The sequence below is a fragment of the Triturus cristatus genome, chromosome 7 (genome assembly GCF_964204655.1).
Source record: "Triturus cristatus chromosome 7, aTriCri1.1, whole genome shotgun sequence".
NCBI classification, from domain to species: Eukaryota; Metazoa; Chordata; class Amphibia; order Caudata; family Salamandridae; genus Triturus; species Triturus cristatus.
The window spans coordinates 1,674,776,365-1,674,848,453 of NC_140590.1; positions in this window are offsets into that span (position 1 = coordinate 1,674,776,365).

Sequence of the window (72,089 nt, forward strand, 5' to 3'; positions counted from 1 at the left end):
GATTGCCCACTGCTGAGGGCACTGACTGTTTGGTCGGCCCTATGGGGCCAACCAAACCCGTCATGCACACTCCACCTTTTCTCCATGTAGGCTGCATGCCATGGAGAAGATGGCTTCCTCATAGAAGCCTGCAGGTTGGCGTCCCAACCAATCACAAAGCTGCCATTGCAGCGTTCTGATTGGCTTAGGGGATGGGAGGGAGGCTGCCTGCTTCCTGTTCCAGAGAAGATGACACGGGACCGACAACGCTGAATTGGGCAGGCGAAGGTAAGTTAACTTTTAACTATTTAAAAATGTTATTTTAAATTAAACCTCTCCCGCATGATCCCCTCCCTGCCCGACTTCCGCCCCCACCCATTCGTAATGCGGCCGCGACTGTGCAAGTGATATGCTTGTGTGTGAGGGAAGTTTGCAGTGCAGCTTTCTAAGAAATTACCCTATGTTGACTTGTCATGATGAAAGCTTGCACTGCTGATGTGTATTTCAAACCTGCTATGTGTCTGTAAGTGACATTTTCAATGCTACGCTTCCTATGCTGTAGCTGGACCATGTTGTCAGAAATGCCTGGTTTGCTAATTCCCGCGCTATGCCAGATTTGTTTGTGTTGGAAGCTTGTTCTGTATCTGTAGGGTCTGAGAGATTCTTCTGCCTCTGATATCCCCACTTTATTGCAAGTGGTGCCTGTGCTGCAACTAGTCTATGGCCTTTAACACAAGTTGCCTGGTTTTATGTATGATAATTATCAAGCACAATCAAAACTAAATACGAGGTGTAAGGAATGCCCTTAAAATGGGGCATAACATGCAGAGTTTGGTGCGTATTCCATTGTAAGCTTTCATTACATGAAAAACTCAAACCACACATGCACAAGCAGTGCATTTCTTTACTATACAATAGATATAGCAGAAGCAAATTAAGTTGACGAATCACCCTGAAATGTTCAGGAGAGGACCTGACCAGAGCGCCCCACTAGTTTTGAAAATTTTGCGAAGATTCGTCAACCGGCACCAAAGTTATTGGGAAAAGAATAAACACTTTTTGAATAGAAGCGAGGTCCTAACTATAACTACCTACTGGCGACCTCCAGTAGGTAAATGACGAATTAGGTCATATATATATATATATATATATATATATATATATATATATATATATATATATATATATATATATATATATCATCAAAGTGCAAAATTACGTGCGCTCTCAGGTAAGTAAACGACACATCCAGGTTGTAGTAGTGATCAGGTTTATTCCATAACGCGTTTCGACTGCGTCCGCAGCCTTGCTCACATGGAACCGTGTAATGGAAAAATGGATGCAAATGTATACACATGACACAACTAGGAGGGCAGTGGAGTCAAAATGGGACTGAGAGAAAGAAGGCGTCCGCCATCTTGGAAAGGTCAACAATGGTAAACATAGTGAAAGGCAAATGCAAAGTAAATACACAATGACGTAATGTAAAAACGACCATCAGTACAATTGCACGAAAGAATATACTCCACTCTTACATATGTGATAGGTCAAATGACCGCAAAAAAGTAAATGGCTCGAAAAACAATAATATATCAATTATCGTAGCACTTGTAGGTGACTCACAGTGAAATTAATGTAAAATGAATACCTAGTGGACATTCGAGCATCGTAATACTGCGTCTAACATGAATGGAAACGCTGGGCCAGTGTGGAAGCACTGCAAAGTAATAGACTTCCGCTGCGCATGGAAAGGTGGCTAAGTAGCCCGACCCATGGGGGGGGAGCGCTGGACCTTTTACAAGATATTGCAATAAAGGATGGTGTGGTGAAAGAGTCAGTGATGGCAAAGTTAACAGAGCCGTGGTTGCCGATTGCAGACCAATGTCATGTCAATGCGCGTTGCACGAAGTGCAAAGTAAACCCAAACAAGGTTCATGGGCTGGCGAGTCCATGATCTGACGTACATGCATAGTGCTCATACAGTGCAAGACATCTGGTCTTTCCAATCACGAGGAATACAATAGGCAGAGTGCCACGATAGGAAACAGGTTAGAAAACAAATTGGAAAGACAGTGATGAGCAAGTGCCCTGGGTCAAGATAACCAAAAACCACTTATCCTGTTGCTCTCAAAGCCCTTCTTGGAGTGTCCAGTTGTGAATCAAGTGCCCCAATTCTCTAAGTGAAGGTGAAGACGTGACTCCGAAGAGAAGGTTAGGCACCTGTGTGGTGATTAGGTGCCTTCCTTATCTCCTGCAATAAAACATGAGATAAACATTAGCTGACAAGTAAGAGAAATGTTCAAATTACCAAGACAGAATAAAACAAACAGGAAGGTACATCCTAAAATTTACAAGACATCCTCAGTAACCTGTCTGAATGTAAGAAATTACGACAAACACGACAGAGTACGAGAGACACAGTAACACCGAGATCGAGGGGCCAGAGAGGACGAGCACGAGGAAGAGGCCGAGTAGACGGAGGAACAGACGGCAACGAATCAGACAACAGTGGCAGAAGAGGCAGAGGAAGGGGGCGTATGGGAAGCAACAAGACGCGCTCCAACAGAACATACTGATGGACTACAACATGGTTAACAAAACTATTATTAATCTGTCTAAAAGACATTTAAGTGATGTGGAGAAGTACACTTTATGCTTAGGTTTGTCATTTTGCCCCTCTTCCAGTTTTAACTATGTTGAAACAAGAATTGACCTCTTCAAATATGTCAGAAAGCTCAAGCTTAAGAAGTGGCATATATTACGTCGCCAACAGCCCAGAGTAGCCACTGACATTTACACACAGGAGGAACATGAAGCTAACCTAGAGATAGGGGATCTTAATACTCTTACCACCCTTTTCGAACTCAATAACGACACGAATAGGGACAGTCAGACCACGGAGGCTACAGACATCTTGAATGCCATGGACATCACCCACGACTCAGCCGCCTCTACTGGCTTTAAACCGCCTTCGACTTTTTTACCCACACTACCTCACGACGGCATTGACACATTCCACGACAATGTCACCAAGGCCCTCATTGATCTAAGAAACAAATCACACTTTGGCAACAACTCTAAAAATAATCTGACATTCAATCAGAGACAAATTCTGAAATCATTAGCTGATGACAATGACATAGTCATCCGACCAGCAGACAAAGGTGGCAATGTCGTTATTCTGGATAGAGAACAATACATTGCCGAGGCCCTCAGACAACTAGGGGATACCAACTCCTACATGCAGATCACTAGGGAGGTGTACAATGAAAGTGTCATTCTGATATGGGACAAACTCATCACTTGGAGAGACAAAGGGATCCTTGAGTGGGAAGAGTACTGTTATCTCAAGAGGGATTTTCCCAAGATACCGGTGCTCTACCTTCTACCCAAGGTCCACAAGAGTGCCACATCTCCACCTGGCCGTCCCATAGTGTCCTCTATAGGAAGTGTAGCAGAGCACATATCCAAATATGTGGACCATTTTCTCAGGGAATTTGTCACTAAGCTCCCTAGTTACGTGAGGGATACTAAAGATTTCCTGGGTAAACTAGAAAAGATCAAATGGGAAAGTGACCTACTACTCATCACACTAGACGTACAATCACTGTACACCATAATTGACCATCAACAGGGATTAGAGGCATGCAGGCACTTCCTTAACCAAAGAGAGATCAAATACTTGGAACACAATGACATGATCATTGAAATGACGGAATTCTGCCTCACTAACAACATCTTCATCTTCAACGGTACCATCCACAAACAGCTGATTGGTACCGCGATGGGTTCTTGTCTGGCACCGAGCTTTGCCAATCTCTTCATGGGCCTCTGGGAGGAGGAGATTTTTTCAGAAAAGATTGCCATCAGGAATCTGAGCAAAGTAGCTCTCTGGCTCAGATACATTGACGACCTTTTCATTATATGGAAAGGCAGTCGGACAGAGGCCCTAGATTTCATACAGGAACTCAACTGCAATGACCGTAACATACATCTCACTGGGTGCATTAGCGACAACATGGTCGAATACTTAGATGTGAAGGTAGAGGTAAGATCCAACATACTACATACCTCATTATACCGCAAGAGTACAGCAGGCAACAGTATCCTTCATGCCCTCAGCAGCCACCCGGACACCCTCAAGTGGAGTATCCCCTTTGGTGAACTTCTGAGGGCAAAAAGAAATTGTAGCAGCAGAGAAGCATTCGAGATAGAAAGCAAAGTCATGGTTGAAAGATTTAAACTCCGAGGCTACCCTAATTGGGTCCTCAAGAAAGCGATCTGCAGAGTAGAGTCCGTGGATAGAACAGACACACTCAGAGATAAGACCACAGGAATGGAGGAAACTGGGGATGCAGAAACCAGGGTGATCATGACCTACAATACGGAGTCTGATGGCATCAGACACATTCTGTCAAAAAATTGGAATACACTTAAGAATGACAATAGCATAGGACACACTTTCAAGGACAGACCCAATATCACATACAGGCGAGGTAGAAACCTTAGGGATATACTAGTACACAGTGACATCACTCTGACCCAAGACAGAGGTATCCAGAACCTCAGAGGTTTCTTCCCATGTGGTCACTGCAAGGCTTGTTCGGCCAGTACATCACGCAAAACATACGAACAAGGTCACAATCAGAGAACAATAACCCAGTTCCTCACATGCAGCACCACATTCGTCATATATGTGATAGAATGCCCATGCGGACTGTACTATATAGGCAGCACTACCCTGATGGCCAAGAAAAGGGTACTTGAACACAAGCGGGCCATCACCAATAAAGACCCCAAATACCCGGTGGCGAGACATTTCCAAGAGCGACACTATTCTGACTCCTCACTACTGAAGTATTTTATTTTGGAACAAGTCCGGTTAGATCACAGAGGGGGTAACAGGACACTCAGACTCAGACAGAGAGAGTCTAAATACATTGTAGATCTCCAAACTAAGGCCCCTGGTGGGATGAACCAGGACGAGGAACTGTCAATACATCTGAAAAGAGAGTAATTTCTTACATTCAGACAGGTTACTGAGGATGTCTTGTAAATTTTAGGATGTACCTTCCTGTTTGTTTTATTCTGTCTTGGTAATTTGAACATTTCTCTTACTTGTCAGCTAATGTTTATCTCATGTTTTATTGCAGGAGATAAGGAAGGCACCTAATCACCACACAGGTGCCTAACCTTCTCTTCGGAGTCACGTCTTCACCTTCACTTAGAGAATTGGGGCACTTGATTCACAACTGGACACTCCAAGAAGGGCTTTGAGAGCAACAGGATAAGTGGTTTTTGGTTATCTTGACCCAGGGCACTTGCTCATCACTGTCTTTCCAATTTGTTTTCTAACCTGTTTCATATCGTGGCACTCTGCCTATTGTATTCCTCGTGATTGGAAAGACCAGATGTCTTGCACTGTATGAGCACTATGCATGTACGTCAGATCATGGACTCGCCAGCCCATGAACCTTGTTTGGGTTTACTTTGCACTTCGTGCAACGCGCATTGACATGACATTGGTCTGCAATCGGCAACCACGGCTCTGTTAACTTTGCCATCACTGACTCTTTCACCACACCATCCTTTATTGCAATATCTTGTAAAAGGTCCAGCGCTCCCCCCCCATGGGTCGGGCTACTTAGCCACCTTTCCATGCGCAGCGGAAGTCTATTACTTTGCAGTGCTTCCACACTGGCCCAGCGTTTCCATTCATGTTAGACGCAGTATTACGATGCTCGAATGTCCACTAGGTATTCATTTTACATTAATTTCACTGTGAGTCACCTACAAGTGCTACGATAATTGATATATTATTGTTTTTCGAGCCATTTACTTTTTTGCGGTCATTTGACCTATCACATATGTAAGAGTGGAGTATATTCTTTCGTGCAATTGTACTGATGGTCGTTTTTACATTACGTCATTGTGTATTTACTTTGCATTTGCCTTTCACTATGTTTACCATTGTTGACCTTTCCAAGATGGCGGACGCCTTCTTTCTCTCAGTCCCATTTTGACTCCACTGCCCTCCTAGTTGTGTCATGTGTATACATTTGCATCCATTTTTCCATTACACGGTTCCATGTGAGCAAGGCTGCGGACGCAGTCGAAACGCGTTATGGAATAAACCTGATCACTACTACAACCTGGATGTGTCGTTTACTTACCTGAGAGCGCACGTAATTTTGTACTTTGATGATAGTATTGCCGGTTGCTTCGCCGGCGTGTACGCCACTTTCCAAGGGTGCCAGCTGTCCGGAAGAAGCGTTTGCGGATTTTGGATATATATATATATATATATATATATATATATATATATATATATATATTATCTACTGGAGGTTGCCAGTAGGTAGTTATAGTTAGGACCGAGTTCCCATAGGAAATCTGAAAATTCTATTTTGAATAACTTTGGCGCCGGTTGACGAATCCTCGCAAAATTTTCAAAACTAATGGGGCGCTCCACTCAGCTCCTACCCTGAAAGTCTCGGGGTGATTCGTCAAGCGGGGGATGAGAAAAAAGGGGGGTCCCAAAATGCGTTTTACCATAGGACCTTTAGTCGAAGGTACAGCCCGAACGGCTGAACAGAATTACTTGAAATTTGGCAAAGAGGTAGTCCTCAGGTCAGAGATGTGCCTTTTGCATATATGGTGTATATAACTCACGCGACTGCAATCCACTGCTGATGACGTCACATATTACATCACTCATGACATGGTCAGTGACATCACTGATGACATCACTGATGACATCTCAAATGACGTCACTGATTACATCACTGATGACATCATCCAGTGAATATGTGTCTTTCTGAAAAATAAATATTTTTTATATATGTATATCTAAAGGTTAATGGAAGAATAAATGGGTAAATAAATGTCTAAATGGATGGTTTTTTTGTAAAATTAATTGCATAACTGACTGATTAACAGTATCTTAGTGAATACAGTGATGTAATATGTGACGTCATCAGCAGTGGTCGCGCGAGTTATATTTAGCTGAACTAACTATAACGGGGGAATTTCAATGGTTTATTATGAGTGAAATGTCCAGCTAACTAAAACATGTGTGAAACCTATGGTTTTTTCAGTGAATATATATATATATATATATATATAATATCAGCCATTGCCCGTGCTGGTAAGAGTGGTGGGGCGGATTTTGACAGACGACAACGAGGGAAATTTATATTTAATTATAATTACTTATCGAGCCGCACATCTATATATATATATATATTTATATATATGTTATTTTTTAAAAAGGGATAACGGTATGGGTAGAGGTAAAGGTGAGATAGGGTTTAAGGGGTGGGAAGGGGCAAGGGGAGATAAGGGTGATTTTAGGGTTGAGGGATGTGTAGAAGTAAAGGAGTAATGGTTTCTTAGAGTTCAGTGGTAGATAGGCGTAAAGGTGATTTGGGGATTTAGACTAGTGATTAGAGGTAAAGGGGGAAGGATTTCGTAGGGTTCATAGGTGGTAGAAGTAAAGGGAGGTAAGGGGGTTTTAAGGTTCAGGGTTAGGTTGAGGCAAAGGAAGGTATGAGTGATATCAGGTTTTTTATACATAACTAGAGGTAAAGAGGGTAAGGGTTTCTCAGGGTTCAAAGTAGAGCAGCGGTAAAGTGAGGTGAGTATTTTTTAAGGCATTAGTCCATATACGACAATAATATCATGTGTTCCTCCTTGATCTTTATTTCATATCTTGTATCTCGAGAAGACTTGTTTGCACTTGAAACACACTTCAGTTCTTTGATGACATAACCAACAGCCACAGTTCTTGCCAACACGTGTTTCATCTATAGGATAATACCCAAAGACTTCATCAGGGCCTGGACTGCTTTATTAATAATGGAGATTTGTGGACAGTCTTCCATTAATATTGTAGACAGATCATATTCAAATTCAAAATTCACAGTGAGTGGTGATAATATAATCGTTAGAGGTGGGCGGAATTTGCGTAGTTGCCCAACGCAAATTATCGCGAAATTGCTCTAAATCTCTGCGAGCACGCGGAACTTTCGCGAAGATGCAGAGATTGCTTTTCCCGCCCGTTTGCGATGTGTTTTTGCGTGCTCGTGGGGAAATATATCTCTAACTTTCCCATGCGGTCGCTAATGGGCGCGGCCATCTTGCGCGCTATGCATATTCCTTTTCCTGGTTGAAAGACATGTTCGCGATCGCAAACTCTCGCGGGATAGCGCCACCGGCTATCAACAATCCAACATCTTGTGGCACAGGCGAACCGATAGGAAAACTTGTCGGCGAACGCAGGGATACGGTAAGTCGCAACCGCGCACGCGAGAATGCAATTTTAAAGCGCGAACAAGAAAATACTACTGCTTTCGCAGCGGATCACAGAAGTTTTGACATCTCCGCATTCTCCGTGGAATGCGGAAATGCCAAAACTTCGCAAATTCCGCGAACGGAACGGAAATTTTCACCCAGGCCTAATAATCGTCAATCAGTAGCATGATCCATCCGTAAAACATGTCTATCGTGGTTCATCCGATATTCACGGCGAGTGATGCCGACCAAAATCTTGGTGTGTAGCTACAAAAAGAGGGTATTTAGAGGGTTGCCCCAAAGCAAAGAACAGAGGGGCCTTGGGGCAACCTCCTCACCCCAAAATCAAATATGTGTGTGTTTGTGAATATAAACTTTACTATGTGGGGTAAAAAGCATGCATTATAAAGACTTGCGAGGTATCACAATGTGTTGTAAAGGTCAATGCACTGTGATGCTCACAGGGTAAAGCACTGCTGCTCCCTATGTCATGCCTGCTATGGTTGAGGGAGGCAGGGGCTGCTGCCTGTTATGTGCAAGTTGTATTGATGTGAAAGATGAAAGCGTGTACTGTTGCTGTGCAGCCTATGTATGCTGTCTGAAAAAGACTGCTCGCTGCAGCCTCTGCCACACCTCCTTGTGTAAGATATTCCATGCCTCTGCAAGTGCAGGTGTGGCTCCTCCATGTGGGCAGAGGAGCATCGCTCAACTTCTTTCCCGCAGTTCGAGAAGCAGAAACATAAAATGGTATTGTAAATACCATTTTATGTTTCTACTTCTCGCACTGCGAGAAAGCAGAGGGTTTGGTTGGGGGCGGGCGGGTGGGGGTGTCTGCTCCAGGGCAGGGGAGGAGTGGATTGCCCAAAGCTGAGGGCGCTGACTGTTTGGTCGGCCCTATGGGGCCAACCAAACCAGTCATGCACACTCTGCCTTTTCTCAATGTAGGCTGCATGCCATGGAGAGAATGGCCTCCTCATAGAAGCCTGCAGGTCGGCGACCAACCAATCACAATGCTGCCATTGCATCGTTCTGATTGGCTTAGGGGATGGGAGGGAGGCTGCCTGCTTCCTGTTCCAGAGAAGACGACGCGGGACCGAGGACCCTGAATTGGGCAGGAGAAGGTAAGTTAACTTTTTACATTTTCTTTATTTTTATTTTAAATTAAACCTCCCCGCCTGCCCCCCTCCCTGCCCGACTCCCGCCCCCACCCATGCGTAATGTGACAGCGACTGTGCAAGTGATATGCTTGTGTGTGAGGGAAGTTTACAGTGCAGCTTTCCAAGAAATTACCCTATTTTGGCCTGTCATGGGGAAAGCTTGCACTGCTGATGTGTATTTCAAATCTGCTATGTGTCTGTAAGTGACATTTTCAATGCTACGCTTCCTATGCTGTAGCAGGACCATGTTGTCAGAAATGCCTTGTTTGCTAATTCCCGCGCTATGCCAGATTTGTATGTGTTGGAAGCTTGTTCTGTACCTGTAGTGTCTGAGAGATTCTTCTGCCTCTGACATCCCTCTTTATTGCAAGTGGTGCCTGTGCTGCAACTAGTCTATGGCCTTTATCACGAGTTGCCTGGTTTTATGTTATGATAATTATCAAGCACGATCAAAACTAAATACGAGGTGTAAGGAATGCCCTTAAAATGAGGCATCACATGCAGAGTTTGGTGCGTATTCCATTGTAAGCTTTCATTACATGAAAAACTCAAACCACACATGCACAAGCAGTGCATTTCTTTACTATAGAATAGATATAGCAGAAGCAAATTAAGTTGACGAATCACCCTGAAATTTTCAAGAGAGGACCTGACGGGAGCGCCACACTAGTTTTGAAAATTTTGCGAAGATTCGTCAACCGGCACCAAAGTTATTGGGAAAAGAAAAAACACTTTTTGAATAGAAGCGAGGTCCTAACTATAACTACCTACTGGCGACCTCCAGTAGGTAAATGACGAATGAGGTCATATATATATATATATATATATATATATATATATATATATATTATCTACTGGAGGTCGCCAGTAGGTGGTTATAGTAAGGACCGAGTTCCCATAGGAAATCTGAAAATTCTATTTTGAATAACTTTGGCGCCGGTTGACGAATCCTCGCAAAATTTTCAAAACTAATGGGGCGCTCCGCTCAGCTCCTACCCTGAAAGTCTCGGGGTGATTTGTCAAGCGGGGGCTGAGAAAAAAGGGGGGTCCCAAAATGCGTTTTCCCATAGGACCTTTAGTCGAAGGTACAGCCCGAACGGCTGAACAGAATTACTTGAAATTTGGCAAAGAGGTAGTCCTCAGGTCAGGGATGTGCCTTTTGCATATATGGTGTCAATCTGTTCAGTAGTTCCTGAGAAAGTTACAATTAAAAGTACATAAATATCTTTATGCTTGCACCGTGCGCGCACGTTGCCGTGCGCGAGCGTAATTCTGATTGGTGGTTAGATGTCAGTCAACATTCGAATCAGTCAAAATCAGGAAGTGTCGGACGCCATTTTGTGTGTGTCAGTGAAAAAGAAAGGTGGAGAACGTGAAAAGGGGGCAGGGTAGAGAGTTCCTGACCCCCTAGCCTTTGTCAGGGGGTCCCTGAAGTACCTCGAAGGGTGAAAAAAACATTTTATTTTTTTTCAAAAAATCGCGGGGTGCGCGCACGGTGAAAAACCTTTCAAAAAAACAAAAAAAATTTTTAAACAAGCCATTCCATATTACAGGATACAGTCAATCTATAACTATATACATGGGTAGTTTATTGTAAAATAAATATATAAACAATATAATAATACATACATAAATTAGCATTTAAAAAACCTTACAAATTCACTAAAAAAACCATAGATTTTACACACATTATAGTTAGAAATTAGCATTTAAAAAACCTTGCAAATTCACTTAAAAAACCATAGGTTTCACACACGTTATAGTTAGGAATTAGCATTTAAAAAACCTTGCAAACTCACTGAAAAAAACATAGGTTTCACACATGTTATAGTTAGCTGGACATTTCACTCGTAAAAAACCATTGAAATTCCCCCGTTATAGTTAGTTCAGCTAAATATAACTCGCGCGACCGCAATCCACTGCTGATGATGTCACATATTACATCACTCATGACATGGTCAGTTACATCAGTCATGACATCACTGATGACATCTCAAATGACATCACTGATTACATCACTGATGACATCATCCAGTGAATATGTGTCTTTCTGAAAAATAAATATTTTTTATATATGTATATCTAAAGGTTAATGGAAGAATAAATGGGTAAATAAGTGTCTAAATGGATGGGTTTTTTTTGTAAAATTAATTGTATAACTGACTTATTAACAGTATCTTAGTGAATACAGTGATGTAATATGTGACGTCATCAGCAATCAGCCATTGCCCGTGCTGGTAAGACTGGTGGGGCGGATTTTGACAGACGACAACGAGGGAAATTTATATTTAATTATAATTACTTATCGAGCCGCACATCTATATATATATATATATTTATTTATATATATGTTATTTTTTTAAAAGGGATAACGGTATGGGTAGAGGTAAAGGTGAAATAGGGTTTAAGGGGTGGGAAGGGGCAAGGGGAGATAAGGGTGATTTTAGGGTTGAGGGATGTGTAGAAGTAAAGGAGTAAGGGTTTCTTAGAGTTCAGTGGTAGATAGGCGTAAAGGTGATTTGGGGATTTAGACTAGTGATTAGAGGTAAAGGGGGAAGGATTTCGTAGGGTTCATAGGTGGTAGAAGTAAAGGGAGGTAAGGGGGTTTTAAGGTTCAGGGTTAGGTTGAGGCAAAGGAAGGTATGAGTGATATCAGGTTTTTTATACATAACTAGAGGTAAAGAGGGTAAGGGTTTCTCAGGGTTCAAAGTAGAGCAGCGGTAAAGTGAGGTGAGTATTTTTTAAGGCATTAGTCCATATACGACAATAATATCATGTGTTCCTCCTTGATCTTTATTTCATATCTTGTATCTCGAGAAGACTTGTTTGCACTTGAAACACACTTCAGTTCTTTGATGACACAACCAACAGCCACAGTTCTTGCCAACACGTGTTTCATCTATAGGATAATACCCAAAGACTTCATCAGGGCCTGGACTGCTTTATTAATAAAGGAGATTTGTGGACAGTCTTCCATTAATATTGTAGACAGAGTATATCCAAATTCAAAATTCACAGTGAGTGGTGATAATATAATCGTTAGAGGTGGGCGGAATTTGCGTAGTTGCCCAACGCAAATTATCGTGAAATTGCTCTAAATCTCTGCGAGCACGCGGAACTTTCGCGAAGATGCGGAGATTGCTTTTCCCGCCCGTTTGCGATGTGTTTTTGCGTGCTCGTGGGGAAATATATCTCTAACTTTCCCATGCGGTCGCTAATGGGCGCGGCCATCTTGCGCGCTATGCATATTTCCTTTTCCGGGTTGAAAGACATGTTCGCGATCGCAAACTCTCGCGGGATAGCGCAACCGGCTATCAACAATCCAACATCTTGTGGCACAGGTGAACCAATAGGAAAACCTGTCGGCGAACGCAGGGATACGGTAAGTCGCAACCGCGCACTCGAGAATGCAATTTTAAAGCGCGAACAAGAAAATACTACTGCTTTCGCAGCAGATCACAGAAGTTTTGACATCTCCGCATTCTCCGTGGAATGCGGAAATGCCAAAACTTCGCAACTTCCGTGAGCGGAACGGAAATTTTCACCCAGGCCTAATAATCGTCAATCGGTAGCAAGATCCATCCGTAAAACATGTCTATCGTGGGTCATCCGATATTCACGGCGAGTGATGCCGACCAAAATCTTGGTGTGTAGCTACAAAAAGGGGGGATTTAGAGGGTTGCCCCAAAGCAAAGAACAGAGGGGCCTTGGGGCAACCTCCTCACCCCAAAATCAAATATGTGTGTGTTTGTGAATATAAACTTTACTATGTGGGGTAAAAAGCATGCATTATAAAGACTTGCGAGGTATCACAATGTGTTGTAAAGGTCAATGCGCTGTGATGCTCACAGGGTAAAGCACTGCTGCTGCCTATGTTATGCCTGCTATGGTTGAGGGAGGCTTGGGCTGCTGCCTGTTATGTGCAAGTTGTATTGATGTGAAAGATGAAAGCGTGTACTGTTGCTGTGCAGCCTATGTATGCTGTCTGAAAAAGACTGCTCGCTGCAGCCTCTGCCACACCTCCTTGTGTAAGATATTCCGTGCCTCTGCAAGTGCAGGTGTGGCTCCTCCATGTGGGCAGAGGAGCATCGCTCAACTTCTTTTCCGCAGTTCGAGAAGCAGAAACATAAAATGGTATTGTAAATACCATTTTATGTTTCTACTTCTCGCACTGCGAGAAAGCAGAGGGTTTGGTTGGGGGCGGGCGGGTGGGGGTGTCTGCTCTAGGGCAGGGGAGGAGTGGATTGCACACTGCTGAGGGCGCTGACTGTTTGGTCGGCCCTATGGGGCCAACCAAACCAGTCATGCACACTCTGCCTTTTCTCAATGTAGGCTGCATGCCATGGAGAGAATGGCCTCCTCATAGAAGCCTGCAGGTCGGCGACCAACCAATCACAATGCTGCCATTGCAGCGTTCTGATTGGCTTAGGGGATGGGAGGGAGGCTGCCTGCTTCCTGTTCCAGAGAAGACGACGCGGGACCAAGGACCCTGAATTGGGCAGGAGAAGGTAAGATAACTTTTTACATTTTCTTTATTTTTATTTTAAATTAAACCTCCCCGCCTGACCCCCTCCCTGCCCGACTCCCGCTCCCACCCATGCATAATGTGACAGCGACTGTGCAAGTGATCTGCTTGTGTGTGAGGGAAGTTTACAGTGCAGCTTTCCAAGAAATTACCCTATTTTGGCCTGTCATGGGGAAAGCTTGCACTGCTGATGTGTATTTCAAACCTGCTATGTGTCTGTAAGTGACATTTTCAATGCTACGCTTCCTATGCTGTAGCTGGACCATGTTGTCAGAAATGCCTGGTTTGCTAATTCCCGCGCTATGCCAGATTTGTATGTGTTGGAAGCTTGTTCTGTACCTGTAGTGTCTGAGAGATTCTTCTGCCTCTGACATCCCCACTTTATTGCAAGTGGTGTCTGTGCTGTCTATGGCTTTTATCACCAGTTGCCTGGTTTTATGTTATGATAATTATCCAGCACGATCAAAACTAAATACGAGGTGTAAGGAATGCCCTCAAAATGGGGCATAACATGCAGAGTTTGGTGCGTATTCCATTGTAAGCTTTCATTACATGAAAAACTCATACCACACTTGCACAATCAGTGCATTTCTTTACTATAGAATAGATATAGCAGAAGCAAATTAAGTTTCCATTGCTCACAAAAGAGCGACAGAAGAGGCGCCAGAAATGAAACCTGTCTTATAACAGGGAATACGTACTGCACGGAGAGCAGTGGTGAAGGCTTTGTTCACTCTAGGCCCTCATTGCAAATGGCCTGATAACATCTGATATGTGTGGTAACTCCTGTTACCTCATATATTGGATCTCTGTGCTATGCAGTTTTTATTTCAGACAATATCTACTGGGTAAGATGAAAAAATGCATCCCCTGGTTAAGTTTAAGCAGACCAAACTTTGTCAGCTGCTTACAGGGCATCTTCGTGATACTAAACAGGACCCTGCCATGGATAGAAGCTGAGCGAGACCCTGATTTCAAGCTGACCTTGAAGGTTTCCTCAAGGATCTTGGACATGGTGGCAGATGTCTTTAGGGGTGATCAGGTCCAGAGTGGGTTTCTTAAGTGGGGGCGGGGCCTGCTGGTGACTGACTTTTTTGAAGGCTGCTGGGAAAGCCCTGGAAAGATAATGTGGTGAGTGAATGGTATTAAGATTGCTCATAATAGAGGATATTTACAAAGAAATGGCGCAACGCAGCTCCGCATGCAATTTAGCAGCACCACACTGCGTCATTAAAAAAAACGCAGGGTGCGCCATATTTCCAAGAATATTGCTCACCCCTGTGTTTTCCCGTGTGCTGATGCTAAAAAAAAGCTGCTTGGCTTCAACACAGACACCCTTGCGCCATAGTGTAAGGGTGCCTACATTGCAGGAATGATTCCCTGTAATGCAGGCCAGTCAGTCAATTACTTTTATTCGATTAATAAAAATCAAAAAAAGACATAACAAACAGACAGTCACATAGGATCCAGGACAAATGTTCATCAAATACAGTGATAATTATAAATAACGTTGTCAAGATTAAAATGTTAATATATACATATTTCATAAGTTCGATTAGAAGATTATAAAAAAATAAATATCTAAAAAAATAAAAGTTAACTCCAAAAGGAGAGACCACCAGCCCTTCACACCAAAGCACCCTTTCACCATGGTGTGAGGGTGTCTGTGTAGCAGGGACGTATTATTTACATGCAGGAAGGGACACCTTCCTGCACATAAACAATCTGCCAAGGCAATTTGCTCTTTCTATGTGTGCTGCCGAATGCAAAAATAAGGAAAAATGAAAGTATTCCTCCTCCAATCTAACACCTGCTATTCATTGGCTTTAGTTTTTGGCGCTACCTCAGACTTACATATCCTTGTAAATCTGGGGCAGCGTCAAAAAGCAATTGGTGTTGCGGTGGAACACCCAAAGTAACACCCATTGAACCAATGCACGCCCCTTTCACGCAGATACCATGGTCGACTCGGCCCAGGCAACCTGCTCGACCGGCCGCAGTAGCGGAGGGTGTGCTAGTGAGAAGCATCGTTCACGCTGCACCTCTCCTGCTTTCGTTACAGGGGGCCGATATTGCAGCACTGCTGCACAACTGCCCCCCACCCTTCCGGCCCACCGGGAAACAACCTGGTGACTGCTGTGGCCAGTGCGGCCCTGGCAGATACCTCCGTGAAAGGGGACGATATTTACACAGTGCCGATAAGCCACATAAAGTGACTTACACCGCTTTGTAAATATCAAGCAGGGCATTGGGCACTCGAACATCGGAAAAAGTGACGTTCCAGTAACGCAATGCCCTTGTAAATATGCCCCAGTCTCTCTTCGTTTGCTTATGAAACATACATGACACATTATCCTCCAAGAATGAGATACAATTTCGGAACTAAACCTTGCATACTTTTTAAATGTGTTATATTACTAACCAAGATTTTGTGAACTCTATGTTCACAATGCGGCGCCTTAAAATTTGCAAGATTAATGTTTCCAAATTGAAGGCACAGCACTGTGAAAGCTAACCTTCCAGGAACAAGGGCACGCTTGCACGCACTGTAGCCACCCATCTATACTTGTTCTGCTGTTTTAGGGCTTGAAATTGGACATTAAAGGTCAGGTGAATAAAGAAAATGCTTTGAACATATCAGTGCGTTTGAGAGCTGTCGGGTAGTCCTGTAAGAAGCGTGACCCATATTATTCTGTTATTTCAGCACAATTGCTAGGGTTAATTAGATTTCCGACCCTTGCAATTTTAAGTGTCCCGGATGACTGGCTTCCGGCGGATAATTTTGTGAGAGAGCAGAGGAGCACAAATAGACTGCGAGGAAATAAAATCTTCACATTCAATCTTCCTACCACTGAGAACTTGTCTGAAATTTAATTACAAATCAAAATGTCCACAGGTTCAGATCTGTAATGAAGCACTTTGCAAAACCGAAATGTCAAGTACAGAAAAGAACATTTTGCAAGGAATATTTTTTCTACAGCAAAGATTTGAGTCTTTATTTAAAGAAACTGACAGAGAAGAAAATGGTATGTAATGTGAACAGAGATGTAATTGAGTCAACAAAATCAGATGTACTCAGCGGAGCTCGATTCTTCCAGCGCCTCGCTTTGTGTAAAGCTTCAAAATATTTCCTCCTTGGTCAAATTTAGGAAATTATTCTGATGATCCTCGCTCTGCTACCATGAATGCGCCTTTTATATCTGCTGTGGCTGGTTCGTTTTCTTAGAGCAGAGGATCGAATTTTGATACAGCCACTTCACCAAAATATTAATGCAATAGTCCTATGGGACATTCCGAGCCTAAATTCACATAGATTGTGCTATGAGTAGGTGTGACTTCCCCATGTCATACTCCTAAATTACAGGAGTAAGGGGGCCATTTAATGTTTGGTGGAGCGGCTGGTCATTGGTGGTCCTCCTGACCTGCAGAACTTATGATTGCCCTCTCATATAAAGGTGGAGTAAGCACTGGCTTTACTAGGAGCCTCAGAAGGCTACACCCTTAGAATGCCTTGATGCAGAGATCCACCCAATTCTGCACAACCAAGTCACATAGGCTAGTTGCTCTACCCTTTTAAGGGTGTGGCAACTTTAACTCCATTGTCCTTCTTGGGACTGCAATGCAATTCATGGCATTCTCGGAAATTAAAATGTGAAATTCTCCCAAATGCACAAGGAGAAACCTCCCTTAAGGTCAGAGATATTTTACTTTGCTTTTCAGCAGCCTACAGGGCGGGCCGAAACAAAACATGGCAGACTGCTCAGCATTCATGTGTGAACACAGTTTATCCACCTCACCTGTGGGTGCTCTTTCACCACATAGATCCCTGTCAGGGATGCTGGAATCTTTGAATCTATTGGGTTGTCTTCTTACAAGAGGGCAGAGGATAGGGATTCCACTGACAAGGTAGGCCTGCGGTCTACAACCAACCTCTGAATGAGATTCTGAGTCGCAGCAAAATCTTTGCAAAGTGCGTCCACTCCACAAATGCACCATTTAGACGATTCATTAAAAAGGTCTTAAAAGTGCGGAGCCCAGTTCACAAAAGTTATTTCTCTGAGCAGTCAAATGTTTCGACTGTCTTAGACGTGAATCTCACCTGAATTTCAGGTCTGACTCTCAAAGCATTTTGTGCGAGTAGTTGATTTGAGATAGTATGCATAAAAACATTTGAAACAAAGATAAAAGCAAGTAGAAACATCCACCTCTACATCTATCACTCTTGTGATTTACAGACTATGCCATTGATTCATGCCATGCGCCACTTTATGCAGGTATCATTCAAACAGTGATACCAACATTTCAGATTAATCAGGGTCACCAAGCATTGGAGCCCACACTATGGGCTCAAGTTTCTTCCCAATATTTCATTAAACCATTCCACAGTCCCACACCATCCCACACTCTACCATGTTTCTGAGGGTAAGCTCGGGCCGTTTCGAGTGTACTACATATGTGCATAGTCCCCCTCTATATCACTACTGTGGGGGGTGTAGATCTTCTCCATTCGTGAGCAATGCCATGCTTACCAACCCCAAGGCCTAATCGATTCTGTGTTTTTCCTACATAGTTAAATCCCTTATCATTTTCTACATAGGTAAAGACATTTTCAGGGTGAGGTCAAGGGGTCTGCCCAGTACAGCCCCTAAAGTATCTCAGATATTGCCCCAAAATGTTATGGGGACTCTGCAGCTTCTTGTAGTATGCAGAAGGTCTCCCTCAGCTGCATTACATCTAAGGCAGTTGGGGATGTCACTTCTATTCACTCTCAATAAACAGTATGAAGTCGAGTAAATTAAGTGGAGATATTTGAATAGAGTCATCATCTGGTTGAGATCGCTGCCAGAGGGCCATCAATGCACCGGTCCTTTCTGAATCCTCAAGGGGACCCACATCAGTTTCCCATTTGGTCTTCAGATCAGGGAAGGAGTGTGGTGTATGAATAACTAGTGTTTTGTTGATTTATGGAGGCCTGTCCTTTTGAGGGTAGTTGGGATATAGGTATTTTAGCTTCAAAAGTGTTAAACTGCCCTAGATCTGCAATATTAGGTGTGTAGGGTCTAAAGGCATGACTGAGTTGCAGATAGAATTAAGATTATTAAACCTGAAGTCAGTCTGCAATCCGTCAAAAGAATTCAGGCCACTGGGTCTAGCGACATGGCATAGAGACAAAATCCCCAAAAAGTCCCAGCCTTCAAAGCACTCCAGAGCAGCAATCTAGGGCAATCAAGTGCCACACCAAAGCGGAGTTTCTCCAGTGAGCTTCTCCTCCCATCCCAGTCATGTATGAGATACCCTCCGTATCTCCAACAGATGGGACAACCAGGAGGGTAATTTCTTTACTATATAAGTATTGTGGGGGGAGGTGTCGCCACAGAGCCATCACTTCGATCTATAAGTCGGGTTGTTGATGGCCAGAAGGTTTGATGGTCTATAGTAAGAGGCTATGTCAATCATTGCAATGCCTCCATCATATGTAGATTTACAACATTTGGAATACACCACTCGGTGGGGACCCTGTACCAGATAAATATAATGAATATAGTGGTAAAAGATGCAATAATCGAGTTAGGTATATAGAAGTGGTAATTCTGCACAATATATAGAATCTTGGGTAGGGGATCATTTTTAACAGTGTCACCTTACCTAGTAAGGGCAGGCAAAGTGTAGTTAACTGCTGCATATCTCTTTGAATGGTAGTCATTAGGTGAACAATGTGCATTGCCCTGGCCCTCGACAATGGGTGGGTTACATTCTTCCTCAAATATTGAAAACCAGAGGTAGCGACAGTCAGGGCTACCTAAGCAGCCCATGCTAATGTAGTTTTGGGCCGTCCGATTTGATAGAGCTTCATTTTGCCCCAGCTAACCCTGAGACAAAAATAAACCCCAAAAGTGTCAAGAATCTCCATTATTACCTGGCCAGGCATGTCTGGTTTGCCCACATATAAGATGAGGTCTTCTACGTAAAGGGAAACCTTATCCTCATGGGTCTCTGGGTCCATTTGTAGTATGGCCAGGGGTAAATGTAGCTGGTTGGCCATTGTAATGGCATTGTACCATCTGAGTATATTGTGCTGGATGGATTGGTTCACCATGAACCCACTCTGATCTTTGTGCACTAAGTCAGTAAATCACTGCAATCAGTCTTGTGGCTTGAACTCTTGCTAGTGTTTTGGTTGCACTAAAGATTAAGGAGATCGGCCTAGATGAGGAACAGGCATGAAATGGTTTATCTGGTTTTAATATACTAGTAATGTGCAGAGAGATGACCCACACTCTTAGCCTCTTCAAAGAGGTCTAGAACAGGTCTATAATTTAAAAAACTCCATAGGGAGGCCATTAGGGCTTGGAGATGAAAGCTGGGAAATGGCTTGTGCCACTTCGTTTCATGTGATGGGTTTGTCATGTGTAGTTGTTTGGTCAAGGGTAACTGTGTGCATTGGCATGTAGTTGTACTGGCCATATATTAATGTAGTTGATGGATTTGTTTATAATGTTCCATAATCTTCCCCACTATGATTTCAGTGTTTGTTGGTGCATAACTTTATTGTATGCTGGTGCATGACCCATTTTACTACCCCTCTCTCATTGTTGCTACAATCCAGTCTGTGCGGTTGTCACTATCCTGAGAAATACGCTCCAACCATGCTAACCAGGCTGTGTAACTACCTTAGTATATTATTTCCTCTTCCATCTCAGCATTTGCATAAACTTCGCTTGCTGAACACCCACCTTTAAAGGCTCCTTCCTACTCTCCCCTTCACTCACTTGTTCCTGCTCCTATCCTGGACCCATCGAATGTCATTTTGTTGAATGCCTTGCTAGCCCCCACAGCAAATGGCTCATTTGTAATAAACTACCCCTCCATCTTAACCAAAACTGCTAAGAGAAACCTCAAACATAAAATTATCATCCTTAGGAAAGAAACCCTTTACACCGAGCACCACTTTTGCCACAACAAAGGCATCTTACACAATGACCTCATCTTCTCATTCAAACGGCATGCGAAAGAGGAATGCTCTCTCTTCCTCACTTAACACCACCATAACAAAGAAAATCCTTCATAGCCATAAACTTACTATTGCTCCCTCTTCTCTGTACCACAGCAATGCCACAATTTCCATCTACAACAACAGCACCGTACACATTCAATCTTCAGATCATAACCAGGAACTCTTCAGCAACCTATTCTTCTACCTCAAACACAAACTTGACATGGCCACTCCCCTTCCTATCCTCTCGCCTACCCCCTCTGGCTCCCCCACTTTATATAGCCCCCTTCTCTCCTACTACCTCTACCAGTCCACCATTCCTCCAACTCCCACCCTTCTCTTCAAGTGGTCACCCACTTGTCCCTGGACACCACAGCTGCCCATCATGTCCCCCACTGCTGTCAGCTACAACTCACCCCCACCTACACCTGTCTTACATCACCACTGACAATGCTAACCCCCTTCTACACCAGTCTGACATCACCACTCCAAACTCCCAGAGCGCCGATCGCATCCAAACTCCCATCAAGAGGTTCTACCCGCCCCCACCGCCTTTCACCCAACCACTACCAAGACTCCGATGGTTAACTTCACCAATGCCAGTCCCCCCAATTGCTCAGAGTCTCCCGCACTATAACGCTTCCCCCAACCTGGAACCCCTCAGTAACCTTCCTATGACTTAATGCTTGACACTATAAATTCTGAACTGCATTTGATCATAGCAGACATTCTCAAACTATTTAGTATCACCTCCAACCTCCTACACAAGTGGCCTCCCACCTAACTCACCACCTATCTGACAACACCCTCCTGACTCCAACCACTACTCTGACCATGTCCCTGCCTTCACTGGGTGCACTCAACCTTCCTGTAGGACCACGCCCACTCATACTAAGTCCTCCTGACCCAATAGGCTAGTCAGTTAGCTATCAGACTACAATACACTGTACCCTCTAGACTCCTTTAACCCTTTTCCTGCAGATCTCTCCTGACCCTTGACCAAAATTAGGACTATCATCTCTCACCCTCCAGGTCATCCTACCCCAAGACTAGGTCTAGTAACAAATCAAACCTTACTAAAGTTCCCATCTCTCACATGCCCTCGAATTCAGCCACCTCGAACACACCCCTGAAATGTGCATTACTAAACTGCCTCTCAGCTATGAAACATGGGGCTGATATAGCTGCTCTTATGCTCGACCAGGACGTTGACATACTCATGCTCACGGACTCCTGGTTAAACTATTCCTCTTCTCCCTCCACAGGTATGGCCTCATCAGATTAGACCCCCCCAGGATTCTCAGGGGTGGCCTTGCCTGTATTTACAGAGCCTCTCGCTCTCTGTGAAATATTCTCACACTTCAACTATGCCCTCTTGTGAGTACCTTAAGATCAACATCTCAACCACCAGCAACTCAAACTGCTCTCTCCGCACATTCTATCACCCACTCAGGGATAATCGCTCTTTCATTGAACAGGTCATGGAGATTATCTTCTTTAACATTGGCGATCACTCCAACCAGATCTTCCTTGGTTACTTCAACATCCATTGGAACAATACCAATGACCCGCTCATGAACTGTTTCAACTCCTTCCTCCAGGACCTCAACCTCATCCAAGCCTTTGGAAAGTGACCAGCATTGGCCTAATCATTGCTAACGAGATCACCTTACAAGTTGACACGATTCTCGCTTGCGATTGGACTGACCACTACTGCATCACCTTCTTTCTAAATATGAAAGCAACCATCTCCAAGGACCTACCAAAGAAAGCCAAACACTGGATCTGCGACACTAACAACATTTACTCACTTTCAATACCTACAGTTAGTTAGGCCTTTCTCCTGCCTACCACCTTGATCGATGCCCAAGACCTCACCAATCTCTATTTCAATTCCATGTCAAGAATAATGAACACATAGCCCCTAAGCAACTAAAAAGAATCCCATCCAAATTATCCAACCCCTGTTTCAACAGTGATCTTTACAAAAAACGGTGACTCCTTAGACTTGCTGAAAGAGCATGGAGACACAGCCCCTCCTTTGCCAACTTTAAACTCCTACGTCAAAGACAAAGTGCCTAAAATAGGCACATTAGAAATAGGCACATTAGGAACCTGAAAGCAGCTTTTTTTCAAAATAAACTCGACACTGCTACTAATAGACCTAAGAAACATTTTCGAAATCATCAGAAACCAATCTACCTGTGAAAGAGTTCCTGCTTCCACAAACAACAAAGCACCCCCTAACTGTGAAACCTTTGCCTCCTTTCACCAAGAAAACCTCGTTAATCACTAATGACAATCAGACCGCTCTCAATCTTCTTCCGTGACAACCTCTCCTACACACCTTCACAATGGCTCATAATACTCGTTCGCATAGCTGCCTCATCTCTCCCAAAAAGGACGCCACCTGGTCTAACTTCTTAAGCCTCTATGACATTGGCAATCTTAATCTTTTGACCTCCCTGAAATATTCTAACCACTTAATTGATCTCCTCCCATGAAAACTCCTTAATGAGTCCATTCACCTCCAACTCCCCCTGTGGACTAAGATAATCAATGCCTCTCTCACCCAAGGCTGACTACCTGAAAATTGTTCAGGCTACCCCTATCCATAAAAAAACCAACTCTGACCTGTCCGATCTCAACAACTACTGCCCATTTTCCAAAATCCCTACTCTAGCCAAACACCTAGAAAAATGTGTGCACTTGCAGCTCTTCAATTACATTGAACAATTCCAATTCCCAGACATCTGCCAATCTGGCTTCTGTTCGGGTACCTGCACCGAAACCGCCATGGTACATATTGTCGATGGCGCCCTATGCTCGCTTGAACAGAATGAATCGTGCCTCTTGATCCTACTGGATCTGTCAGCAGCCTTTGACACAATCCACCATGCTACCCTCCTCCACCTTCTAGAACACAGTATGGGCCTTTCAAGCAGTCAATCAAAATTGTTTTCCTCCATTCACCACAACTCTCAGCACTTCCAAGTTATTCACACTCTATCTGAGCAGGCTCCACAATTGCTGGGCATCCCCGAAGGATCTATCGTCTCCCGACACTGTTCAATCTCAAAATGGAGCCCTATTCGACATCTTCAAATGTTCCCACATCTCCTACCATATGTATGCTGACAACTACCAACTCTACAAGAGAATAACCTCCTTTGAGGATATCCATTTCCTCAATAGCACCCTAATATTAACACAACAATGGCTGACTCACAATCACCTCAAACTCAAGGCCCTTAAAACTTAGGGGCATATCAGCAAGGGCCGGCGATAATTATTGCTCAGCGCTCTTAGCCCGAGGATAATTATCGCTGGCCAACTCTGAATTTTATCGTGGAGATAGCGTGCTATAAGCAACGATTATCTCCAAAGCGATAAAATTCAGAGCGCAAGCTGCCAATTGTGAGATTATCGCTGGAAATACAGCGATAATCCCACAAGGTTTGGCGATAGCTTGCTGATAGGGATAGACATACTTAGCCATGATATCCACCTTACATAGGACATCATGGCTAAGTTAAAAAAATACCAGACGTAAAACAAAGCAGCATTAACCACGGTTAGCTCTGCTTTTCTTATCGCTAACAGGGTTTGCGATATCCTTGATAATAGGAGAAATGTCGCGTAGCTATTATTTTACTCTGGTACGCCCCCTTTGCATCTCATTAGAGATGCAAGGGGAAGCGTAGAGTAAAAGGATGCTAACATGCAAATTTACGTGTTAGCACCCTGTTGCTGATAGGGCTCTAGTTTTATCTCTGCTTTTTTGGCTTTTAAAGTCAAAAAAGCAGAGCTAAAGCCCGTGTTGATATGCCCCTTAATTCTTACTGATTGCTTCACCCACTGCCACCTCTAACTTCAAAGACCGGCTCCCTCTTCGCTCTGCCATAAATTGCACCCCGCACATTGTTGACACTGCCAAATCCTTAGGCATTACTTTAAAAAAAGACCTCTCCATTCAAAAACACATCAGCGCAATCACTAGAGAAGCTGGACCATCAGTTATGGATCCTGAGGAATCTAAAACCTTTCCTCCCCCCTGATGAACTCGCAACTACGAATCATGCACTTGTGCAGTCAAAGCTAGACTACTGCAGTGATACCCTTGTGGGCCTCCTGAAAACTTCACTTGCTCCTCTGAAGACTACTCTTAATGCAGCAGCAAGGCTCATGATGGGATCTAAAAAGGTTATCATATCACCCCTGATCTTCGAGGTCTGCACTGGCTACCAGTTGAGGCCAAGATACATTTCAAAATTACTTGCAGGGCTCATAAAGTACTTCACCACAACACCCCTGCCTACCTGTACGAGAAACTGACCCTTTTGGGTGGTAACAGATCATCAAGAAATACGATCTCCTTACTTCTCAGGCCACAAAAATTAAAGAAAAAGAAAACCTATAACTAACACTTCTCTGGAATGGCCCCAAATATTTGGTAAGGGTGGGTGTAGTATGCATAGTGGAGCTCTGCGTAGCTCCAGGTAGTAAAAAAAAACCTCAGTGGAACTACGTGGGGCTCCACTCCACCCCGGGGCCATTCAGCAATATAATTAAAAAAACAATTTAAAAAACACTTACGTTATCTTCTTCATTCCCTGCTCCTCGCTGCGGTGTCTCCCTTCTTCTGGCGTCCTCCTCCTCGTGTCCCTGTAGGTATTAAGTCTTCAGTGAACTGCATGAACTGCGCATGCCCAGTTCACGCATCACATAATACCTACAGGGCGAAGAGGAGGAGGACGTCGGAAGAAGGGAGACACCGCGGCGAGGAGGAAGGAAGGCCGAAGACAAGGTAAGTGGTGTTTTTTGCATTTTTGTATATGGGGGCTAGCCTCGTACTCCGCTCCGCCACGGAGGCGGAGATTTGCCCAACTTCGCGTTCCCAGTGGAGCGCGGAGTTGGCAAATCTCCACAAACTCCGCTGGCGGAGTGGAGTACGACGCACAGGGTTAATATTTGGAACTCTCTCCCTACTGAGATCAGATGCAACCTATCCCCATCCATCTTCAGGAAAGAAGTACAAATCTTTCTATCCTTCAAATTCCTCTCTCACTTAGGACTGGGCCACACCCTCGTTTCCTGTTTATCCTCCACCTTCCATTTGTCAGCTGCCTCTTGTCACACCATGATATGCCTGAGCCTTTGACCAATGTCACACTACACCCCCCATCTTAATCTATGTATCACTATCTCGGGGAAAACTATGCATTTACTCTCCCCACCCTTGCTTCTCCCTTTAACAACTACCTCAGAACTTTGTGTACACTGTCTTTCGTATCCCTTTTTGATTTACTGTCGCTATGTATTTTTTATTTACACTCTGGTACATGCTGCTATTTTTATTACTTATCCCACTGTATTTCGTTTACTCTTTTTTACCGTCATTATATATTTTTATCTACTCTCCATGTACCTCATGTTTTTGCTGTTGTACCCACTCTGTAAATTGCTATGCTGTCATGAACACAAGTGATAGATGCCATGTTCGTTCACTACCTCGGGGGAAAAATCTGTGTATCTACTCCCCTGACCAGGACAACTCCCTGTCATAACTACCTCCAAACTATTTTGCATTCATATATCCTACTGTCTATTGGAGTCTTCTTTCATATAATGTTGCAATGTATCTTTATCTACGTTTTATGAATTTGCTACTATTTTGTTTACATATCCCAATGTATACCATTTACTCTTTTTACCTTTACTATATATTTGTATCTGGTCTCTGGTACCTTTGGGTCAAGTTTGCGCTATATAAAACTCCTAAATAAATAAAATTAAAAACATAATACTGGGCCATGATAATTCTGGGTCATGGCCTTCGCAATGCCTGTTCTACTCTGGTGGAAGATGCATATCTATCCTAAAGTGACTTAGCCAATGTACCAACTTACCAATTGTATTGCTATACTTGTATAAATGGCATTGGGAGGCCTGCCACAATTTCTTGGCCTTGTCAATCTGAGTTTGTTGAAGTACAAGTGTGACCCTGCTAAGATTATGGAGAAGTGTATCAGATTTAGTCAGTTAATAAGGATGTTGTGCCTCGTGGATACCATCCTCCAGAACATCGAGTTTCCGTTTTTTTATTTTTTGTTTTGGAAGGTCTGCTTTGAAATTATCCCACCCCTGACCACTGCCCAGTGCACCCCCCAGAGTATCTCTGGAGAGTCAACAGTGCCCAGGTTAATCAAGAAATATTGTGCGGAAGTATCACTGAGGCCTTTTCTGAGGTCTCTTTTCATAAGTCACAATGCATTAAGTCTCCACAATGAAGGAGAACAGAGAAGTGGGTTATTCGTATTTGGTTTCCAAGAGGGCATGGTTGGACAATCCCCTTGCGTGTAGTGTTGAGCTGACAATCTGGTTTGAGTAGACATGTGGGAGTAGAAAGGAGCTTAGGTGTGAAAAGGACCAGTGTGCCCCAGAAAAGAAACGGCTTCCAGATTATGCATACATCAAGTATTACACAAGCCCAGGGCTGTGATAAAGGACTCAAGCAGAGTTTGGGATGGAGCGGCCACCAGCTGGGACCCAGCTCTGTGAGTGTCACATTCACGAGGCCACTGACGTCACCTCCAGTGATTGTAAGTCATGTTGGATTAGAGATAAGTACTGTACTCAGTTGGGAAACGAATATTTGAATGAGTGGGGGTGGAGCATATACTGAGCAAATTACAGTTGGAAGCTCAAGTGTGTGTCCACCAACAATATGTAGTGTCCCAGCCTATCAGATGTAGCTTGTTTTACTTGTAAGGGCAGGTGTTCATTGAATACTATTGCTATCCCTTTGGGCTCTCAATGGAAACCTGCGTTATAGGACCTAGTCAACCCATAAACCTGCAGGCATCTAAAATCAACCCATTGTAAGTGGGTTTCATAAAGTAATAATACATCTAGGTCAATTAGTTTAGACTTCCTACTAACAGCGTCGCATTTGATTCTGTTGAAGAGACCGTTGGTGTTGCATGCGATGCTCTGGAGTGGGTTACTGATATCATGCATGTGGGGGGTTCATGGATGGGATGGAGGTGGTGTATAGACAGCAATGAAAAGGCATTCTGTAAGTGATGCCAGGCATATTACTGCCCACAAATAAACTAGACCCATTTCTCCACCCCGTATTTTGAACAGTGAAGTGCCTGTTGAACTTAACCTGTGTGGAAATTTAGTTCGTATCTGAACATTATCTGCGCCATCTTGTCTTTCCCCAGCACCACACGCAAAAACACACGGCAGCCATTTTAGGCACCATGGCCTCTCTCCCTGCTCATTGTCGATCGCCAACGCGTCCCTCTGGCGCTGCAAACATCCCCCCGCGCGCCGGCCACCCCCGCTCTCTCATACACGGGCCATAAACCCTCTCCTTCTGTGCGACCCTGCCATGGAACCACATCCCACGCCTGACCGACATCCCATATATGGTCATACATCTCTTTGATAACCCCCTTCCTCTTCGCCTGATTGTCCGGGCCAATCCCAGGCCATCACCTAGCCCTGCGGATGCAGTTTATTGCCCCTACTGTAAGGGAAACACCCCACATCAAAGGGATTACAGTAGATCAAGGCCCCCCACCCCCTGAGACCCGACCAGTCGCACACACCCCCGGGAATTGGCGGAATGTCCAGCTGTGTGATAGCCATCTCCTACTGTGGGTGGGGTGGGGACTTCCACTGTAGATATGTGTGGGAACGAGCTTGAAGTGGGGATTCTGAGGATGTTCTTTCATGTATCAAAGCGATCTCAAGAATGTGCCATGTATGATAAACCTGCAATAAAAGTCGTAAACCTGTGTATAAGAGGCCAGGCCTCAGAGATGCAGTTAGAGCACCTCGTGACGATACCTTGCTGTCTGATCTGATGTGTTCTTCTCCGACGGAATAAAACTTTGTTTCCTGCCTTCCAGTCTCCGGCGCCTGTCTCTTTGTTGGTTAATTATCGGATGGTATAAGAGGCGATTATCGCCGGGCAATACTTAGAAGGTTATCGACTGCGACTGCCTCTACCTTTTAACAATTGGCGTCCCAAGCGTGGGGCCCATCAGCGACACGTGGATCCAGTGAGAGAGGCCCCAACGACAGAGTGAACGACTGCAGCGATCGGGAGAGCTCCTGCCTGATAGACCCTCGTCTGGCAGCCGATCATCCGAACTTCACTGGTTCCGAACAGACCTCTCTCGAGTGATCTACGGTCCTGACTGGGAACCATCAGGAGTGCCGCGGCAAATACGGAGAGTAGAGGACGATCGGGTGCTGGAGGCGGAAGACGAGAAACTGTCCATGCGGTCCGGGTAAGGTCGTGAAACACGACAAATTGCGAAACGATTGATTGATTGATTGAAAATACTAGTATTTCTTATTGATTGTTCTCTTTGAGATATTCGCTGTCTACAAACGGAGAAAAGTAGAAATACTCTCTCTTCCTTTGCAGATAGTGAAGGGTAGGTAACGCAGACTTTTGTCCCCATTGTAACCCGTCGTGCCTATTTTTATCTCCCCACTGATTGATTGTCCGAACATTGATTGTTTTGAAGAATAGTGCTCTTTGAGATATTCTCTGTTTTCAAATAACGTAGAATAGAAATATTCTGTCTAGTCTTTGCAAATAGTGAAGGGTAGGTAACGCAGACATTTGTCCCCATTGTAACCCGTCGTGCCTATTTTTATCTCCCCATTGATTGATTGATTGTCCGAACACTAGTTGTTCGATATTGGTTCTTTGGAGGTATTCTCTGCTTGCAAATAACGTGGAATAGAGATATTCTGTCTAGTCTTTGCAAGCAGTGAAAAGATAGGTAGTGCAGACTTTTGTCCCCGTTGTAACCCGTCATGCCTGTCTTCTCCCCACTGATTGGTAGTTGGTTCTGCCCGGACCGCTTATTAGAGGTGAACCATCCGGCTCCACTGGAAGGCACCCCTAATAAGGACATGTTCAGTAAATATGGACTAGTCGCCGTAGCTTATAGCAAGCTATGGCATAAATATACAAAGGGGGACCCCGAGAGTCAGTGGCCACTGATGGGATCCTTCGATGATCACAAACTAGAAACACTAGAAATAGCTCTACGTAGTAATAAAACAATGCCTACTATGCTTGACAGTATCGGCATGTGGCGCAAAGAAGCAACGCAACGGAAAAAGAGGGAAGAAGTAAAAGCAGAAAGGGAATTACGAAAGGCAGCTCACCTTGCCGCTAGAAAGTTAGAGGAAGAGATAAAGGAGAGAAAGGAAGCTAAACTAAAACAAGAGTCTGAAACATCAGGCCAGTGCCCTGTTAGGACCTCCTCTGCGCTCTACCCTGAGTTACCTTCCAGGCAACAAACAAATGACGAATTACTATTAGGTCCCCCGATCATCTACATGCCCCCTCCATACGCCCCCTCCCAACCTGTAGTACAGCACCCACAACCCCCAAACGCAAGTGAAAGCAGTACCAGGGCCTCGGTCCTCACGGCCTCCGCGCCAGCCGAGCCTCCTGTGCTGAACACAACATTAGCAATAACGTTAGATGACCCTGAAATGAGAAAGAAAGATTCCGCCAGAGCGAATCGACTAACAAAGGATGAACGAGCCGGACTCGATAAGATAGTAAGGACACTAGTAGAGCGAAAGGAAAGTGAGGAGTATATAACAGAGATGTATAACTCGTATGCCGACAACCACAGACGACACTTCGTCGTACGACTTTGTTATCATGCCCTGAATACATAAGAGGATAGGTACCACGATAAGGGTCCAGAAGGCTTAGCGACCCTATATAGGAAGGTAGACATTGGGGAAGGAGGAGAGGGCGATGTGACGGACCTCTTCACTCGTACACTTGAGGTCTCCCGGCATCTTAACGAACACAGACAGACAACCAAAGCAGAGACCCCCATAGCGACTGAACCCCAGGCAGGAAGGGCTGATACCATGATGCCCATCAAAGAAGCCGCCCCCTACTGGGTCCCCCCACGAGGTCAGGGAACACACGACAACATCAACCACCAAGATGCGAAAGGAAGGGTTGTATATAACTGGGTCTACCAGCCATGGGACCGACAAGACATTTTGACCTTTAGAAAAACCCTACCCGACTTAAGAAAGAACCCAACTGCCTTCTACACCGAACTAGGTACAGCCTTAGGTTCAACAATAATGACCTTAGCAGATATCGACTTGTTCTTCGGGTTATGTTTGCCGGCTGATGTGTGGAAGCAAATCCGGAAAGTCGACCACGCTGAGCCGTTCGGATATACCTGGGTACAACTCGATACCATAGATAAACAGCGAGAACCGGGACAAAAACCCCCAAAAGCCATATTGGAGCTCCCAGACAAGATTGTACAGAAATTGAAGACTCTAATCCCAGAAAGAAAGGTAGACTGGTCGATAGTGACGGCTTGTCGCCAGAAACCCCAGGAGGATGTGTCTGAATACTTCTCGCGATTCGAGACAGTGTTTTCCGATTATAGTGGCCAGGACATGACCACTGCAACCGGACACCACCTCTTTGTCCAGAATTACGTGAAGGGTCTGTCACAAGAAGTCTCCCAGAAGCTACAGACCAGCGAAAGTAGTTGGGCAGCCTCCAAACCCACAGCTATCCTTCAGATGGCCCAATACTACGAACACCAAAAGAATGAGAGCGATAGGGCGTCCGAAAGAAAGAAGAAGGAACTGAAGGAAAGAGTAATGATAGCTCAGTTACAAGGGGTGACCATAGGAAGGGAGCCTCCCAAGGGAAATTACCAACAGACCGCTCCTAGAAAGCTACCCCCTAGAGACCATACACCTGCACCCTACGCTGGACGAAGAGACTTAGACGGGAACCAATGTGCGTTCTGTAGAGGGTTCGGACACTGGAAATCTCAGTGCCCGGTCCTTCTGGATATGAACAGAAATAGAGACACCAGAGACATAGCACATGACCCCAGAAGTAGAGGACAGGGACGAGGGTACACGAACGACGCCACAAACGACAGGCTAGGCAGACCAAACACCTTTGACCGCCCCCGACAGAACCAGTGCCAGCAGTCCGACTACGAGAACACCCATGACTTTGCATAGGACCGCCAGGGGCAAGGGAGGGATCCAGTCGAACTCCGTGTTGACCAGCAAGGTCCTTACGTCACTGCTAAGGTCTTGGGCACAAAGTCTCCATTTTTGGTAGATACTGGGGCGACACGTAGTGCGTTATCTAAACGACTGATTCCTAGGGCACCCTTGTCTGGCTCACACGTAACCTCAATAGGCTTTGATGGAACGCCCTCCACTAACCCCTTGTCAGCACCAATCTCCTTTGACTTAGAAGGTAACACCACTGATACGACATTCCTGCTCTCCTCCAACACCCCCGATGCTATCATGGGACTTGATTTGCTAAAACATTTCCGAGCTACCACCAGATGTTCCCCAGACGGAGTTCGAGTCATCCTGCACGATAACCCAGATCTGTTCAGGCCTTGTCTCACACGACGTATGTTCTCTATAACCGATGCTGACCTGTCCCCACTCGACACGTTACCCTCACATCTATGGGCTAAAACCGACTCAGATGTAGGGCGCATGGTGATCGACCCTGTACACATAACCGTCCGACCGGACGCAGTGCTCCCAAAGCTTCCACAGTATCGGATATCGCCCGAAGGCGAGAAGGCATTGGTGGAAATCATCCAGTCCCTAGTCGATGCAGGAGTGGTAGAAGAAGTAGTCAGTAATGTTTGCAACAGCCCTATCCTACCTATTGTAAAGAAGCAAGGCGAGGGAGACGAGAAAGCATACCGCTTCATTGTTGACTTGCGAGAGGTTAACAAAGTAGTCATACCCCAGTACCCCGTGGTCTCGGACATCACCACCATCCTCACCCTGATTCCGTCCACTGCCACCACCTTTACCGTTATTGATCTCAAGAACGCATTCTTTTCCATCCCCATCCACCCAGACAGCCGCTACCTGTTCGGCTTCACCCTAAAAGCCCGTTCATACAGATTCTGTAGGGCACCCCAAGGCTACACTGAGAGCCCCAGCATCTATAGCCAAGCCCTCAAGAGACAACTAGATGCAGTCCAACTACCAGATGGAGTGGCGTTAATACAGTACGTCGATGACATTCTTCTGGCGGCCGACACCACTCCACTTGCAATTACAGCCACCATTCACCTCCTCCACTTCCTTGCGGAGAACGGTCACAAGGTCTCCAGGAAGAAGTTACAATTCTGCCAACCTCAAGTGACATACCTAGGCCACCTCCTATCCAAAGACGGGAGGAAACTCACACCTGACCGAATTCAGACCATCTTAGAAACCCCTGTCCCCAAAACTCAGAAGCAAGTGCGGTCCCTGGTTGGTCTCACCTCCTTCTGTCGACAGTGGTTGCCAAACTTCAGCCTCATTGTAAAACCTCTGCTTTCCCTGCTGGCTAAAGACGTCCCCTTCCCCCTCCCCTGGACACCCGAATGCCAGTCCTCCTTCAAAGAATTGCGAGATGCCCTTTGTTCAGCACCAGTCCTAGGAACCCCAGACTACACTAAACCTTTCTCCCTCTTCACCCACGAAAGGGAGGGGTGCGCGTTGTCTGTTCTAACCCAGTCCATAGGTCCTAAACAACGCCCTTGTGCCTACTTCTCTGCCACTCTTGACCCTGTAGCCAGAGCTTTGCCCGCCTGCCTTCGAGCAGTAGCCGCCGCTGCTGTCTCTATCTGGCAAAGTGAGGGGATCGTGCTCTTGAACCCCCTCACTGTGTTAGTACCCCATGCGGTTGACACCCTCCTGAACCAGACCAAGACTCAGCACCTGACTAGCGCACGACTGACTGGTTATGAACTGACTCTGCTTGCACCCCACATCACATTGAAACGATGCACCACTCTGAATCCAGCTACTCTACTACCTCTCCCTGACACTGACCCCAATGCGTCCCCTATACAGGACTGCGTGACCCTCACCGACGAACAGACCAAGAGTATGGTTGACCTCCGAGATACTGCCTTCCCGGACCCTGACGGAGAACTGTGGGTAGATGGCTCATGCATCAAGCTTCCCGATGGCACCACCTCAGCCGCCTATGCAGTTACCACAGCCCGAACAGTTGTTGAGACAGCCCGCATCACACAGCGATCCGCACAGGCGGCTGAACTGATTTCTCTCACCCGAGCATGCATCCTAGCAGCGGGGACAACCGCAAACATTTACACTGACAGCCAGTATGCCTTCGGGGTAGTTCACCACTTTGGGCTCCTATGGAAAGAGAGGGGATTCCTGACTTCACATGGCACACCCATCTTACATGGAGATCTAGTCTCCGCTTTGACCGAGGCAGTCCTCCTCCCCACACGGCTAGCTGTGATCAAATGCCAGGCACACAAGAAGGTGACAGACATTATAGGACAGGGAAATGCTCTGGCTGACATTACTGCCCGAACCACAGCCGAAAATAGGTCCACGACCCGCATGTATGTGACCAGGTCACAAACTGAGAAGTGGAAGGATGCTAGAGAAACGATTAGGGACATCCAATTAGCCAGCTCACCACACAAATTGACTGAATGGGCACGGGTGGGATTGAAGGATGATGACGGTTGCTGGCGAACTAAAGACTCGAACAAATGGTTGCTACCTGACTCATACTTGATCCCCATGCTGACCATGGCACACTCCCCCGCACACATAGGGTCTGCCCCCATAATCGAACTCATCTCCAAAGTTTGGCACAATGACAAGATCCCAGACTCAGCCAAACGTCTGGTCCAACAATGCCTGGTATGCCTCCAATACAACCCTGGGAAAGGAACTGCTGTACCCCGGGGAGGGTTTGGGGTTCCTAATCACCCCTTTGAAGTCCTACAAATGGACTACATCCAATTAGAAAGGTGCCAAGGTTTGAAGTACGTACTTGTCGTTGTGTGTGCCTTCAGCAAGTGGGTGGAAGCCTACCCAACCCGCGACAACACTGCTATGACTACCGCAAAAGTATTGCTGAAAGAATTCTTCCCCCGTTACGGCCTTTGTCGAATTCTGTGGAGCGACAACGGCCCCCACTTCGTAGCCGAAGTTATCCAACTCATCCTAAAGGGGTTGGGTGTAAAACAAAAGTTCCATGCGGTCTTCCACCCCCAATCTGCAGGCTTGGCTGAGCGACATAATGCCATATTGAAGCTCAAAATAGCCAAAATAGTTGCCACCACAGGACTGAGATGGCCAGACGCCCTCCCGCTAGCATTGCTATCAATGCGTTCCACTCCTACCAAACACCACTTAACCCCCTACGAGGTCGTCTTCGGGCGGCCCATGAACCTTTGGACCGCACCGAAACCGACATCCATCCACGACGTCCCGGACGTCCTCATGTCTGACTATTTGTACAACCTAACTAAAACGTTGTCTGTTATCCATCAGCAGGTGCTGCAAGCCATTCCCGATGCTTCCAGGGGCCCCGGGCACGACATCCAACCCGGTGGCTTTGTCTTAGTGCGTAACTTCCAGCGCACCAAGAGTCTGGAGCCCCGCTGGACGGGCCCCCTGCAAGTCCTAATCACCACCCGAACAGCTCTTCGAGTGGAGGGGAAGCGTAATTGGCTGCACGCACACCATTGTAAGAAGATATCACCGACCCTGACGACAACCGACAACATCACCGCCCAAGAGGAACCCCTGGACAAAGACCGACCATCCCCGAGCTGCTACCCGGATACAGAGACACTTGAATTAATGAAATATCCCGATCCCACTGTGCCATCCAAGGAAGGGTATAACCTGCGACGAAAGGAGGAAACCTCGGCTAAGCAGACCACGAACTAAGTCGAAATCTCAAAACGGTAGCCTAATCACCCCAAAGGCCTCCAGAAGAGAAATTAAACAAAGTCTGTGGTTCTGCCCGCTACCGAGTCCCTTGAAGATGATGGAAGCACCCGACATGAAGATGATGGAAGCAACCGGACGTCCGAAGATCCACTACAAAAACCCAAAGACTGACAAAATGCACAGCTCAAAGACTATTGCACTTTTTATTACCCTTCTCTTTTGCCTTCTCCTCATGGTCACCTTCTGGATCATGGAGGAGAGCGCACCCGCTCATAAGACATTGCTGACCACCGTTCAACCTACCACCATGAAAGAACACCATCTGATCTCACTTTCACCCCAACTCCGAAAAAGGCGTAAGGAGTTCTGGAATAACTCTTTTGTGCAGTTGCTCCACCAACACAATCTTGCCGCCAATGCCACTAATTGCAGGATCTGTGGATTGCTACCACATGCCACTGGACACTCTATCCCTTTCATCCCTTCACCTTTTTCTGTCCATGGTTCCTGCCTCGCCTGGCTAATCCTCCTGCAAGAAAGCTACAAGGACAATGCCACTTCCGGCAAAACTGTGTCACACTTCTACCATGGGTTCTGGCTGAACAAAACTGGAAAAACTTCTGCCCCCTTCTGTCCTCTGAGATCAAACACTTCCTTTCACATGGACATCCCTGCCAAAGAACGAGTTGAAATGCAGGTGTTCAACAACCCAGCCAGACCCATCTTCTCTTACCTCCGGAAATGAACGGCCGCCACCCTAACAGTGGCCCTATCCGTCATCAACATCACTGGACTTGTGTGCCTCGAAGGCCTGGGGGCACAGCTGGTTGGCCACAGCTCCTGCCTCATCACCCGAACATTGGACTCAGTTGATCCACCCTCCTTTGTTACCTCCCCAAATATGTACTTCGTCTGTGGTACTAAGGCCTACACCTGGCTTCCGAAAGGTTGGGGAGGCACCTGCTACATCGCTTTTGTCCTTCCTCCGACATATGTGGCTCCAGCAAACCATCACCGACAGAAATGCGCGAAAGACACTGTGCAAGCCGACTCCACCGGAGCACAGTTCATGGACGCAGTAAAAGGACTTGTTCCACTTTGGGGCCCAATGGCAAACAGCCGTGCCATCCGCCACTTAACCCAGGCAGTCGAAACAACAATGAACATTACAGCCGGCATCCTCACCAACAACACCGCTGAGCTTCAGGCCGTCCGCCTGGTAGCTCTTCAGAACCGCCTCGTTCTAGACGTAGTTCTGGCCGATCGTGGAGGAGCATGCCGAATCATTGGGTCCAGCTGTTGTACCTACGTACCGGATAACTCACCCTCAGTCTACAAGGCGATTGAACACCTCCACAGACTTTCCGCAGAGGTTCATCAGGAGCAAGAAGGATGGTCGCTTGGGAGTTGGTTTTGGGACACTATTAAAAGTTGGGGGTGGAGGTTGTTTACGTTTATCCTGATACCAATCGTGATACTATGTGGTTGCTGCCTGGGTATTCAATGCTTTCCACCTCTGTGTTCACTTTTTACAAACTGTATCTGTCCTAAGACTCTGGACTTTGAAGCCGAACGTATGAAAGCTTTGTATGAAGTAGAAATGCGTAATATTATGGGGATAGATCCGAACTAAACAAGCTGGCGAGATATGTTAAAAGGGAGTACTGTGGAAATTTATTTCGTATCTGAACATTATCTGCGCCATCTTGTCTTTCCCCAGCACCACACGCAAAAACACACGGCAGCCATTTTAGGCACCATGGCCTCTCTCCCTGCTCATTGTCGATCGCCAACGCGTCCCTCTGGCGCTGCGAACATCCCCCCGCGCGACGGCCACCCCCGCTCTCTCATACACGGGCCATAAACCCTCTCCTTCTGCGCGACCCTGCCATGGAACCACATCCCACGCCTGACCGACATCCCATATATGGTCATACATCTCTTTGATAACCCCCTTCCTCTTCGCCTGATTGTCCGGGCCGATCCCAGGCCATCACCTAGCCCTGCGGATGCAGTTTATTGCCCCTACTGTAAGGGAAACACCCCACATCAAAGGGATTACAGTAGATCAAGGCCCCCCACCCCCTGAGACCCGACCAGTCGCACACACCCCCGGGAATTGGCGGAATGTCCAGCTGTGTCATAGCCATCTCCTACTGTGGGTGGGGTGGGGACTTCCACTGTAGATATGTGTGGGAACGAGCTTGAAGTGGGGATTCTGAGGATGTTCTTTCATGTATCAAAGCGATCTCAAGAATGTGCCATGTATGATAAACCTGCAATAAAAGTCGTAAACCTGTGTATAAGAGGCCAGGCCTCAGAGATGCAGTTAGAGCACCTCGTGACGATACCTTGCTGTCTGATCTGATGTGTTCTTCTCCGACGGAATAAAACTTGTTTCCTGCCTTCCAGTCTCCGGCGCCTGTCTCTTTGTTGGTTAATTATCGGATGGTATAAGAGGCGATTATCGCCGGGCAATACTTAGAAGGTTATTGACTGCGACTGCCTCTACCTTTTAACACCTGGACTAATGTTCCCTATCCTCGTGGTCAAGATGGTGTGTGCATCATTGAGAGTATTCCAAAACAAGCCCCCCATAAAGTAGGTTATGCACAAAATGAGAACTTAAAAATATTTTAAAAATACACGATAAGAGGTCATGGTTCTCCATTTTCCAAAGTTACAGGTGAGGGGAGGTATGCCCAGGGTATAGGCCCAGGAGAATATGCGGCTCCCCAGAGAGGAGGCGCGGAGCAGGGCAAGACACAGACGTGTATGCATGTGCCACCTTGTCCACAAAGTCTAATGCAGATCATCAGTTCTGTCAGCCCAGTGTGATATCCAGTTCAGTGTCAGAGCAGTAGCAGGGTGAAGCCAGAACAAGCAGGTTTGGTGGTGAATTTACCATTATGAGTTCCAAATCCAAGCATCCCATGGCTGCATATTCCCTATGAAATGATTTGGACGGGGAGACGGTGTTTGTCTCCTTACATCACCCTCAGACACAGGCTGTCCATCGCCAATCCCTGGCATTCATCCATGTGCGACTGTCCTTTATCTCTGGTGTGATGCATGCCAGTCGTTCCTCTATCCATCTCTAGGCCAGCTTGGAAGAGTCAAAGAAGAGAGATTTTGAGTTGCGAAGAACTTTGAGCTTGTTTAACAGAATCAAATGTATTTTGCTGTTCCTGTACAAGTCTTGTATAGTTGGGGAATATCATTATGGTGTGAGACTCATTCTTCATCAACCATACCTCTGGTAGAATCAAGTCCTGATCTTGAAAATTATGAAATCTTCTGAAGATTGGCCTAGCTAGAGTTCCAGAGGCAGTTCGAGGCCCAAGGGCTTGGTGCACTCGTTCTATAACAAAGCATTGGGAGAATTTCTGTTTGGGTACAATAGTTTCCAACCAAGTAGGTAGGAATCATTTAGGATCAATGCCTTCTGCCCACTCAGTGAACCCTATAAAGCATAAGTTGTTGCAGCGGGATAGTCCCCCAGCACATAGACTCAGGTTGTTGGATTCTGCTGAGAGGCGGGTCACTGTAGAGCAGATTTCCCTGATGGTGAGCTCGAGTTCAGAGCTTCGGCATTCAGCCTAAGTCACCAGCTTGACCATATTGTGAAGATGGTACTGCAAGATGACAACGTCCGCCCCGGCTTCTCCTATTTTAGTCTCAAGGGCTATTTTCGAATCTTGGATAGCCGAAAGAATGAATGAGGTAGAGACTTCTTCAGGTGGTTCTCTGCTTTCTGCCGGCCTAGTAGGTCACAGACACCGCAGGCTCTACAACCTGTGATTCAGGCACTGACAGTGACTCAAGGTATCCACCTCAACAGTACAGCAGACGAGGTATCCCCAGCTGATGTTGGCGATCCCCAGGGAGTCACACCTTGTAGGGTTATGGAGGATCACAGGTGCTGAGACCGGAACTTTAGAATAACATGTCTACCATGTTCAGTTGTTAGGCCATGCCCCCTAAGTAGTTGTTTACTACCCTCAGCTTAGGTGTGACTTTCCCAAGCATTTGCATAAGTAAGGCATGCATTCACACTTTGACAAAGTTTGTGGACCATCTGCATACAAGCTTGTGTTATTGTTTGAAATGTATGATCAAGTAAGGTATTTACATGTTTCTAGAGAGACAAGATGTAGTCTGCCAGAAAGGTGATGGCCTCATCTTCTCCTTCCCATTCTTGTTATGCTGTGTCAAGAAAAGATGTGACATGCCTTCCCAAGACAAGTAAAAAAAGATTGAATCCTGTGAAAGGGTAATAACATGCCCCATTGTTTAGCCTTAGGTCCTGTTGCTGCCTTTCTGTAACATTTCTATGATTGTAACTCTGTTCAAGAAGGTCAAGGGATAATGAACAGAAGTGTTGAAGTTGTGAAATGAAGTTTGTGTCTTGGTCTGTGATGTTTTCATTGTGTAATCCCTCCTAGGCGAAGAATGGGATGAGCTGATAGTATAAGTGTGCAGCAACACTTCCTTTCAGGAGGAAAACTTTGGGCCTGGTTCACTAGGGTAAACGTACACTCTTGTGTAAGTTTACCATTTTTTCTATTTAGAAACAAATTTGGGAGCCTTATCTGTATGACTCTCCTATCACCATGAGTGTGAATACTCTACAATCGCAAAGATATTACTTGTAGAAGTTTTTGTAAATAGCAAGAAAATGTAAAAATGTAAACTTACACAAAGGTTTAAGTGCACTACTCACCCCATGAGGGCCTCAAGGTGTGGGGGGGATTTCGGCCAGCTCCGACTCTTCCTGAAAGTTTACAGTGTGGGGGTTTGTCTGATGCTGAGGGGGAGTTTGTTCCAGGTCTTGGCCATGATGTAGGAGAAGGTTCTTCCTCCCATTCTGGCTCTGCAGATGCGAGTGATTTCGGCCAGAGCAAGGTAGGCAGAGCGGAGGGTTCATTTGGGGGCATAGAGGAGATTCTTTCATTGAGGTATTAAGGTCCAGTGTTGTAGAGGAATTTGTAGGCATGTGTGAGCAGCTTGATAGTCACTCTCTTTTCAATGGGGAGCCAGTGGATGTCTCGTAGGTGCTGGGTGATGTGATCTTGTCATGGGGTGCTGAGGACGAGTCTGGCTGCGGCGTTCTGGATCGTCAGGAGTTTGTGGAGTAGAGATTTGTTGATTCAGGCATTGAGGGCATTCCCCTGGTCCAGTCTGCTGGTTATGACTGCATGGGTGATGGTCTTTTTGGATTCAGGGGAATCCATTTGAAGGTCTTGAGGAGTATGCGGAGGTTGTTGAAGCATGTGGAGGATTCGACATTGATCTGTCAGTTCATAGTGAGGGAGGAGTCGAGTATGATGCTGAGGTTGCACGCATGGTCCGTGGGAGGGTTGCGGAGGGCTTGGGGCGACCAGGTGTCATCCCACGTGGAGGGGGTGGATCTGAGTACGAGGACTTCAATTTTCTCTGAGTTGAGCTTCAGGCAGCTGATGCTTATCCTTCATTCCTTCCTGGAAACTGTGTATGGAGATGTCGGGTTCCTTGGTGAGGAAGAGGATGAGCTGGGTGTGGTCGGCATAGGATACTATGCTGAGTCTTTGTTTTCTGACAATGGTTGTGAGAGGGGCCATATAGATATTGAAGAGCATGGGGCTGCGTGAGGATCCTTGGGGTACAAAGCATCTGATCTCTGTGGGTTCAGAGAGGAAGGGCGGGAGTCTAATTCTTTGGGTTCGGCCGTTGAGGAAGGAGCTGATCCAGTCTAGGGCTGTTTCGTGTATGCCGGTGTTGTGGAGTTTGGTGGCTAGTGTGTGGTGGGTGACGGTGCCAAAGGCTGCTGAGAGGTCTAGTGGCCTTGGTCGAGGAGAGTGCAGAGGTCATCCTTGGCAGCTAAGATGGCTGTCTAGGTGCTGTGGTTGCTGCGGAATCCGGATTGAGAAGTGTCGAGATCAAGTTGGATTCTATGAAGTTTATGATCTGTTTGTGACTTTGGCAGCAAAGGGGTGGAGAGAGATGAGTCTGTAGTTCTTGAGGTCCGTCTGGTCTGCAAAGGGCTTCTTGAGAAGGGGTTTGACTTCTGCACATTTCCAGTCATCGGGGAATGTGCCTGTTTCGAGGGTGCAGTTGATTGTACTTCGTAGTTCAGGTGCTATGGTGAAGGCGGCTCTGTGGAAGATGTGCGGTGGGCACGGGTCAGTGGGAGCTCCAGAGTGTATGTACCTCATGGTCTGTGCAGTGTTTTCTGTGGTGACAGGGGTCCAGGTGGTGATGGTCGGCTAGGTGGTGTTGCTGGTGTTCTGCCGGTGCCTTGGTTCTCTTTGTCGAAGTTGCTGTAGAGAGTCCTGATCTTGTGATGGAAGTTTCTATGGGTATGATGACAGGAATCCCTGTTCTCTGAAAAGGCATTTTAAAGATGATTAGAATTTGTAGTGGAACATTAGTTGTGCACATTTTTTTCTTCTGCTGACATACGCCACACTTCTGACAGTATTCCACTTATACACCATGCTACAGATGAGCTTTAATAGGTTCTGTTTGATATTCTCCACCAATTAGTGTCATCAAGACAAACGGCTATTGTTAGACCTGGCTTTTCAAGCCGGTTTATCCACAGAATATGTTTTTGCTTTTTGGCCTCCTGTTTTGACCCTGTTTTTGTTGGTTTTAGGACTCTGGGCACCTTACCACTGCTAATCAGTACTAAAGTGCATATGATCTCTGTGTAAATTGTTATTATGGATTGGTGATTCCTTGATTGGCTTGTTTCACTTACTACTAAGACCCTAGTACGAAGCACTATGTGTGCCCAGGGCCTGTAAGTTAACCACTGCTAGTGGGCCTGCAGCACAGATTGTGCCACCCACACAAGCAGCCTTTCAAAAGGGGTCTCAGACCTGCCACTGTAGTGTCTGCGCACAGTCTCTACTGACATGTCGACCTGGCAAGTGCACCCAGTTGCCAGGCCCTAACCTTCCCTTTTATTACATATGAGGCACCCCTAAGGTAGGCCCAAGGTACCCCTGTGGGCAGAGTGTAGTGTATTCAAAAGGTATGGACATGTATAGATGTGTGTGACATGTCCTGATAGTGAAATACAGTGTATTTCATGTTTCACTATTGAAAGGCTAAATGTCCCTTAGGATAGAATTGGAGTTTATTTATAACATCTTATAAGTGTGACTTCCTATTGGGACAAGATAATGAAGATGGAGTTTAGAATTCAGAATATAAAAATTAATCTTTTAGTAAAGATGATTTTTATATGTTGTGTTTGAAAATCCCACTTTCAGAAAGTGGGTATTTTCTTGCTTTGCCATTCTTTGTGCCTCTGCTGGTTTGTGGATTGACTGTCTGGCTTTTGAGTGACAGGGACTGGGAATGTGCATTCACTGTAGACAGCCACGGGGGTGAGGTGTGTCCTGCTTCTCCTGGATGAGCCAGGGCTAGGCAGAATAGACCTGGACTGCATTTAGAGTAGGGAGAGGAGATTTCCTTGCACCTGAATAGGCCTGATCTGCCTTATACAATGCTATCTCCCCACTCTTGCCGGGAAGCTGGACCAGAGAGGACAGAATTGGTTTTTACTGAGCACAGATCCCCTCTGCCACCAGAGAACAAAGAGAAATGCTGTATCAATATTGGGGCCTAGACCTCAGAACTTTAGAATACTTCTGGACTCAAGAGGAACCTTTGCCTAGGAGAAGAGCTGGGAAAACTGAAGGAAAAGTACTTCCCCTTTCTGTGTGCTGTCTGGCGTTGGCCTGCAGTGGCTGTTTCTACCAAGGAGAGGACAAAGACTTTGCTGTGTGCTGTATATCCTGCTTGAATAAGATCTCCAAGGGCTTGAAGTAGAGCTTGCCTACTGTTCTGAAATCTCTGGGACACAAAGACTTCACCACCAGCTCTTCTGAACTTCCTTGCCTGGAGTTCGGACCTGACAAGAGGTGTCTGTTCCTGTGTTGGGCCTCTAGAGGTTGTTCCTGCTGCTGGGAGCTGGAAAAGAGAAGCAACTAAAGAAGTGTGATGCATCCGCACCCGTTTCCAATGCATCGCCTCCGTGCCACTGAAGAAAGCGACTCAACACCTTTACACGGCTGGAGAAATCGCCGCATCCCGAATCCTGTGCACTGTTCACCAAAGTCCGAGATCACTGCACTGATTATGACGCAGGTTCTGCTGTGTGACTGCAAGAACAGACGCATCCCCCAGACTGTGGATGGAGAGATCAACGCAGCACCGTTGCTGCATCAAGAACTGATGCCTCCCCGAATCCCTTTGCATCGTACCTGGGCACCAAGTCTACAACAATGCTGAGGCCGCAGTAAGAAACCAACGCATCACCTTCCCTGGGCATTATGAACTGTTGCATCATTTTCCCTGTGGCTGTTTTTGTTTATGATTTTGACGCATCCAAGGTACTTTGTGTTGAAAGTGTTGCATCTATAGTTTGATATGGAAAGAACTGTTTTTCCTTCTAAAAGTCATATTTTGAATATTGTATGTTGGACTTTTGTCGTTTTGGTCTTCTTTGTTTTAGATAAAGCTCACTTATTTTTCTAAACTGGTGTGGTGTCCATGTGTAGTGTTTTCAATGTATTACTATATGTGTGCACAAACGCTTTACACACTGCCACTAAGATAAGCCTGTCCAATCATGCCAAGCTACCAAAGGGGTGGGCAGGGGTTATTTTAGAAGCGTAATCCCCTTACCCTGACTAGGAAGAAGGGATCCTGCTTGGACAAAGGTGCAAACCATTGTCAACTAGAGACCCCCATTTCTAACAGCTATAGACCAAATGAAGAAGTCAATATGCCCTTGGTAATCACTCAAGAACCCATTATTGTCCCCTCCAAGGACGGGTGCAGCTGCCTGGTGTCTGTCATAACTGTGATTCCATGTCCCGGAAAGGAGTCAGACATTGGTTAGGTTTTTTTCGTAGGTTAAACAATAGCCAATTAGTGTGTGACTCTTTGCTGGGGCACAGATGCACAGCTCATTCACTTCACAATGCTTTTCTTGAACAGTGAAATATTATAAAAACAAAGGAGCTTTTTAAAGTTGAATCAGGAAATAAGAATTGGAAGGGTATTCCCTTCCAATTCCCAACTCTTAGTTCATTGCTAATGGTGGCGTTGTAGGGGTTGGTTGGATCTAGGCTGCTTCACCCACCCTCTCCCTCCTTACCTATCTACTGAAAAAGTGAATTGAGTCCCTCCTCATTAAAAGAGAGAAACCGAGGGCTGTAATTGCATATTATCCAGCAAGCCCAGAAGTCAGCACTGAGCCATCTCGTTCAGGACTCTGCTACTGCCAGAAGGGGTTGGTCTCTAGCACATCCATCTCAACACCCCCACAACACAAGCAGTCAAACAAAGAATTAAAAAACCTATACACATGTTAAAGACGTCCTCGCAACACCTTTTTGTGTTGCACATATATGTCAACAGGGCATCGAAAGGGTTAAAGTGTCCTGGGATTTCTCCAAACTTCTCATTAAATTGTTTAATGCTTGCTAGCACTGTGTTCTACCTGGATTATCACAGCAACCTATACACATGTCTTAGAAATGGGGTCTCTAGTTGGCAGAGGTATGCACATTGTCCAAGTAGGGACCCTTGTTTCTCGTCAGGTTCAGGGAGTTTACATGCTTCAGTAAAATCCTGCTCACACTCTTGGTTGCTTGGCATGAGCAGACAGGCTTATCCCAAAGGCAATGTGTAAAGAATTCACACCCAGACACACAGTAACAGAATTAAAACACTACAAATGGACACCACACAGTTTAGAAAAATAAAGTATCTTTATTGAAACCAAATAAGACCAAAACGACAAAAATCCAACATACACAATTTAAAATATTTTTAAATTTGAATTTAAATGGTATCAAGCAATTCTGTCCATAGAAAACTTTGGATGCGTGACATTTACACAAGTACCTTTAAGTGCGTCAGAATTTACAAGGCCTAACAGCCGCAAAGAAGAGAAGTGATGCGTCAGTTCCTGAGTCCATGGGGAGGTGATAAGACAGTTCTGCTTGCACACAGGATAAGTGATGCATTATGCAGAGCAAATACAGCCTATTCAAGTGCTAGTGAAAACTCCTCCCACCACTCTAAATGCAGAAAGGTCTATTCAGCCTAGCTATGAGTCACCCAGGAAAGGCTGGAAACACCTCAACCCCCCTTGTAACTGTCTAGAGTCAATACGCATCCCCAGCTCTTGTCACTCTAAAACCAGAGGGTGAATACACAAACAGGCCTAGGCACCCAGAATGCTGAAACAAGAAAATGGCCACTTTATAAAAGTGCCTTTTTCAAACATAAAATTTGAAAACCACATTCACTAAAAGATGTGTTATTAAATTCTGATTTCAGAGAGCATAAACTCGAAACCTCTATCACGTCACAATGGAAAGTTACACCTGTGAAATTTTACAGTGCAGCTCCAATGATACAGCCTATGAGATGAACCTTCTTTCAAAAGAAAAACACAAAATAAATAGTATTTTACTTTCAGGACATATAAAACACACCAGTACATGTCCTACCTTTCACATACACTGCACCCTGCCCATGTGGGTACCATGGGCCTACCTTAGGGGTGACCGACCTGTAAGAAAATGGAAGGTTAGGGCCTGGCAAGTGGGTGCACTTGTCAGGTCGACATGGCAGTTGAAAACTGTGTGCGGAGACACTGCAAGGGCAGGTCTGAGACACATTTACAGGGCTTCTTAGGTGGGTGGCACAATCAGTGCTGCAAGCCCACTAGTTGCATTTGATTTACAGGCCTTGGCACACTCTGTGCATTTTACTAGGGACTTACCAGTAAATCTAATATGTACTAATCATGGATAACCAATCATAATTACAATTTACACATGGACAGCATATACAGCATAGCACTGATCAGCAGTTGGAAAGGGCCCAAAGTCCTAAAACCAACAAAAATGGGCCAAAAACAGGTGGCTAAAAAGCAAAATGTCTGGTGGTAAACCCTATAAAAATGCTAGATCTAACAACGTGTCTTCCCAGCAAATAGCTTGCAACACTCCTAAGAGTTCAGAACAATGCAGCTTGCATGTTATTTGGTTTGAAATGAAATGATCATATCACAACAGCATTGAAATAGTCCACTGGCTCCCATTAAAATCACAATTAGTCTTCAAAGCTCTTTATCTAATTCACAAGGGGCTTCTTGAAGGCTCACTAAACTACCTTGCCAATTTTTATGTCTCATTCCTACCAGCCAGAAGACTTATCTGTGTCAATTGTAATCTAAAAACTAATCAGCCAACTCAAGAGAAGAAATTTGGAGGTTAATGCCTGGTTAGAAAGGGCTCTCCCCTCATGAACGAATATAGCATGCTACAACGCATGCAATCACATCGCTTTCCTTAACAACACGGTCTTTACAACGACCACGTTGTTAGAACGTGATGCCAATACAACGCAAGTCATTACATGGACTTGCAGTAGATGGCGCTTTAGCATCCGAATTAGTATAATTTAATATTCCAACTTGAGCCTACGCAACAGTAGGGAAGGTGTTGAAATGGTAAATTATACTATTCCTTATGTTAGAGCGCCATCTACTGCAAGTCGATGTAATGACTTGGTAGTAATGGCATCGCGTTCTAACAACGCGGTCGTTGTAACAACCGCGTTGTAAAAGTATCGCAGCCTGATGACTGCGTTGTGAAGGTTGTTTCCTCTCATGAATACTTTCTCACCACAACGTAAGGTAGGAAATGACTACCTAAATTCAGGAGATGCTTAAAGATTCACCTTTGCACTTTAGCTTTTGGATTACTTACTTACTTATGCCTACTACCTATCCTGGGGTATTGGCCTTCAACCAGGACTCTCCAGTCATCTCTGTCCTGGGCTTTTCTTTCAATGGGACTCCAGGTGTAACCCAGCTCATGGCTTTTGGCTAGTCCAGTCATTTTTCACCGTCCACACTTAGACTGCCACAATTCCATCGCATCTTCAAGGCTCCATTACCACAAGGGGCATATTCGGAGGAGAGTGTTTCCTTGGCATACTCCCTGCTTACTGGGTTATCTTCAATCACCAGAATGTGCAGAACTAGCCATATTGCAATATCCTATTCCCCTTATATAAACCTAGCTTCAAAAGTGTTCCGAGATCACCAAAAGGTAGACTGCATTAACAAAAAAAAGTAGCAGTGCCAGGCAGAAAGGTATTTTTCAGATGGACATTAAAGAGGCAAGAGTGAATTTAAACTCTCAGGTATTCAGCAAATGTGTTCATTTCCTAATCCAACGATAGCTCAGTGCCTACAAAAAAACATTAGATAGCCTTAGGGGCCCTCAGGATACAGTAAATAACGAGGTAGTAAATTGCAGAAAAAAACAGACAACGAAAGCACCTTGCGAGGGCCTCTACCGTTCCCCCGTCCCTTTTATTTGTTGGGTTTTTGCCCGCCAGCTCTTGTAAACACGATGCAGATGTCCGCCTTCTCTTCATCTTACATCCTGGCAAGGATTATTTTTCGGCTTTTCTGAGAGCAGGGTGAAGGTTAATTAGCTTTTGTGACCTGAAGAAGCTCGGAGAGAATCCCTGGCGACTAACTAATTGCTGCTCGGCTCTCATTGCTGAGGGGACAAACTTCGGCAGAAATAATGGTGTTGCTGTACTTTGATTTAGAATTCCACACCTGCAAAAAAACACACACAGGCTGTTTCACAGCAGCAGCCCGGGGCCATGTCCAACTAAACGTCGCTCAAATGAGAGACGTTACTTCCGCAAAGAATGTTATGCGCGCGACTCCTTCTTTGAGTTTGCTCAGTGCTCACCTTGCACTTTTCTCTTTTATCAATAAGGTATGAGTGAAATTTCCACATTGGAAAGGAGACCGTCACTGAAACACGACAAACAAACTATTTATGGGCAGTAGAGCACACAGGGCAAAACGTATACAATTTACATAATACATCCCAGGGCAAAAGTCCTATAAAATGTGGGGGGGCTGACCAAGTTAGACAGTATGCAAGTGACATCTTGACGCAGGCCATCAAAGCACATGACGTCACGATGCGTGACATTCCATGTGGCATCACAGGAAGTGACCTCGCTGGAAGTGACATCACGAGAAGTGCCATCAGATACTAAGATCTCACACATACGTTTATCAGGTAAATCATGAGTACATTTAAGTATACTTAACAAATGAGATTTGTAGTCAGAGTAGTGCCAAAAAAGTGGCGCTATCCTGACGCAAAATCTGGGACTCAACGAATACATTTTTTTAAAACCCTGCCACAAAGAAATTGGCAACAAGGAAAATCGTGATAGTAGAGCTGTTCTGCTTAATTGGTTGCATTGTCTGCATTGTGAAATATTTTTTCGGGTTAAACCATCTGCTGCAGAGGTGGCCAGTAAATCTCAGGGATTATTAATAATGGTGAGATAACTTTGGAGTTTAACGCATCTGTTGGCGAGATCTGTGTTTTGTGTAGTCCCGAATTTAAATCAAAGTAGTATGGAAGATTAATTTGTCTCCTGCTAAATATAATTATCCACTGTTTTTGGGGGAGGAGGGGCGTTTGGGGATTGTGGAACCTCTATTTTATTGCTACCTTCTTCGGATTTGTTATTCATGATATCGCAACACACAGGGTGTGCATCTTCTACAATGTTGTGAGCATAAATGTACCACTTATTTAAGCAATAGTGCTCTGATATGTGTACGTTATGTGCCAACTGAAAATGTAATAAAATATGTTTGAAAGAAAAACTGACTCCTGCAAAGCATGTCACGTAACATGCAGATCACAGATTTTTATTTTACGTTGATAGGTAAGGGGATTACTGCTTTGAACACAGAGATCCTTTTGTTACTTGCAGTTAATAAATTGTAATCCTTCTAGGAGACCACAGTGAGCTATGAAGGGTATTTGACTCCAACAGTTTGTAACCCTGACTGTCTCATTTAACACATCTTGTACATTGATTTACACACTTACATGATTTATTTGGAATGGATAATGTGTATATTATGTAAAGCGCTCTAACACTCTGAATTGGGATGAGTAGCGCTATGAAAAAAATGCTATTTAAAAAATGTGCCTGAATACTGGGACGGAACAACCCATCTGACATTCTTGCAGGGCATGCACTTATATACAACACAGTAAAAAGCATGCACCTCTTAAGTACCTGTGAAAAGATAACAAGCTGTGTGCTTTTGTTTCCTCACCAATGCATTTGCATTTGTGACGTTCCCAGCGAAGCTCGGAGTTGGCAATACTCCGCAAACTCCACTGGCATAGCGGAGTTCCCCACCCATCCTTAGATTAGATGTGATGGGGTCCATGAATTGTTCATCACAGGACTGGCTCACCCCAGTAAGTAGTAAATGACTTGTATTCTGGTCGAGTCTGAGACAATGGAGTTACGTTCTATCATGAGGTACTGAAAATTAGGGAGAGAGTCAGCAACCACAACACAAAGAGTTACGAAGAATCATCACAAATTCAACACCAGTTACCAAGGTACCAGTTCATTACCAAGGTACTGAGAGCTGTAGCCTCCTTCCCCAGGGAGAGTGGAGTTCAGATGGTCAAGTATCTGGACAATATAATCATTATGTCCCAGATGCTGATTTTGCAGGACTTGCCTTTGTTTGATTTTTTTGTTGAAGTTTCATATATTCCGAAATAGACCCAAAGGTATCACAGTGCTTTGCAAGAGTACTAGTTGTGTTATAGATGGACACATTTATTTTTATTAGGCACGGGGACATTAAGGGATTTGCCCAGAATCACAGGATGTTAAGCGTCCCTGCCGAGACTTGAACCCAGTTCCTCAGCTCTGAGGTTGATCGCTTTAGCCATTAGACCATGTCACTCTTGGAAGATTTTGGATTCATTGTGAACAGGGAGAAATCTGTCTTAATTCCTTCCAGGTCCCTAGAATTCTTGGGTTTCTCTATAGATAATCAATGAATGCTGATTTTACCCCTGAAGGAGATTGTCAAGATCTGGAAAGAGACAAGGTTTGTCCTCAGACATGAGTATTTAACATTAGGGGAATTGGCTTTCTTCATCTATCCTGGCAATTTGTCCGGGCCTATTGCATTATCGGGCTTTGCAGAGAATAAAAGCTCTTTGGGGAGGCCATGGTATGGAGACAAAGTTTGCCTGGTCGAGGAAGCTAGATCAGAATTGTCTTGGTGGTTGGAGAATCTAGATGCCTGGAATGGCAGGGAGATATTTGGATGTTCTCCAGACTTTATCCTCATATCGATTGCTAGCTTGACCGGCTGGGGTGCACGCCTTTTTCCTTCCAGCTCTACCAGGTCTTTTGCAAAACGCAGATGGGGAGAATCATCTTTTGGTGTTGATGGGGACTTTGAATCTTCTTGACTGCAAAGTATCAGGAGATCTAGAGAAAAGTCAAGCCGTCCAACAAAGGTTGATGATCACTTACAGGAGTCCTGGGTTTCAGGTACCCATTGTAGATACAGTGGATTCTGGAAGTCATGGGTACATTGGTGCTTGGATAGGGATCTGGTACCTGTGGAGGCTCCTATAGTTCAGATGGTCAATTTCCTTGTGGAACAGTTTGATAGAGGGCTTAGCTATCGAACATTAAACTGTTATAGGTTGGCAATCTCTGAAGGGCATTGTTTAGTTAATGGAAGGTCTGTAGGAAAATTTATTTGATCTGTAGAGGGCTTAAAAGCATCTGATTGAGGAAACCTTCCAATGGTAGGCATGAAACTTTGGGACGTTAATTCAGTCCTTTCATTGTTTTTATCTTGGTCTACAAATAGATAATTAGATTTGAAGAGACTTTCATTGGAGCTAGCCTCCTTACTTTGCCTTCTATCTTGTCAAAGAGTATTGGATGTTAAGGCCTTGGAGGTAAGCAACAGGGTTTATGAAGCCTTTGGTGTTACCTTTGAGATGACCTGAAGTACGAAAACTATGTCCGATTCCATATTTTATCCTGCCTTTGATTCTTGCAAAAAGCTCTGTGTTGAGAATTGCATGGAGTATGACTCCAGAATAAGTGAATTCAGACCGGAAGGGTCTGATCAATTTCTGCTTTCTTTTCTTGAACCTTTCAAGGTGGATACTACAGCAACAATTGCAAGGTGGATAAAATGCATTATGCAACAGACTGGTTTACAGAAAATTCAAGCTCATTCACTGAGAGGTGCAATGGCTAGCCAATGTTATTTCAGGGGTACCAGATTGGAGGATATTATGAAAGTGGCTGATTCCTCCAACTTTGCGTGGTTGAGGGGCAACCAACGTGCATAACGGTAGCCCCCAGTCTTGTAAATGAAATAGTGAGTCCCCAAATTTCATGACAAGATAAATCTGAATTTTATTAAAGATACAGAGGCTGACATTATCTCTCCCTCCTGCCCTGTTTATAGGCATAAAAACGAATAATAATAAATAAAATATAATTAATAAAATTATAGCAAAGGTATTTATTGTACTGGAAAATGTTATTGAAATATTTGACAGGGATTATAATTCTCTGTATCTTGATTACATTGCAATGTGTTTTTGTTAGCTTGTGAAATTCACATGAGCATTGTTTGTTTCTGGTTAACATAGCTTTTGCTGGAACTGTAATATTTTACTTTTATTCTAGAAATTACCCAGCACATTGGTAAATTTATGGAAAGATCCTTATCATTCCTTTTCAAGTTCGAGAGGATTTGTTTCTTCATTCAAAGGGATTGTTTCCTCTGTTCAGTTTGATAGACATTAAAATTTGGTATTTAAAAAGGTAGAATACTCACTGCATGGACTTCTTATGTGTTCTGTCTATTCTACTCTAGGTTGTTTTCTTTGTGATGTATAATACTTTCAAGTGCTGCATGGAGTAGCATTAAAGGAATAATGCAAAACGTGAGCCTTTGTGTCTTTAATGAAATTCACATTCTCTTGTTATTAAATTTGGAGAATAACTATTTCATTACAAGACCGGAGGCTACCATTATCCATTATTCCTTTACTGCTACTCCATGCAGCACTTGAAAGTATTATAGATCACAAAGAAAAGATTCCAGAATAGAATAGTCAGCACACATAAAAAGTCCATGCAGTGAGTATCCTGCCTCTTTTAAATGCTGCTCTGCACAGATAAGTAACCCCCATTGGTTGTTACTCTGTTAACTGTACCTTCATGGATAATGCTTTCCTGTTTAGAGTTTAAGTATTTGGGCTAGTATGATTTGAGTATTTCGACTAATATGACTTTTTGCTTTAGCGCTGTGTAGCCTTTTTAATTTTCCTTTTTTGATTTGATTTGATTTGTTATCAATGTTTCCAATTCATGGAAACACCTTGTTTCCTTTTGTTTACTGCGTCCTTCAGGGTCTTTTGTGGCAGTGATTGGAGACGTGCTTTGTATGTCAGTTAAAATAATGGAGCAAGCCTGCTTCAATGTTTGAAGTGCAGCCTACCTGCTCTCACTGCTGTGTGATGCCCTTGATCTGTAGGCCCGACCTGCATGGTCCGACTGCCCTACTTCCTACTCCTGTGATTGAAGTTGCGAGCCACAGGGATAGGGACAGGCCCAGTAGCGCCTGTCTACCTGGGCTTTCAGCCTCGACAGGCTGCTATCCTTGGTAAGCCACATTGACGTGGATCTCACACTGCGGTTTATATACACTACTGCAGAAACATTGTTCATTTTTAATAACACAGCTCTGCCTTGCAAACAATGCCTGAAACTCACAAAGGCATAGAGAGCTGCTGCCATCTCTAGATAATTTATGTGATGCACTCTCTCCACATGTGACCACAAGCCACCAGTATCTTGAGCACCCAGGCATGCACCCAGCCTAAATCAAATATTAGTATACCGTTCCAAGGTGGTTCAGCCCCAGAGAAATTATCCCTAACTGAGTGCAGGTCCTTTGAGAAGCATGCACTTTTGAGAACAGTTGCCCTCACTCAACAGAAGGTGACATGCTTGCCTGGCGGGCCCAGTGAGTGGGCTCTTTGTCGGAGATCTTTTTATTAAATACGCAGTTTGAGCACTGTAGGACAGAGGATGGTATGTCCTACAATATGAGAAGATTGGTGAATGTGGTGAGAATAAAATCTACTGTCAACCGAAGGCCACCAAAATATTTATTGTGAGATCCCTGGTTGATGTTGAGCTTAAAACAAAGGCAGGGAAACGGAGGATATAATGGTCCTTGTCCCTGCAAGTGAGAGTGTAAGCCGGTCACTCACAGACCAACTACTTAGCTATGATCTATGGAACAGGTCAACATGTTTAATGGCTCAGGCAGCCATGGAACAGTATGTTGGCATAGCACCAGGACCATAAATAAATGATATGACCTCTTACCACTGCTGTGGACTGCTATGCTAATACAGCCCTCGGTTTTGGATACCCTCCTGAATATTGGGGTAGATCGACCCGTCAGGATGCGAGGATGCCAGAAAAGAGCACAACTTGTCTCTGTAATCCAGGGGCTCCTAGCACCTACCCCTGGCCTTGCCTACACAGGGCATAAAGATCTGCTGTCAACTCTAGATAATATATGTGATCAGCCGTGGCTGCTGCAGGTAAGAGCGGTGGGGCCATGGGGCTGGCTGGGGGGGATTTCGAGAGACAACTACAAGGGAAAATCAAATAAATAATTAATTGTCCCTTGTGGTTGTCTCTCGAAATCCCCCCTCAGCTGGCCCCACAGCCTCACCGCACTTACCTGCAGTAGCCACGGCTGTATGTGATGCACTCTCTCCACATGTGACCACAACCCACTAGTATCTTGAACACCCAGAAGTGTATCCAGACTGTCGAGCTGGCATCCGACTCCAGGATAAAGTCTAGGGAACAACCAAATATCATTCTGCCATTCCAGGTGTCTAGATTTTCCAACCACCAAGACAATTCTGATATGGCTGCCTCATCTGGGAAAACCTTGTCTCCATATCATCGGTCTTGGCGAAATACCTTTATTTTTATCCTCTTCATGGCCTGATAATGTAAGGAGCCTGGGAAAATTGCCTGGATAGATAAAGAAAGTAGACCTAGTTGTCTGGCCAATTCCCACAATGTTAAATACACCTGTCTGAGGACAAACCGTATCTCTTTCCAGATCTTGTCAATCTTTGGATTCCATGGCCATTGGAATTGCGAAATAGGCATCTTTCAGGTCTAATTTCACTGAGCAATCTTTTCTCAACAGCATGTCCCTCAGAAGAAGGATACCTTCCACCTTGAAATGTCTGTACGTCTGTTGTGCAGCTGCTAAGGTTAACTGTCTTGGAGTAACTACCTGAAAGGGCTCTTTGCAGAAATCAATCTTGAACCCATGGACAGTTTCCAAGACCCAAGGATAATGTTTTATAGTCTCTCAGATGTGGAAAAAAAGTCAGAGGAGGCCCCCCACCTTTCCTGGGAAAGAAGGTAAAATTGTAGTAGTCACTGTGGTATCCAGTCGAGCCTTGTGCTCTTGACCTATTTCCTCTACTCCGGTGGTGCAGCCTCTCTGGGGGTAAAAGAATCCAGTCTGAAATGTTCCGGCTTGGTAACCTCTTCCGAAACCTCTTTGTTGTCTGAAGTTAAAGTGGGACCTCTGAAGGCCACGGCCAGCAGAAAGTCCCCTTCTGCCGGCCCATCCAAAATCACTTGGATTAAATACTCTGAGCATATTACTCTGCACCTTATCAAGAGCTGTGGTTGTAGCCACAAATATTTGCTTATTGTTTTAATCATGTATTCCCCAGATAGAATACCTTTCGGGTTCTCAGATGGTTCTTTCTATGCAAAGTCATCAAGTTTAGGGTTTATTTTCTCAAAAACAATGTCGCTCCTTGCTGAATTTAGCGCAGAGTTAGCATTATCTAAGAATACCATTGCTCTTTGACTACCCCTGGAGGAGTTACATTTCCAGAGGGAGGTCATTGGTGTGAGCCTCCTCCACCGTATCTATAATTCTTGCCAGTAGCCCAACCATATCTAGCATGTGGTCCTGGAATGATATCAGGGACCTCTCAGACCGTTTCCAGGGTCCACTCCTGACCTACTTTAAACAAAAATGTTATTAACTCCGGATCAAAATTAGGGGTAAGACAAACCTTGTCCTGAATTCCTGGCCTTCAACACTCTGCCTTCAAAACATTCCATGCCCCTTTATCAAGTGGATTCCATATCCATTGTTTTATAACTTTAACTACGTGGTATTGTATAAGCCTGGTTGAAGTTCGTGTATCAGTGCTACGCAGAGCTCCGCAAAGGGGTAAAAGAAACTCTGCTGCACAACGTGGAGTTCCACCAACTGGAGGAGTTGCTTGTCCTACCTGTTTGAATGACTTTTTCCCCGTTCGGGGGGGGGGTAATATCGTGCAAACTGCACCACGCGGCCGCGCCCATTGTTTTCTTCTCTGTTATGGTGCTGGGGCCTACTTTTTGAATTCTCCTTAAATCTTTTCAATCCTTGTTTCCCAAAACTTTTTTTCGATCTTTTTTATTTATTATCTTAAGTGTACAGTCTGTGTTTTTTTCTACTTTTTGTGTGATTTTTAGTGAGTTTTGTACTGTTTTTCTCTCTACTTCCTTCCTATTTTATTTTTTACTTCTTTCCTTCTTCTCCCTGGTATTTTTTTAAACGTTCTACATTTTATTTTCTACATGCCCCAGCATCATGGCAGAGACCAGTGCCACGAAAAATGCGACAACGAAGAGCCGACTTCCTTGCGGAAGGCGACGCCCAGAATGGGCACAGCCCCAGGCCTTGTTTTCAGAGGTGGAGGTGGCAGCGCTGGTATCTTTTGTGCAGCGCCACCGCCCCTCCACCCTGGCAGCAGGCAGGAGGCCTGGGTCTGGGTACGGGATCCGGGGGCGCCAGTAGCACTGGGCGAGGTCATGTCGGACAGTGTATCACCTCTCTGGGGTCCAGTGTGCCCACAATCAGTTAAAGCACTGGTGGTCAGACATCCTGGACAGAGGGCAGGACCTGCTTAGGGTTGAGTTTGCATGGCTTGGTGAGTAGCTAATTATTAATATTATTATAACTTGTGTGTTTTATGTTATTGCTAATATTTGTTTCCCAAATAGCAAGTATGCTACTCACATGCAGGTAAGTTACGTTTACAAATCTTATATCATGTGTTCGTTATTGTAGACAGGTGCTTGGCGCTATCTAATTGTACTTGTTTGCGACTTTGCGCTAGCTTGGGCTGATTATGTAAGACCTTAACTAATGCAGACTAGAGAGAGACTCCTTTACTTCGTCCTGTCACTACGATATTGGTAGTTAGTATTAGTAATTTAGCAGCGGGCGTTCTCTCACTTCAATTCTTAAAACCTTTTTTGTAGCTCATACAATGACAAGCAACAAACCAATTTGGTGTATGCATGCATTTAAAGACAAAATGCAGACTTAGTGAATTGGCCCGTCAAAGGGGGTTGAGAATGATTGCGAATGAGATCAGACTTTTGAAGCAAATATAATTTGTTGCAATTTATTCCAAAGTCTTTGGAATAGGGGGGCTAGGTTGGTTTAGGAGATGTTGAATGAATAGATAGGATGATCCGCGATACTTTGTCCTCTACTAGTTGATCTGATCTAGGAAAGTTCAATGTTATTGCAATTGCCGTTTCCAGTCCAAAAATCTTTTGGGAGAGATTACTTTTTATCAGCAATTATTTTTAGGCGCTTTAATTATGTCTTACATCAGCATCCAGGGGCAAGAGGTCATCCGAGGCAGTTGCGGGAGCTGAGGTGCCTCCCAGAAAGAACGCTCCTCAGCCGATGGCTCTGCTGGCCCCAGTAAGTCCTCCTGATGTTAATATTAATATATATTCCCCTACGGCTCCTTCTTTTGAACTATTTTCTACCTGTTTCCTAATTTTATTTTTTTTCTTCGATCTATCCATTTAAAAAATCTTGATAACCCTGCCTTATCCTATTTTCTAAGTTATTTTATATTTCTAGTGTCTTTATTTTACCTCAAACTGCCTCTGTCTGTACTAGTATATCTGTAAATTTCTTACTTCTGGTTTTTCAGTCAGCTTTCCCTCTCCCCTTATATATTTTGTGGACTGCCTTGTGGTGGTACTGTAAGACTCAGAGAACCCATTGATCATAGTCACTTACTATAACTAGTAATAGTACTGCTACTCTGCCGTGCAGATTGCATGCATGCTCAAGTAAAGTATTCTCTGCATGTTTGTTGAGATGATAAGGTTTTCTTTTAGTTTCTCATGCTCAATCAGTGGAAGGAGAGAGTGGCCATGGTCATGTTGGACAGCCCAAAGTTGTGTCTTCTTCTTATCTAAGACTAGCATTATTAGCAACAGTTGATTGTGAGCTGATTACCGTGCGCCATGGCTGGAAGGTAGAATGAGGTGGAGGAGGAGGACGGCACCATAATATTTTCAACCAAGAAGACCTTCTGTCAGGTTGTCTGCCTAGTTGGCCACTCTTATTTCTTTTCGAAAACTCAAAATCACCAATAGCTCTACCCACTCGGTCCACTACAACAGGTTGTCTTCTTGGGAGGCTTTTCAAAAATTGGCACCAAAAAAATGCCCAACCGGATATTTTATTGTTTTTCTCTGTGGGGGTTTGATGGGTCAAAGAAAGGACGCATTGGTGGTTAAATGACAAATGTATGTTGGTGAAGGTTTGTTGAGAATAATAGCCATGTTTGGATGGATAGATGGTATTCATAGATGAAGACTGGATGAAGAGAATGTAAAACTTAAACTGTGACTTAGTAGCAAAGCCAAGAGGGAAGAATAAAAATAATACCAGAAGAACAATGCAATGATAAATGGAAAAAACCCTGGGAAAAAGAGTAAACAAGGAATGTTTTTTTTATTCAAAGATTTGAGGTTGTATTTCAGGCTTCTCCATCAACTCACAGTAGTTTTCACGCTGCATGGTTACAATAGTAGTACCTCATGTTGTGCTGTATATCAATCATATATTGGTAACTATTCATCTGCCTTGTTGTAGTCAGGTTGAAAGTGAAATTGGGGCATTTAACAGAGCATGGCCATGATAGGAAAAGAGATAATTGTGTAGTAAAGCTGCCCCAACTGCAGACAGTAGCAAAGTAATGCGATACGAGTATGTCTGTCTAGGGCGCAAGCTGAGTTGGCATGCCGACATTAATTTAGAGAAGTTCATAATGCCTGAAACTCTAATCACATCCAAATTAAAGGGGTAGAGGAATCGATGATACAAGCAAATGTCATGAATTGCTAGTGCAACTGTGCCACTGTATACTTTTATGTGTTACTGTTGCGCTGAGAGTATTGGTTACAATTTGCCTTTTTTCTTTCTTGATTTAGCTACTCCTGCCAATCTAGCATCCTCATAACACAACGGCAGGAGAAAGCAGCCAGGACCCGGCAAAGGAGGCTGGAGGGCATCAAGGGAGAATACCAGTGGCTGGTGGCCGAGGAGGAGGAAGAGGAGAAGGAGGCAGCAGCAGCAGCTGCAGCCTACAATGTCCCGGGCCCCAGCCAGGCCCAGTGCCTCTGGTAGTATGGCGCTGTGGTCAGGCAGCCACCCACTGCCATTCAACTCTGCTGCTCCCCCTCATAGACTCTATAGAGCCTTTCAGCACTGCATGATCCAGAGGATGGCACTTCTGGAATCCAGGATGGAGAAGCGTTTCGACAGGCTGGAGAGGAAGCTCCTAACCCACTACTAGGCCTCTCTTGCCCCTTTTTATAATCTTTTGTTGGGTGGGTGGGACTTGTTGAGAGAGTGTGGGAATGTGGAAGTTGGGAAAATCTTGATTTTTTGCGTATTTATATATGGACATTTGATTTATGGACAATTTCCCTTTTGGACTTTCTTTACTTTGGACATTGGCTGGGGTTAGGGAGAGGGGTCGGCCAGCTGTTGTGGGTTTTCAAGCTCATATTTGTTAGGGCAATACGTTTTTTATAGTTGTACATATGATTGAAATTTTTTTGGGGGGTGTTACTCTTTAATTTTGCGCTGTTTCCTTTGCCGCAGATCCTCTGCCACCAACAGATAGTTATGCTGTACCCTCACTTGTCCTACTGCTCTCTCCGCCTAATCTCTCGAGTCTGCAAAGTTACTAACCCCTAAGGACTCGGAGGGGATGTGGAAGTGTGAATTTTCATTGTATATAGATTATTGCAGCTCAACAGTTAATCCTCCACAGTCCTTCTCCTACCTGTGATTAGTGGTAGTAGACAGTAGCAGAATGCTAGTGGACAAGTCAAATAATAGGGAAAGCACCAGATACAGAAGCGAGGTTCCACTCCCTCCTAGCCAAACTCAAACTGCAGGATGAGAAATATTAATCGCACGTAACTGATTCAATTGAAATAAAAGTGGAGTTAATATTATTTTATATGCAAAAAAACATTAGACAGTCACCAGAGGGAGACTAGAGTATGACTAGTAGTACACAAGAAGAAGAGAGACAAACAAGAAAGCATGATAAGCAATGCTAAAGTAAAATAAATAATCAAATTGGTGAGCTAGTAAAAGTTACAAAATGAAGCCGACTCAAGCTATAAAGTGGACAAGCATAACCTTTAGGGCTGGAAGAATGATGATGTTGGCAATTATTAATTATGATCCCCTGAAAAAAATATATATATCAAATACTCTGCATGGGTGCGCAATCAAATATATATAATATTGCCAGTGTGGGCTATATTTAGAGCGGAAGAAGATCCTCGCCCGGCCTTGAGTTTGTTGTTGCTTTCATCACATCAGCCCCAACAAGTGTGTGAACAATTAATAGTGTCAATGTAATTTAGTCACACCTCAGTAAATCTCACAGACTGGGGAAAGAGGGTTAGGGGCTTGATGAAAGGATGGGAAGAAGGATTTGAGGGAAAGGTTTGACAAAGACAAACACGACACAAGGACAACATTCATCTTGGCAGCCGACCATCATAAATCTGTTATGGAAGGTAAAGGAAATACATGCATGATGATCAGTGCTGGTACAGGTAAACAAAATCAAATTGTCTGTCTTCTCCCAGAGAGACCCAAGTTACATTATGTTCTGTTGTACTGAGCTGTGAAAGATACTAAGCAAATACAATTAAAATATCTGGAGAAGTCAAGTAAACAAACATAAACAACAAACACAGTTCTAATGATTAAAGAGAAAACATTATGCTGTTTTGCCAAATTGGGAGTTGCCTCTGCATTCCTTAATCATGGGTGCCTGGCGGATGCGGTTCGGTAAGGTCAGTGTGAGCATGTTATATGGTTTTACCAGCATGGCACAGGGTAAAGGGCCTGTAGATTGAAAAACAAAAATGATATTGAAGCACCAAGGGGAGAAGTTAAACTGCATAAGGAGTGCAACAAGAGGACTCAGAGGTAGGATTGCTAGGATGGCTAAATATTTGTTTCCAGCAGTTACCTTCAACAACAGGCCACCCACTTTAGCTTCAAATTTGAGCCAGACAGAACTGAGTATTCACACACCCAGTAACATAGCATTTTCCCAATCAAGTAACAAAATCAATACACTGCTGTCAGTCACACCACTACACAGATGGGTGATGCTTACCTTTACGCCATTTCAAAGTCATCATCCAAATTGGTTGGATTCACTAAATTTGAAAACTTCCATCTTCTCTAGGTGGCAGTTGTCAAAGTAGGTATGCTCATGCCCATGCCCTGAGTCATTCCATCATCTCTGATCCGCCTGAGTCTGACTCCAAGTATGCTGTCCAACTCCGTACCAACTATGTCCTGAGTCGGGACTTAAAATGCAATAGATCGGCCTGTACAAGAAGGGAAAGATTGAGTCACTTTTTGTGTATACTAGATTTGTGTTTGCAAACTTTGCATTAATTAAGGGACTGGTTGGGTCTGAGTCTTTGGGGAGTATAAAGCATAAAACAATAAAATAAAGCAGTGTGGACTGTGAAGTGTACCAGGTAAAGAAATCTCACTATCCTATCCCTCAGAGGGAAAGGAAAATAATTACCTTTAGGGGAAAATTATTGATCAGCTGTCCATAGGCCACCAGCATTGTGATTCTCAATCATCACTAACACCCCGTCTCACATTGCGTGTCACCACATGAATCATCTCTTTATCAACACACATGATGATGACGCATCACAACAAGTTCACATCACAACAAACAACAATCATTCAGCGTGCAATGCATGCCAGCATTTACCTGTTCTTCCGGTGTGCTCACTGTGATCGATTGGTGGTACATTGTAGAACGTAGATCCTCTATTTGTTCACGAAGCAGAGAATTGCCATTGTAAATCTAATTATAATAATGTCACATGTGGAGCAGTCCCTCTAGGGTAAGAAAGGATGGATAGTCAGGACCAAGGTTTGGAGGCAAGTACACATTTGTTTGTATTCTCCTTCCAATGTCTAGCTTGAAGGAAATTGCTTTGGAGGGTGAGTCAGGACTTTTTCACTGCACATAGTTGCATTTCCAATCCGGCAATACAATGGTGCTGATCACGATCCGGTAAAAACCGGGTACGAACCGTCGGACGGAGCATATTCTCCGTCCGACGCGTACCCGGTCGTCAAAATTTACAAACAAGGAATTACGATTCGCACGGAACACCATTTCCGTACGATTCGTAAAAAAGCCCGACCGAACAAAATAAACCTACCAATGCGATCCGGGAAAGGGCCGACCTGACGTCGGGACGCGCGCAGCCTGCCATTCACGAACCAGGAATCACGATTCGCACCGACGTCATCCCGCACGGTGAATATTTTCCGGCTGCCAAAAACTGCCGGGAAATCAGGACGACGCGAACAAGGACCACCAGTACGCGACGGACACACAGGACGACGCGAACAAGGAGGACCCGTACGCGACGGACAGACATGGACCCGAACCTACGGGTCATCCCGGCCCTCATAGCAGTCCACCTCCTCTACAGGTTACGACGCAGACGCCGCAGAAGGTCAGAACAACTAAGGGAGGGGGGAAAGGGGGGGGGGTGGGGGTGGCAGGACCAGGGCAGGCCACAAAACCCCCACCAAAGTCACACACCACACATGCCCAGGACATACCTGACACCCATGCCCTGGTCACTACGAGGGGGTGGGGGCGTGTCCAGCTAAGCCAGCGACCGCCACAACGGAAGTCCGTCACAACGCAAACCGGCAACACAACCAGACCGGTACGTCCCGTACCCACGCCTCAAGAGCGTGGGTACGAGACGTACCACGCCCACACCCACGTCACCCCAACAATGGCGGGACGGATCGTACCCACGTGGCAAAGGCCTGGGTACGGCCCGCACAAGCATCACATAGCGTGGGGATAGAGATGTACGGACCCTACCCCCACCCCCCCTATGCATGGAACGTACCCCCACCCCAACAGTGTAAGTACGACCCGTACCCTCACCCACGTATGCATGGAGCGTACCCCCACCCCAACCGCGTATGTACGTACCGTACCCCCACCCGAACAGTGTAAGTACGACCCGTACCCTCACCCTCGTATGCATGGAGCGGACCCCCACCCCAGCAGTGTAAGTACGACCCGTACCCTCACCCGCGTATGCATGGAGCGTACCCCCACCCCAACTGCGTATGTACGTACCGTACCCCCACCCCAACAGTGTAAGTACGACCCGTACCCTCACCCGCGTATGCATGGAGCGTACCCCCACCCCAACCGCGTATGTACGTACCGTACCCCCACCCCAACAGTGAAAGTACGACCCGTACCCTCACCCTCGTATGCATGGAGCGTACCCCCACCCCAACAGTGTAAGTACGACCCGTACCCTCACCCGCGTATGCATGGAGCGTACCCCCAACCGCGTATGTACGTACCGTACCCCCACCCCAACAGTGTAAGTACGACCCGTACCCTCACCCACGTATGCATGGAGCGTACCCCCACCCGTGTATGTACGTACCGTACCCCCACCCCAACAGTGTAAGTACGACCCGTACCCTCACCCGCGTATGCATGGAGCGTACCCCCAACCGCGTATGTACGTACCGTACACCCACCCCAACAGTGTAAGTACGACCCGTACCATCACCCTCGTATGCATGGAGCGTACCCCCACCGTGTATGTTCCAAGCGTACATATCCAGAAATAGGAGGTGTGTGTGCAGAGTCCTCCCAGCAGTGCCCTGAGACAGGAGGGGTGTGTGCCTATCACTACCAGCAGTGCCCTGAGACAGGAGGGGTGGGTGCAGAGTCCTCCCAGCAGTGCCCAGACACAGGAGGGATGGGTGCAGAGTCCTCCCAGCAGTGCCCAGACACAGGAGGGGTGGGTGCAGAGTCCTCCCAGCAGTGCCCTGAGACAGGAGGGGTGGGTGCCTAACACTCCCAGCAGTGCCCAGACACAGGAGGGGTGGGTGCAGAGTCCTCCCAGCAGTGCCCAGACACAGGAGGGGTGGGTGCAGAGTCCTCCCAGCAGTGCCCAGACACAGGAGGGGTGGGTGCAGAGTCCTCCCAGCAGTGCCCTGAGACAGGAGGGGTTGGTGCCTATCACTCCCAGCAGTGTCCAGAGACAGGAGGGGTGGGTGTGGAGTCCTCACAGCAGTGCCCTGAGACAGGAGGGGTGTGTGCCTATCACTACCAGCAGTGCCCTGAGACAGGAGGGGTGGGTGCCTAACACTCCCAGCAGTGCCCAGACACAGGAGGGGTGGGTGCAGAGTCCTCCCAGCAGTGCCCAGACACAGGAGGGGTGGGTGCAAGAGTCCACCCAGCAGTGCCCTGAGACAGGAGGGGTGGGTGCCTAACACTCCCAGCAGTGCCCAGACACAGGAGGGGTGGGTGCAGAGTCCTCCCAGCAGTGCCCAGACACAGGAGGGGTGGGTGCAGAGTCCTCCCAGCAGTGCCCAGACACAGGAGGGGTGGGTGCAGAGTCCTCCCAGCAGTGCCCTGAGACAGGAGGGGTTGGTGCCTATCACTCCCAGCAGTGTCCAGAGACAGGAGGGGTGGGTGCAGAGTCCTCCCAGCAGTGCCCTGAGACAGGAGGGGTGGGTGTGGAGTCCTCCCAGCAGTGCCCTGAGACAGGAGGGGTGGGTGTGGAGTCCTCCCAGCAGTGCCCTGAGACAGGAGGGGTGTCTGCCTATCACTACCAGCAGTGCCCTGAGACAGGAGGGGTGGGTGTGGAGTCCTCCCAGCAGTGCCCTGAGACAGGAGGGGTGGGTGTGGAGTCCTCCCAGCAGTGCCCTGAGACAGGAGGGGTGGGTGCAGAGTACTCACAGCAGTGCCCTGAGACAGGAGGGGTGTAACACATGTGTGTGAGGCTGGAAGTACACACATGCATACTGCCTACAAGGGAACATGTCCCCATGAACTCATGTCAACAGACTCCATACACAAGTACAGTGATCACCAAGGATGCCACGAATGTTGCAGGTGGAGACATGGCCCTGCATGCATGGCCAAAGTAGAAGGGCTCCGTCACACACACAGCTCATGTAGACACAGCTCTGCGCTAAATATTGGGAACACCCTGCAGGGAAGATATCAGGGTACACAGAGGAAGGAATACACCCTGGGACAATTGCACCATGCAGTAACTGCTTACATGAACAAAGAAAGTGAGCTAACACCTTGTGATGGCACACAGATCCCGGGTCCCCCCAATGAGCAGCACACTACTACATTTCCCACACACCCAACCCATAAACACCACCCAAAACCATGTAGCAGCCCCACCAACACCAATACCAGCATAGCAGTAGTGTTATAAGGAAAAAAAATGAAGCTTTATTTAGCATGAGCACAATGTCCGTGGATCGCAGGCAGTTCAATAGTCACAAAGCCCATAGGGCAGTCAATGAGTCTCAGCTGGATGGGGGACACAGTGCGATGCGTGTCCCCTACCTTGCCTGCACAGTTACATGCCTTCGTCTTCCACAGGGGTGAGGGCATCATGGGGGGGGAAGCACCAGGCACCGCAGGGACATCAGGGCAAAGGGCAAAGGGGAGGCGTTATGGGTGCAGGGATGGAGGACTCCACCACAGGGGGTGGGGCAGGGCCAAAGGCGGAGGCCAGGATGGCACTACACACCTTTGCAAGGTCCTCCAGGGAGTCCCCTGCACCCGAAGGATCCACAGGCCCCAAGGAGGGGGGGGGGTCAGAGGGATGGGTCGCAGCGCCACCGGGGGAGGGTGGGGACAGGGGGGGAGAATCAACCACCCTGACCGAGGACTTCCTTGACCGCTTGCGTGGTGGTGTCACTGTGGGGCTCAGGGACAGAGCGGCCATGAAGGAGTCCTTGGGGGAGATGTGGCCAGGAGAGCTGAGGGGAGGGGATTTGGAGGGAGTGGACTGGGTGGAATGCGGACTCCCACTATGGCTGCGTGTCACACGTTTGCCCCCCGACCCAGTGGGTGTGCCTACCTCACCCTGTGTGTGCGTGTCAGGAGGAGTGCGGTGGACCTTCCCTGCTGGTGTGGTGCCTGTGTCTGTTGATGTGGGTGCATGCCGACGTCTGGGTGTACGTGGGACAGGCATGGGAGTGGGAAGTGTGGATGGGGCAGGGGTAGGTGGGGGGAGGTCGCGCTGCAGGAGACCCACTGCTGCAGTCAGTGTGGAGTCTATGGACCTCAGCAAGTTGCGTTGGTCAGCCTGCGATGAATGAATGCCCTCCAAGTATGCCTCGATGTTGGTGAGGGTTTGCCCGTGGGCATGGAGGACATTAAGGATCGCAGCCTGACCAACCTGCAGCTGCCGCTGGATGTCCACAGACTCGGCATTGGTGGCAGCAGTGGAGACAGGGGCAGGGGGTGCGGTGCCTGGCATGAAGGAGACATGCGGTGACCGGGCACGCTGGAAAGGGACACGAGCAAGTGGGAGGCGGCTGATGGGAACTGAGGGGGTGGTGCGAGGTGTTGTTCCGCTGTCAGCTGCTGGTGCAGCCTCCTCCCACTCGGAGACATCCTCCTCGGACCTGTCAGCTTCGTATTCTGATGTGCCAGTCGACAGGTCCTCGGCCACACTCTCCTCCGCCTCTGTCCCACTCGATGTGCCAGCCCCGATGTCACGGCTGGCACTGGTGCTCGGTCCCTCCGCCTGGTCTGTGTCCATGTCTCCCTCTGTGTCCCCCGACGATGCTGTGGGCAGGGTGGAGAGACAGAAATTAATCAGACACCTGTACACATCTGTCACATGAGTCCAATCTACATAGGTAACATTGCATAGCCTGAAAAGGAAGATCCCTAACATCTACGAAACAAGGTACCGATGTAGGGCATGAAACACACAGTTGGTTGAGCCACCATGCCACTGAAATACCATGGAGAGCATGAGACAATAGCTAAAGACAGGAAACGGAGTCTGACATAGCACCCATGTCCTGGGGACAATCCAGCACTGCATCTGCACCACACAGCGTTGGCGAAAATACCGATGACCAGGGCCCATATCCATGAACTTGAGACACATGCTGCATAGGTAATGCAGAAAACATGCACAACATGACTCGGTCACTGCACCTTGCGTGTGTGTCCAGACAAACATCACACACTGCCCAGACCCAGCAAGTAGAAATCTGGATTTGACATATAGGCTTTGCCCGCCCCAACCACCCCCACACGAGGCAAATAGTTGAGACACAGGTGGCACCAACATCTCATAGTCTGGGTGATAAACACAGGGGCAGGCAAAATGCAAGATTGGACGCCAAACAGCGAAGGTGCGCCTGTACAAATAATGAGGCACCAGTGCCCATCCTCAGATGAGTATAACAAGACACACAGGCACTAGCAACTGTGAGTATGAAGAAGGACATTCAGGTCAGGCTGCACAGTGGACACCTGTACAATATAGCACGTCTATATACATGGTGCCAGGGGACAATGGCACAGAGCACAACCTACGCTGTAGACACTGAGAGTGTCCACGTTTATGATGACACATACAACACCGATGAAAAGGTGCCCCAGGGGACAGTAGTGGCCACGCAACTCCATGCTCCTGAATGGTAATGACTGCAACCCACGCCACCATCCCTGCAGTATGCGTATCGCACACTCATGCACATCATGTCACAGGCCACTACATAGGACATGCGCACTGTAAGGCATGACACATGAGAGACCAACTCCCATGTCTGGAGTCAGCATCAGTGCCAACTGACATTGAACCCACATGCAGTGAACTTGACAGGGCACAGCCAAGGTCCCAAAACCTGTTACCCACCACCCCCACACATGATGCTACAGGCATAGTTCTCGTGGACAAAGCGCCAGCCTACATTACCTTGTGAAGGAGTGGCTACACACAGACCAGGGAACACATTGCAAGGAGGGGAAGGGTGGCAGGGGCGCAGCGCTATACTGGGGAAAAATGGATCTGCACAGCACCTTTAAACCCTGGCAGTGAATTCATGCTACTGTGCCCTTACAAATGCCGGTGACACACAACACACACATGTACCTACCCCCTTCCGGCTGCTGCTTCGCCTGTAAGCGCCGATCCAAGTCTGGAAAGACCACCGGCAGCACACGCCTGTGGAGGTGGCTCAGACGGCGGCGCCCGCGGTTCTTGTGGCTCTCAGGTGAGTCCTCCAGCAGGACCCGTGCAATCCTCCGCATCCAGCACCGGATATCCTGCCAGCGATTCCTCACCTGGGACAGGCTCCGCCTCCGACCATCCACACCCCTCACGGCACTGACGGCGGTCAGCCAGATCTGCTCCTTGGCAGTGGCGCCTACCTGTGAGGAAGAACAAGTGACACCACATCAATACACCAGCCACATGTCACAGAGAGACATTTGATAACAAATTAGCTGGTAACAACAAGGCATGTCATGCAGCCAACGCATTACACCTTTGTCATAGGGACATGATCCTCTGGTGAGGGAAAAAGCAGTACGTGCCATAGTGGGTACACAGGTGGAATGATGGCAATGTCACAATCAATGATCAAGGCTCACACTGTGCATCACACCCACCCCTCCTGTCTCAGGGCACTGCTGGGAGCACTCTGTACACACCCCTCCTGTCTCAGGGCACTGCTGTTAGTGATAGGCACACCCCCCTCCTGTCTCAGGGCACTGCTGGGAGCACTCTGTACCCACCCCTCCTGTCTCAGGGCACTGCTGTTAGTGATAGGCACACCCCCCTCCTGTCTCAGGGCACTGCTGGGAGCACTCTGTACCCACCCCTCCTGTCTCAGGGCACTGCTGTTAGTGATAGGCACACACCCCTCCTGTCTCAGGGCACTGCTGGGAGCACTCTGTACCCACCCCTCCTGTCTCAGGGCACTGCTGTTAGTGATAGGCACACCCCCCTCCTGTCTCAGGGCTCTGCTGGGAGCACTCTGTACCCACCCCTCCTGTCTCAGGGCACAGCTGTTAGTGATAGGCACACACCCCTCCTGTCTCAGGGCACTGCTGGGAGCACTCTGTACTCACCCCTCCTGTCTCAGGGCACTGCTGTTAGTGATAGGCACACACCCCTCCTGTCTCAGGGCACTGCTGTTAGTGATAGGCACACCCCCCTCCTGTCTCAGGGCACTGCTGGGAGCACTCTGTACCCACCCCCCCTGTCTCAGGGCACTGCTGTTAGTGATAGGCACACACCCCTCCTGTCTCAGGGCACTGCTGTTAGTGATAGGCACACCCCCCTCCTGTCTCAGGGCACTGCTGGGAGCACTCTGTACCCACCCCACCTGTCTCCGGGCACTGCTGTTAGTGATAGGCACACCCCCCTCCTGTCTCAGGGCACTGCTGGGAGCACTCTGTACCCACCCCTCCTGTCTCAGGGCACTGCTGTTAGTGATAGGCACACACCCCTCCTGTCTCAGGGCACTGCTGGGAGCACTCTGTACCCACCCCTCCTGTCTCAGGGCACTGCTGTTAGTGATAGGCACACCCCCCTCCTGTCTCAGGGCACTGCTGGGAGCACTCTGTACCCACCCCTCCTGTCTGAGGGCACTGCTGTTAGTGATAGGCACACACCCCTCCTGTCTCAGGGCACTGCTGGGAGCACTCTGTACCCACCCCGCCTGTCTCAGGGCACTGCTGTTAGTGATAGGCACACACCCCTCCTGTCTCAGGGCACTGCTGTTAGTGATAGGCACACCCCCCTCCTGTCTCAGGGCACTGCTGTTAGTGATAGGCACACACCCCTCCTGTCTCAGGGCACTGCTGTTAGTGATAGGCACACACCCCTCCTGTCTCAGGGCACTGCTGGGAGCACTCTGTACACACCCCTCCTGTCTCAGGGCACTGCTGTTAGTGATAGGCACACACCCCTCCTGTCTCAGGGCACTGCTGTTAGTGATAGGCACACACCCCTCCTGTCTCAGGGCACTGCTGTTAGTGATAGGCACACACCCCTCCTGTCTCAGGGCACTGCTGTTAGTGATAGGCACACCCCCCTCCTGTCTCAGGGCACTGCTGGGAGCACTCTGTACCCACCCCTCCTGTCTCAGGGCACTGCTATTAGTGATAGGCACACACCCCTCCTGTCTCAGGGCACTGCTGTTAGTGATAGGCACACCCCCCCTCCTGTCTCAGGGCACTGCTGGGAGCACTCTGTACCCACCCCTCCTGTCTCAGGGCACTGCTGTTAGTGATAGGCACACCCCCCTCCTGTCTCAGGGCACTGCTGGGAGCACTCTGTACCCACCCCTCCTGTCTCAGGGCACTGCTGTTAGTGATAGGCACACACCCCTCCTGTCTCAGGGCACTGCTGGGAGCACTCTGTACCCACCCCTCCTGTCTCAGGGCACTGCTGTTAGTGATAGGCACACACCCCTCCTGTCTCAGGGCACTGCTGGGAGACATCAGGCATCCCCCCCCTGGGACCCCCCCAACAGTACATGGCATGTGTGTCACACCAGGACACAATGGCAGAAGTCACAGTCACAACATAGGGACAGTCTGTGCCAGTGGCCTATGCACTCACCTGATACCCTGGTCGCCCATACAGCATGGGGTACTGTGGGAGGATCACATCCAGCAATGCCATGTTCTCCTCCAGGGTGAATGGCTGTGACCTCTCCACAGCCCTTGACATGGTTCCAGGGAATCAGTAGCAGCAGCTGGGTCGACGAATTCAAAGATGTGCAGGCAAGTACTCCCTCATGGGACCTGGCTGCCTTATATGTGCCTTTCTGCCCTGTCTCATGCACAGGAGTACAGAGTGATTGGTCACTCACATTTGCATCCTATGTTTCCACCAATCCCTTCAAACCTAGCAGTCTGTGTGTACTCTATCGGTTTCATTCTCCTGCATGATGTCAGCTCCACAAACACATTGCAACAAAGTATTTTTATTCCAACTGACTTCTGCTGTTCACCTTCCAGAAGAAATTCGAATTTAGAACTTGGTCTCCATGACAACCAGCATGCATGTAGGCCTTAATACTTGTCCCTCATGTGTCCCCTATGTGATTCTGAGCTCCACACACAGGTACGGTGCGTTCCGGGGCCCTAGGGCACCCCAAATGCATTGCAACGGCCCGTACACGCGTGACTACGTTCACTATCAGTATGTGTGGCCTCGCGTATGCGTACTCGTAGTGGTACGGGCCGTACACACGCCTGTACGCTCCCTATCACTACGAGTACACATACGCGAGGCCACACATACTGATAGGGAGCGTACACACGCCTGTACGCTCCCTATCAGTATGTGTGGCCTTGCGTATGCGTACTCGTAGTGATAGGGAGCGTACAGGCATGTGTACGGCCCGTACCACTACGAGTACGCATACGCGAGGCCACACATACTGATAGGGAGCGTACAGGCGTGTGTACGCTCCCTATCAGTATGTGTGGTTCGCGTATGCGTACTCGTAGTGGTACGGGCCGTACACACGCCTGTACGCTCCCTATCAGTATGGGTGGCCTCGCGTATGCGTACTCGTAGTGATAGGGAGCGTACATGCGTGTGTACGGCCCGTACCACTACGAGTACGCATACGCGAACCACACATACTGATAGGGAGCGTACACACGCCTGTACGCTCCCTATCAGTATGTGTGGCCTCGCGTATGCGTACTCGTAGTGGTACGGGCCGTACACATGCCTGTACGCTCCCTATCACTACGAGTACGCATACGGCTGCACTCCCATAGTGATATGGGAACGTACACAGGCCCTCTTTGCAGCAGTACAGCGGGATTCACACATCACAGTGGTGACAGGCGGCACACAGGTAGGGATAGGGCGGACATACTTGTCCATGTATGGACATACTTGTCCATTAATTGACATTGAGGCATCGTCTGTGCATCACTACATGTGTGGGGCACAGGTGTGAAAGGCCTGTGATGTGGAACATTACTCCTGAGTCGAGAAGGCACCAGATGTATGATGAGATGTGTACAGATGTACTGTGTGATGGTGCGATGTGTGCCAGGCATGCCCTTGACTCCTTTGACATGTGTGCATGTCGTACTGCGCACTTGGGGTGAGTGTCACTGGC